Source organism: Curcuma longa, chromosome 12 (assembly GCF_044706935.1).
Source record: "Curcuma longa cultivar G26 ecotype Majalengka, Jawa Barat chromosome 12, ITB_CL_G26_1.1, whole genome shotgun sequence".
NCBI classification, from domain to species: Eukaryota; Viridiplantae; Streptophyta; class Magnoliopsida; order Zingiberales; family Zingiberaceae; genus Curcuma; species Curcuma longa.
Window position 1 is genome coordinate 2720030 of NC_133872.1, and position 71006 is coordinate 2791035.

The window sequence follows — 71006 nt, forward strand, 5'->3', positions numbered from 1 at the left end:
AAAAAACTTTTACTTGCTGATAGGAATTTAATCGCCCAGAAGGATCAATAAAATGCAAGGAAGCAGGAAGTCTTGGATCTCCATTTGAAGCTAGACAAACAAATATAAATACATTTAGTTAGAAATAAAAACATGTTGGTATACATCTGAGAACAGTGTTCACTCCTGTTTGTTTTTAGGGGAAAGCATGTTAATGCTTCTATATTACAAAAAAAAAAAAAAAGTCACCCAAGGGCACAAGGCTTTCACTAATGCATGGTATGCAGAGCTTAGTTATTGCAAGCAGATAGTTATATATATGACATAAAAACTTAGTCATCAAATTGCAAGCTTGCCGTATTTATGATTTTAGTTTCACAAGTAAATTATTAGGCAAAATGAGAAAGTTTACACACCTGTAAAATCTATGGCAACCATAAAATTAAGCTCAAATCCATTGGATATATAATCCAAGAAACTATATTGAGTTTTTTCAATGAAACTATCCACGTGCAGCTGCCCCTTGAGCATCTAAATCAAAGCGAAAAAAGAAATGATGAGTAAGAAGCACACATCCTAGTAAACTATAGATAGAATAATCACGCAAGGTTTACCTTCTTAGCACCAGAACGAGATTGAACATACAAATTTGCACCAGAATTTTCTCTAGCAAGCTTCTCAAGATCTGCCACACTAGTCTGAAGCAAGCTGTTAGAAGTGTCAATATTATGAAAACACGTAAGAATGTGAAGACACATAGAAACAGTAGAACAGCTGAAATTAGTTGCAAGATTTTGGTTACCCTAGCTGATCATGCTTGCCACTGACGTTGAAATCAAAACACTCAATGATTAGGGGATTCTCCTACAGAAGATGTATCCAACGTATGTCAGGTTATATGATTGGGAAAAGAAACAAAAATAGCCAATTTAATTTTTGAATTTTGTAAAACAAATTTGGAAATATGCCTTGCTGACAAATTGCTGCATCGATAAAGTTACAGGTTTCCATACGGGGTTCAGGTTGTTGTTGATAACTTCAGATTTACATATAGGGACAGAGATACCACTCTCCACAAATTTTGAAATTATTAAAAATGGATCCTGTAATATGAAGATTGAATAGTTAGTAAAAGTGAGGATTAAAATCAACATAATCAAAAGAGTGGTTCAAAGCCTTCACGTATGTACACTTTTGGAGAAAACATCCTTATTTTCCAACTTTGAACAGCGGAATATTATCTCAAAAGCAGTCCTAGAAGCAACTGGCTCCTCAGCATGAATAGTTATGGTTCCTGAATGTGCATTGGGATGCCCATTTTTCTGTTGGAGATTTAAAGTCAAACTTCTGTTTGGCTTGGTCACTATCTGTCAATTAAATTAAATTATGAATACTCCTTCCAGATGCTCTTGGAACTTGCAGATTAAAAACACAGATGCATGTAGACACAAATGCACACAATTAAATAAATATACCAACATATATAGATACAGAAAATGTGTAAAACAGCTTGCTATCAGAATAAATAAAATCATGCAAAACCATTTCAAAATGTCACACCAAGATTGGAAAGATTTTACCTCAGACATGGCAAAAGAAGCTTCTCCAAGATGATCTTGCTCGTTCAAATTGATAGTCTGCAAAAAGTTTGATAGCAAATAGATTCAATCAATAAAACTTGTTTCAAGCTCAATTAGAAAAAACTGTGTCTTCACTAAAAGGAATTGATACTTGAGAAGAAAGGTGAACTAAGTTGACTACTAGCATCCAGATAAACAATGCACAAAATTGCAAAAGTTTGGATTTGAAAAATCACATTTTCTAGAAGTTGGAAACTTATTTGAATAATTAACAGATTGTCATAAACAGCTTACACCAAATAACTATTTTTACCTCTCAGTACCATGTAGCAATAGCAATGGAGACATATCAGGGCCAGGCAAGTAAAAAACGTATTGTTGATTCATACATACAGACTTGAGGAAACACTTAATTGGTGCAAGTAAATAAATCCTTAACGTTCATGCATACACTCCCCAAACTTTATACTAAATGGAAAACTGATTTTTGATTGAAGATGCTACACAACAAAGTCATATATTAGAGAAACAACCACCCTGTTTCAGTACTTCAAATAGATATAACAATTAACTGAAAGTATAGTGCTTTCCTGCTAGTCTACTCTATTTTCCTTTAGCCAGGCTTCGACTATTGATTATCAACTATAATACATCGTCCATAAGGGCAAATTATAGGAAGAAGTACAGAAATATTTGACTAGTTTAATTAACATATGAAACAGGAATACTGATTAATATAGTAAGTCGTTTCCAAAAAATAAAAACAAAAAACTATATGAAGAAAAACTCCAGTCAGGATTCAAAGGACATAAGAACAAACAACAATCTAACATGATCAACAAGGTAACATATACAAAAGAAAAATCAGAAACATCAAAAGATCTTCTCAAGGATGACAAGAAAATTAACCAACCGTATGAAGTAAAGACACTGGAAAATCACAAACCAAGCAAAACAATCACAAAAGTAGCCATAGATACAACTCTATAGGTAGCACCCAAATAGTACAATTTCCAAAGCAGAACCAAAATTTACTGAAAAGTAATTACCTTAACAGGTATATTGAAATATTTGGTGTCCACATCATAGACTCGTATCCTGTCATGTAATGCAGTTAATAAACAACAAATTGGTGAATTGAAAAATATCTGGAAGTAGGCTAAGAAGCTTACACCAAGTGTTGAACAATTTCAAACTGATAATTGATGGTAAATTTAGTAATCCAAGAAGGACTCAGATTATTCATTATTACTTCTGTGCGCCCAAGTTCTTCAAGGATACCATCTCGTCTTTTCAGATAAAGAACAGCTAATGGATCACTCTAAGAATAAATTGAAATCAAAACACAAATAGACAATAAAAAATTGTGATACGGAACTAAAATTGTGTGTTAAAAAGTTCAACATTATAGGTTGTAATGTTTAAAAAAACTGAAGATGTAACTAACATTAATTACACATGCAAGTCCCAAACTTTTAGTTCAGTTCTTCAATTCCTTTAACTTTAAAGGGATAAGATTGTAGTGTATTGGTTCAAAAGAAGAACTTCTGGATATAGGTATATACAACAGAATCTAGCATATCATCTAATAACATAATACCTGATATGAGATGACATAACTACAACACCTCTCTCAAGCATTGATCTATTTCCAATTTGTTATATTTTAAAAAGTATAACAAAACTGATTAAGACCTTGATGAGGCAGACAAATATTGGTGCAATGACTAGTAAAGAGCAACTGAAGAAGATATGTTTAACGAAGCAGGTGAAACAATCGTGTCATACACTTGGAAATGATTATCAAAGAGAGATGCCAACATCTCACTGGAGTCAGGTTCTCCTTGGTGGAGCAGAATGATACGGTCTAAAATTAGGATTAAGATAGAGTTAAAATTAGAAAGTTTAGATTAAAAATTTTAGGAGTTTTAATTTTGTAGTCAAATCAAACGTAGGGAGCTAAATTTTTTCCAAGATAATTTATTTTAGGGGTTGATCATCCATTTACCAAGTAAATAGGATATAGGCTACTTTTTAGAAAATATTTTTTTGTTCTATAAAAAGGACTCCCACACACTCATGTAAAATATCATTCAATTTTAATACAAATCTTGTAAGTATTGCTCTCAATATGAGATAGTTATCCTTCGATGCTATAACAATGTGATATAAAGCTGTGTGAATTTTGTTGGATTTTGGTATGCATCAACTGTACCATAATCTCCTTGCAAGAGAATGTGCATATCTATGGTCCTATGATGTGAATGTAATTTCACTAATATTGACAAATAAGTTCAATTGAAAATTCTTGGGTGGTTTGTGAAGCTTTCCCTTTTTTGCAAATTTGTAGATTTTAGGGGATAAGGCTTGGTTGTTGTTGTTGTTGTTGTAGATTTTAAAAAATAAAAAAAAAATCCAATTTAGAAGAAATAAAAATTCAACCATAAACAGCAATGAATAGAAAATGTTAGATCAATAGATAAAGTAAGCACAGGACTGCCAAAAAATATATATTTTAATTGACAGAGTGATTAGAAACTGATGCTAGCAGTAATACTAGTTAAAGATTCAGGATATACCTTTGACAGAATATCACGGTTCTGTAGTCTAGAGGCAGATAGTGATAGCTGGAAACAAAGAGCTTCTTAGAAGCATAAAATTGAAGAATAAAATAATAATAAACAACTTTAGGTTATCATAGTCAACATGGCATCATTGCCAAAGATCGGAAAAGAGGCAGAAAAACATAAACAACTTTAACTTATATATTTGACACAGAATTCTTAGAGAAATGAGCAGGACAAGAATGAATTATCTGGAAATTATAAAAATAATGAGTGAAATTTTTTGATATGAGCTATCAACCATATTGATCAAATGGTTGATTCAATGTGCGCCCACCATAGAAGCTCCAATTTTCTCTACCTATTCAGCATATGGTTAAGTTTAAATTAGTGTTACCGAATTTATTTTGACCAAACTGAGATAGAAAGAGTTGATTACAAACTAGGATGATTACAGAGGTACTATAAAAAAACTCATCCAATATCAGAACTATTATTGATAAAGGAAAAAAAGCACAACAGTCACCACTCTAAGAGTACAAATCTTTCTAACATTGGTAATGTCTTTACAACACCATAAAACTTAAATTAAATATTAAAACACCAGATTAATAAAAAGTTGGCTTGGCTTGTACTAATATATTATGCTTACAAATATAATAAATCAACTGTTTCAGAACTCATATTGACACTTCAAGTTTATATCCTGTAAGATAATCAGGAAAAACCTCTGAAAATTTGCATTCAATGCAAGATTTTTCAATTTTTCATAGCTAACAACAAAGAAGGTCCTAGTATGTTTGGGCTAACAAAAAAGAAGATCAAAGTTTCAACTGGCATATTCTCATGTAAATAAGCACACAAATATTACATGGTGCAGAAACTTGATGGTTTTCTACCGAAATCCCATGCTACCATGAATCTCAATGGTCATGTTGAAGAATTGCATCGAGTCATATCTCATATGTGAAGATTTATGGAATGTGGTTATTGGAAATGCAACAAGGATCGTCAATTATTTTACTTCCAGCAGTTGTTCAACTAACAAAAACTTGACTCTTCTTCATTATACGAAGAATGAATTGGCCAACACAACTCAGGATAATAACTCAATTTTTTTAACTTTTTTGTAAATCAAAACATTTATGCTTCAAATTTTCACTTTTTCATTTGAATGAGGATCATAAACAGTCATACTATTTATGCATTTTGGAAGAAGTATATTCCTTTTCAAGAATGGGCCCAACTATACCTTGTAGAGTTTAAAATTCTTCTTTCTTTGCAAAAATCATTATTTTATCATGAATTACTGAATTTTCTCTTTGGATGAGGAGGGAGATGTGTTATTTTGGCAAGAATAAGAACTATAACAAAGAAAGAGAGAAGAAGAACAATGCTGACAAATTTTTCATAGCACTTACTATGTTATAAAAAAGAATGATGACATGTGTAAATTATATACTTGATTTGGACTTTTAATAAAGTAGGAATGCCATCTTAAACTCGCACAGATGTGTAGGAATGTAAACGTGTAGGTGTACAGATGTTGATTATGGCACCCCAATTCAATCCTACATGGTTAATTATGTGATAAAGAGGAATTTTACAAGGTTAGATGAGTTAGTTACTGTTAATTTGGAATTAAGTATTTCAGACTAGTGGTTGGGGCTGATAAGTTAATGAGTCAAATACTTTTTGAGTTATATTTTGAGATATGATTACCAATAAATAGTAAGCATATATGTGGGACAATGTCGTCTTCAAGAGAGAAAAAATTCATTCCCCACCGCTACCTTTAAATTTCTTGTCCAAAGGGCTGAAATGATGTATCCAAGTCCATAGAGATGACTTGACAATATTAGGTCAACGATGATAGCATCAAAGATGTCCACGAAACCCAAAGGGATATCTCAATGACTAACAATGGAGTCATCGGTGATAATTATTCTAGAGGGGCGGGTCAATTCTGAAAGGGTATAGGATTGTGTCGATAATTTTAAAGGAACATTATCCATGTCAAATTTGGACGACCAAACTGTTCGCACCGTCGATACCCGACAAAGTTCTTCCAGCAAAAATCACAGCGTCCGAACCTCAGGTTAGATAAAACTTTTCCACTCGAACCAGAAACAAAAAGACAAACTTGCTTCAATAACGGATGAAGGCTCCAGTCCTACAGGTAAAAAGTAAAACATTGCAACCGACCCAACGCGGGCGACAAAGACGGCACAGCAGGCATCGGGAGAAAAGCGAATTGACGATTAGGGTTGACGGGTTCTCACCTCGACCGAGGTGCAGAAATATTAAGGGGGCGTTTGGTTTGATCATTTTTATTTTCATTTTCTTATTTTCTAGAAGTTACTGTTTGCTTTGTGTTTTCCAATCTCATTTTCTAAAAAATGAGAAGTCATTTTCTAAGAAAACAGAAAATGATATTTTATCATTTTCTATAGAGAATGAAAACTGCGACTGAAAAATAGAAAATGAGAAAAGGCGGCTACAGTGTCGCACACCTCCTCATCGCACGATTATTTTAATAAAATAATTTATTAAATTAATAAATATAATTTGATAATTTTATTTTAATAAAATAATTCATTAAAAATAATGATTTTAATAAAATAATTTATTAAATTAATAAATATAATTTTTTAATTTTATCTTTTAAAATTTAAAATAAATTTATATATATTTTAATAAAATAATTTATTAAAATAATTATTTCAATAAAATAATTCATTAAATTAATAAATATAATTCCTTAATTTTATTTTTTTAAATTTAAAACAAATTTATATTTATTTTAATAAAATAATTTATTAAAATAATTATTTTATTAAAATAATTAGTTAAATTAATAAATATAATTTGATAATTTTATTTTAATAAAATAATTCATTAAAAATAATTATTTTAATAAAATAATTCATTAAATTAATAAATATAATTTGTTAATTTTTTAAAAATTTAAAATAAATTTATATATATTAATAAAATAATTATTTTATTCATTAAATTAATAAATATAATTATTTAATTTATTTTTTTTAAATTTAAAATAAATTTATATTTATTTTAATAAAATAATTTATTGAAATAATAAATATATTTTGATAATTTTATTTTAATAAAATAAATTAAAAATAATTATTTTAATAAAATAATTCATTAAATTAATAAATATAATTTATTAATTTTATTTTTTAAAATTTAAAAGAAATTTATATATATATTAATAAAATAATTCATTAAAATAATTATTTTAATAAAATAATTCATTAAATTAATAAATATAATTCATTAATTTTATTTTTTTTAAAATTTTAAATAAATTATTTTTTAAATTTATAAATATTTAAATTAAAATTTATTGAATTAATTAATTTGATTTTAATTAGATTTCACAGTACATTTGAAGTTATGTAATGTTGTATTAGAAGGTCAGGTTTGATCCTTTCTAATATGGTTGATCCTCTTCTTGTATGATTTTTTCTTTTCCATGATAAGATGGTATTTTTATTAAAAAAAAATCTATTTTATTTATAATTTTTTATATTAATAAACCAAACATATTTTTTAATTTTATTTTCTAGAAAATAGAAAATAGTATATCATACCAAACGTATTTCCTATTTTCTAAAAATTAGATCAGAAAATAGAAAAATAGAAATAGAAAATAAAAAATAGAAAATAGAAAAAAATTTCCAAACCAAACGCCCCCTTATATTTATCGTTATTTCTATACCATATTATTATTATCTTATTTATCATATATAGCTTAACAAAGATATATATGATATACTGTGTGACGAACCCGTCGTCCCGTTCCTACTCGGCACGTCGTCGGCAGTCGTCTGTCGGCTCCGGTCCGATCAAAATTCAACAGCCGACTGGTAGGTGCCACCTTCCAAGCGATCAGGATCTGGACTTCGATCGAATTTCGATCGGAATCTAGCATGCAATCGGGCACGTGCGCACTATCGGCCGCATGATTTCACTGTTTCCGACCAAATTATGTTAGATTCCGACCACTATTCGTCGGAATCCGATGTCGGACGCAGCTCCTGCGAGCAGCGCGTCAATCACGCCCGATCCGGTGGCCGGTAGTAGTCGGACAACGTGGCGAGGCCGGTGGCAACAACAGTGGATCAACAGTGTCGCTCACGAATGCACACAAATCCGTAGTGTCGCTCACAGACGCGCACGAATCCGTCGCGCAATATATCAAATCTATAGCTTAACATAATTATCAATAAAAAGTAATTATTTTATCTTTGTTCTTTTCTGTGTTTCAACAATGTCTACTTTTCTTTTCTATGTTTATGCAATTTGACTTATTAATATGGTCTCCAAAGGGAGAATAACTATCACGTAAAAAACACACACATTCTATCCCGTTAAATAATAAGTAAAGATCTATCACAGGAATTACCTGGACGAACAATTGTCACTGAATACACATTTCAATGGTTTATTCACTCTCTCAAACCAATAATATACGGTGTAGAAAAATACCCTAATTTGGAACAGAGAATTAAGAAATTAACACTACTAATTGTTGCGATAGTCATCCGCAATATCATCAGCGATCTTTTTAGCATCGTCTGCGGATCCCTGAATTCCCATTCTCGTAAGTCCAGCGCAGTAAAGCTTATTCTTCTTCCCTTTCCAGTGGTTAGGGTATTTCTGCTTCGACATCCCATCTTCTCCTATCAGGAAATCATCACCCTGCAAAAAAGAAAACGTATTTAATTAATATTAAATTTTATGGAAAACATTGCCTTCGAAGGAACATGATGACTTTCACTTGAATCTACAGAAAGCCAGGTTTTCAATACAAGCTTGTAGGTAGCTACCAGCCACCACACCATTAATTACCTTGAGCCATTTCTTGACAGAGCTCCTGTAACCTGTCGCGAGGATTACAGCGTCGAAGTTGTGAGTTCTTCCATCTGTGAATGTGACGCCGTTGCCCTCGATGCTCTTTATCGACGGAACGACCTGTGAAGTTTTTATACGAAATTTTGTATCAAAATTCCAAACTACTGAACGAGAATACATGCAAATGGTCGATCGGTACCTGAACTTCTCCTGCTTTAATTTTGTTTACCGTGCCGACATCAACGACCGGATAGATTGGGGTGTGCTTTTTCATGTACATGGGCCCCATCGACGGTCTGTGTAGGCCATACCTTGAGAGGTCCCCGTACTTGAAGTAACATGCGAGGAGAATTAAGTGGTCGAGCAGCCACATTGGCAAAAATCTCATGAGACGCATGGCCACGAACCATGTCTCCCTTGGTACGATGTGAAGCTGCATAAGGAAACACGGACGAGCAGATTTCAATAATCAAAAGCGTATATTTCCGAATGGAATAAAATTTAATAATGATTATTGAGTCATAATTGAGTTACCTGGCTCCTGACGACGACGCAGGTGGTGTGAGCCCCGCCGTCGGCGACGTCGAGCGCTATCTCCATGCCGGAGTTGCCGCCGCCCACCACGAGCACGGCCTTCCCCTCGTAGTCCCTCCCCGTCCGGTACCGGCTGGAGTGCAGCACCGGCCCACGGAACTCCGCCAGACCCGGGATCTCCGGCATAGCCGCCTCGGCGTTTTCCCCGCTCGCCACCACGAGGTACCGGGCGGAGTAAAGCTCCTCTGCGCCGCCGCCGTTGTTTTCCGTGTTCCTCGCCGTCACCAGCCACCTCCCCGACGCCTCGTGGTACTCCGCTGACACCACCTCGCGGCTCAGGGCCACGCGGAGCCGGAACCGCTCCGCGTAGTCGTCCAGGTAGCGGACGAAGTCGTCCTTGGGGAGGAACGTGGGTGCCTCAGGCGGGTGGGGCAAGTGCGGAAGCTGGCTGTACTCCTTGGCCAGGTGGAGCTTGACGCGATCGTAGCAGCGCCGCCGCCACAACGAGGCGATGCAGCCGTCGCGCTCCAGGATGAGGCACGGCACCGACAGCTCCTTCAGGCACGCCGCCGTCGCCAACCCGGACTGCCCCGCCCCGACGATCAACACTACCTCCTCCCTCATTGATCGCCTCGCACTCTGATTTCAGCAATTAGGAGAGTTGAGAACGGAGATAGAAATCATCCGAGGGAATTGTTTATATAGAAAAGAAGAATTAAAAGAAAAATATTTAACCGTCTGATTAAAGGAAGAAAGTATTTAACCCAGAAAATAAAGAAAGAAAGTTATTATACTTGTGAAGAAAGAAATAAAAGTTTATTTCCTTTATGGATGAAAATAAAATGAAAAAAAATGGGAAAAAGAACTAATTTCTTCCCTCTATCTTCCTTCGCATGCAGCAAGTAACAAATTGAGGTAAATGATAAATTTTTAACAATTTTTTAAGTTTATATTAATTTAAAATTGGGAAAATAAAGCAGTTATTTAACATTAACTTACTATTCTTTGATTAAAATATTGTACATCCTTTATATTTAAGTAAATTATAATGATCATGTCATATAAATATTTGTTGATTTTCATTAATTCGTATTAAGCATCGTTGCTCCTTGCATTTTCATAGTAATATATCTCTCTATTTTTTGTCAAAGCATTTGTAGTAAAGCTCACCATTAGGACTCTCTAAACATTTAAAAGCACTTCTCAAGTAGAAAAATTATTATCTTTTAAATCTTTTTGATTTTGTGATCCATCATATGTCAAAGACCACCATGGATCCTTGAAAGATTAACCCCTATCAAACACTTTTTTTACTGTTTTCCCATCTTTTTGTACCTCCTTACTCAAATCTATAATTTTTTTAACTTTCCTCTCATTATTGTGCTTTGTGCACAGTTTAAATGATTGTAGGCTTGATATCTCAAGGATACCAGTGCGAAAGAATCTCTGAAAAATGATCAATGAGCTATAATTTGTAGCTTGGTGTAACTATTGTTCATTGTCACTCAGTTCTGTTATTTCCAACGTACTTACTTATCAATGGTTGATGGAGAGTAGCTGTTCGCATATGGTTAAATTGAGCATGCTATCACACTTTTCTCTGAGGTTACATGATTGCCACCTAACAATATGTGTGTGTGCATTATAACAGAGGTATTTTGTTCCTTACTCCAGATCATTGTTTTTCTAAAGCTAGGAGTCTTAAGAGACCAATTTCGAAGTACTAATTGTTGATTAATTAATCATGTCATTTTTTTGATGCATTGTGGTCTTGCTTGCCTAATTGGATATTCAATGTCTAAGTGCTGTGATTTTCCTCTCCTTTGTTTAACAGTTACCTAAGGGAAACAGTAGTTGTATTCAAGAAAATAAGTTGACAGTTGAACTTCTCAGTCCTCTGCCTTCTCCAGAATTACAATCTTGAGGAGTTGCCTTTGTTTAAGAGTTGTTCTTCTCGGCCCTTCAAGTTGAAGCTCAACAATCTTGAACTGAAACTAGACTAGAATAATTTGTTTTTACCTGGTAGTAATCTCTGAAAGTGCTGTGAGAACAACTTCCATATTCTTCTAGCAAGCCTGTTGTGACTCCAGTTTCTATTGCCTAAGAGATGGAAATTTCTAGGTTGAAAAGACAGCAATGAGGGAAGAGAACAATGCAGCCTGAATCAAGGGATACGTTTCAGCAAGAACTTGTGAGTTTTTTGCATTTTTCATCTTAAACTGACAATGAATTATGACTACAAAAGCTTGACTTGTTGGGTTCATGAGCCACAACATCATTGGCATTCTTAGAAGACCATTAGTCATCTCCACGGATATAGTGCAGTAGTAAAATATTTAAGGAGAATAAACAAGAAGATCAGAGCTCGAATCTTAGTAAGGACGAATATTTTGGAGATTAGCCTCTAATTGTGTAAAAATGTTGATGAGTGTTGTTTTGACTGGATGCTGCAGATGGTCAAGCCATCAGTCAATGGTATGTCACCTCAACCTTCACTGATCTTGTTGACGAATGAACCTGAGAAGAAAGAGCTGAGCGTAAGGGTTAGCAAGGCGTTAAGGATTCCCGACATGCCACTCCGACGCTCAAGTCAGCCCAAAGAAATGAAGGAGAAGAAAGCAGTATATGAAGTTGAATGAGAGTGAGAGAGAGAGTTTTTCATACCTGAGGAGGGTTTATATACTAACCCGAGGGAACATTCCTGCGGACATGGGGTCAGGATGTGGTGGTATCTGAGGGAACAAATTTTGTGGATTGCTGACAAATGAGCAGACAGTATAGTATCTAGGGGACTGAGTCTGCCAACCTCGTAATTATGCAGCTCGGTCGTGCCGATTGTTCTCGTCTGTTAGCTATGAGCAGCTGGGGCAGAGAATTATCTAGGGGATCAGGCCTGATGAGTACTGCCCTAATCCTTTGACAGAGTTCGAACACTTGGTTGGCCTTTAGTGTTGGGGGTGACCGAGAGAGGCCAAGCTGATCGAGGCCGAGACTGAGTGGTTGAGCTGATCGAGGTCGAGATTGAGTGGTTGAGGCCGAGTAGCTGAGACAACTGAAAATATGAACGAGTGGTGGTCGAATGATTGCAGAGGTCGGAGTGGTGGAGGTCGAGTGAGGCCGAGTAGCTGAGATATTTGAGGGTATAGCAGAGTAGCCGAGTCGTGTGGTCGAGCGGCTGAGGCGGTGGAATGGTGCGGCCGAGCGACCGAGACGGCGGACTGGACGTCCAAGAAAGGTAAGTGTGTAGTTGTCGGACCGAGTCGACTGAGGGCCTTTTGGAGCTAGGCCGAGTGAAGCTGGACTGGACCGAACATCATTGTGATTGAGATTGGCGCCAATTAAATATAATTTGACCATTGATCTATTGACTTGTCAGGTCGAATCGATTATTGACTTTCTTTTATCATGTCAGACCAATAAAAATCCACCGTATCAAGTGCTTCAAAACTGGGTCAGATCACCAGCTGATTTTGATATATATGGAAACCTTTTAAAACTTGAAGACAATCCTCTTAAAATGGCAATCAACGTACGTTATGGAAAACAGTGCATCATGGAATTAGAATCCAGTGTATTATTGACTACTTTTAAGTTTTAAGCATATTGAAATGACTCATATTAGCACAAAAGCTCCCGTCAAAATTGCATAATTAACTTTGCATCATGGAATTTGCATCGTGTTCTAAATTAATCTCATCTATATAATAACAACTCGCGATAATCATTTTAGTGACTGATGTGGGCATATATTCTAAAATGAATTTAATTTCGCATGAGTTCATCATGGCACAAATTAATCAGATGCAAAAGCTCCACTTGCATTGCCAGTACATAATTATATATACGATGTATTTTTAAACAAAAAATGATTTCTTTTCCCCTTGTTCTGTTCATCATGAATTTTTAGCCATTTGGTCAAATTAAAATCGAAGCCTGGTTGAGTGCAATGCTGTGGGTTCTTTGGATTCTATTTTTTCCAGGTTTAGTGATCATGAAGGCAACACTACCACTTTACTTTGATTAATTAGTGCACAGGCTCGGATCATGATTACTACTTGTGTTTCTCATCATGACATCACTAACGGTGAGATGCCATAACCTTATTTTTATAATATTCTTTAAAATATAATTTTACTTTTCTATATAGAGAGAGAGTTTTTCTACGCTTTACAACGTTTGACTCATCCGCAATAGAAGATTTCGGATGTTCGGAAGTATTCTAGGCGCTCTAGAAGTGTTCCGGACGTTCGAAACAGTAACAATGTCATTTTATTTATTTATTATTAGTTTTTTTTCTTACAGTTAAACTATTTAAAAGTTTAGACATTAAGCTATAGTATTTACCAGCAAGACATTCAACTTGTTGATTTATTTTTTAAAAAAATATTAGTTATTTCAATTAAATCAGTACAATTTCGATTATAAATTTTAAAAATTGTTTAAATTAATTTTTTATTAAATAATAAAAAAATTAAGATTTATTTATTTTTATTAAATAAATTTAAAATTTTAATAGTAAAAATTGATTCTTACATAAAAAAATTCGATTAGTTTAGTTGTAACAAATTCGGTTCAGTTTTAATCAAATATATCTAACAATTTACAAAAGAAAATCAAATGTCCAAATGATGATCCCCACCATATATAGTTTGCAGAATCGGAATCCAGATTTTAGACATACACGATCCTAAGATCCGAAAGTACCCAAACGATCTAGAAATGTTTGGGATCATTTTTTGTAATGAAATTGGAGCAAGATTGATAGAATCAGTAGAATCGGAGTAGAAATGGAGTAGGATTAGTTAAGCTTTGAGAGATGATAACTTTTGACTCGAGTTGAATCATAAGATTCAAATCGAAATTCGTTCAAAGATTTATGTTCATTATAAGGTATAACCCAATTTTAGATTAAAAAATATCATTTAAAGTTTTTTTTAAAGACTCCAAAAAATTTTAGTCATTTTTATAAAAATTATTTATCTCTTTTACATCGTTAGGATTTTAAAATGATTTTGAAGAGAAAATTGAATATGAACAAAAATTATGTATATGATTATTGAATAAAAAAGAGAAAACAATGTATATATATATATATATAAAAGATTGATTCAACCTAATCTAGAAAACTAAATATATAATCAATTATACAAATTGAATTACATTCTTTCTAAACATCAACATATCTTTTTTCTTTAATTATGAGATCTTTTAATTCTTTCATGTAATATGGCCATATCCCTTTTTCTGAATTATGAGATATTTTAATTCTTTCCCATAATAATCCCCCTCAAGTTAGAGTGTATATATCAAGAATGTCAAACTTGCCAAGTAGGAAATGAAAATTTGACGAACTTCATGGTTTAGTGAACAAATCTGCAAGCCAGGAAGTCGATGACACATGGGCAGTTTTTATAGTACCGAACTAGATTCGTTCTTGAATTAATACATTACAATCAATTTCTATATGTTTGGTGCATTCATGATAAACTGGGTTGGCACAGTAATATGGAGAGTTGCTTCGTTGTCACAAAATAGCATTGTTGGTTGTCAATGCCATCACCCGCAAATCATCCAACAAATAATTCATGAGCCATATAATTTTATATGTAACCGAAGCCATGACTCGATACTCTGATTTTGTTGAAGATCTTGAAATTGTAATTTGTTTCTTGGTTCTCCATGAAATAAGTGATCTCCTAAGGAAAATGCAATAACTGATCATAGATGATCATCTAGTGATTGACCATCGAGCCCAATCGGCATCGCAAAATCCTTTTAAGAGCAAATTTTCTTTTGACTGTCCACCTTTAAGAAAAATAATCCTTGGCTAGGTCCACCTTTAAGATATCTCAAAAGATGGTGAACACCATCTAAATGAGGCTTTCTTGGTTCTTACATAAATTTACTCAGAATGTGAATTGTATAAATTATCTCTGGTCTTATAATTGTGAGATAAATTAGTTGTCACTATCCGTCTATAAGTAAATAGATTCTTTAATGACTCTCCTTCCATGGGTAAGAGTTTGACATTTTCTTCTATAGGTGTAGACAATGGTTTGGCCCCAAGTAAACTATCTAGAATATCAATAGTGTACTTCCGTTGAGATATCAAAATACCATCAGTAGACCCAACAACTTCAATACCAAGGAAATATCGTAATTGGCTGAGGTCCTTGATATGAAATTTGGTGTGGAGAAACTTCTTGAAGGCATCAATTGTATTGTCATCATTGTCTGCTATGATTATATCATCCATATAGATGAGTACGACTATAAAGGAATTAACAGAAACATTTGTGAAAAGTGAATAGTCAACCTCAGATTGAAAAACCCAACTTGTTGAATGTTGTCAAAAAATTTGTGAAACCAACTCCATGAGGTTTATTTAAGGTCATATAATGATTTGTTGAGTCGAACATACCATAGGTGTCTTCCCCCTGTTGATGGAAATCGAGAGGTAGTTCCATATAAACTTCTTCAAACAAATCACCATGAAGAAAAACATTTTGGACATCCATGAAGTGACCAATTATGAATAACAACAAGACAAGTAAAGAGCCACCTATGGTCAACTTGGCTACAAGTGCAAATGTTCCCTTATAATCAATCCCTTCCAATGGCGGAGCCAGCCCGGGTGATATCCGAGCTAATCTCCGACTATGGACTGTGCTGACGCGACAACCCGAGCTATCTTTTTCGTTCTTTTTAAAAAAATTCTCCCATCTGTAAATGCAAACTTTTGTGCCGTTGGACCCCCGGGCTATAGCCCGGGTAACTTATAATGTGGCTCCGCCTGTGATCCTTTCCCGTTGAGTGAAGCCCTTTGCCACCAATCAGACTTTGTATATGTCAATTGTGCTATCCGAATTATGTTTAATCTTATACACCCATTTGCATTTGATTGGGCGATGACCAGAGGGAAGTGGCATGAGTGCCCAAGTATTATTTTATTCAAGGGTAGTTAATTCTTCATACATACCTTTCTGTCATTTTGGATCTAACATTGTCTGCTCATAAGTCTCGAGTTCCACATGCATAGTAATGGCACAAGCAAAATTTCGATATTTATGTGAGAGTTGTGCATAAGAAATATACCTGGACAAAGGGTGACGCATGCCAATGGAGGAAAAAGATTGACTTGGGTTAACTGTGGTGGTGTGGTAGGGATGGAAATTTTGGAGTTTGACATTGGTTGCCTTATGCAATCAGAATGGATTATCACACATGCTAGGGGGGTGTTTATGTTGTGGAAGTATCTGAGTTAGGGATAGTTTCATGGTTGCGAAGGTACGGATGATTGTGAAGGAGAATCAGTAGTTTGTGTGGTGTTTGTTTCTATGAGGGTTGGTGCGTCTGAGGTGTAAGGCAAGGGAAGATTATAATCATGTTGTTGTTCTTCTAGTGGGTTAGTATGGAATGGGAAAATATGTTCATGGAAAACATCTCGAGAAGAAAAGAATTTGTTTGTTTCTAGATTATAAACTCGACAACCCCTTTTGCCAAATGGATAACCAACAAATATGCACTGAAGCTCTCTTTAGTCAAATTTATGTGTGGGTTGAGGATTAGTGGCATAGCAAAGACATCCAAAAGTCCGGAGATGAGGATATGCGGGTGATTTGTTATAAAGTAGTTGATATGGGGATTTATGAGAAAGGAGAGGTATGGGCAAATATCAAGTTGTTTGAACGATTTCGCCCTAAAACTTTAATCATGGCTTTGTTTGAAATCGGAAAGCCCTTCCTACATTTACAAGATGATGATGTTTTCATTCAACAACTCCATTTTGTTGTGGAGTTGAGGTGCATGAGGTGTGATAATTGATGCCTTTACTATGGAAATAATTTCTCATGAAAAATATTTCGGTGCCATTATCGGTTTGAAGAATTTTAATTCTAGAGCGGAATTGTGTTTCCACCCAAGAAATAAAGTATTGAAGGATTCCTTGTGTTTCAGATTTAAAACTCATGAGGTGTATCCAAGTATATCGAGTATAATAATCAACAACTGTTAAAAAAAAAGAGAGCCCCAAAGTAAGATTTTATTTGATGTAGTCTTCAAATGACATAATGAATTAATTCAAAAGGTGATTGAGAAGAAATTGAACTAGATGGAAAATGTAAACATGTTTGTTAATATTATTAAATTTTCTGTGTTTGATGATTTCATGTGTATTTCTTGAAATTTTTTAATGTTGACCAGTTATATGTATATGTCAAATTATTAATCTATTTATATACAAATGATCTTTTTAAATATTTTTAATTATTAATCATGTACCATAATATTTTAAAAGTTTTTAGTAGGATCATACGATTCTATAATCCGATTCCAATCGATCCTAACCCTAAATCAATCGATCTCGAATATTTATATATAAAATTAATATTATTTAGTTAAATCAAGAAAAGAATTTTTTGCATTTGATGATTTCATGCGTATTTCATGAAAAATTCTAGTATTATATATATATACAATTTTGCTATTCTGAGCGACACCCAGTGCGCGCCCCGTGAGCGCCTGGATCTCGGCCGTCTGCCCGCGATCGCGATAAACGTGAGCCGCCCGATTGCACAGTGTTTGTTCTCGGACCTTCGCCGCTTCCCGCCGCCCGTTCATCGCCGTCCGACCACTGCCGGCCGCCGGACCGGACCCGTTGGAACCGCAACTCGCAGGCGGTCCGGCGGTGGCCGGAGTCCGGCCCCGATTCGGCCAGAATCCGGTCGGATTCCGGCCGAATCGGGGCCGGACTCCGGCCGCGGTCGACGCGCCGGCGCCGCCAGGCACTGTTGCCTTGTTTCGGCCGGAATTCGATGCTGAAATGTGCGCCAGCGAGTTGCGGTTCCAACGGGTCCGGTCCGGCAGTCTTCGGTGGTCGGACGGCGATGAACGGACGGCGGAAGCGCGTGGAGGTCGGCGGTCGGCGCGCACGGGCGCGTAGGAAGCCGACGCTCATATATATATATATATAATTATTAATTTATTTATATACAAAGGACCTTTTAGATATTTTTAATTATTAATCATGTACCATACAATTTTAAAAGTTTTTGATAGAATCATATAGTCCCCGGGACAATAGTGCAACGGTAGGACATCCGGGTTGTGATCTAGGGATCCGCAGTTCGATCCCCAACTACGACGTATTTGTAAGAATTTTCTTCCAAATGGGGAACGCAATCAAAGGATGCTGGGTATTTGGATTTGTTATGCGCTTCCCGATTTACCCTAGTGGTCGGTGGAAAACTCCATGGGACCGGACTGGCCACTCCTAGGGATTGAGTCCATGAGACTTGATTTATATATATATATATATATATATATATATAAAATTGATCTCCTGCGCGATTAAATTTACACGACTGTGCACGACTCTAACGTGGCTAGGATTTCTCGCTAGCGTGGCAAGCGATTCTGCGACGTAACAAAAATCCTAAACCCCAAAATCGCGATCCTAACCCTAAACCCCTGATCCCGATCTCTTCGTCGTCGTCGATGAGATCGGCGGCAACAACACACAGAGCAGAGCGATCTCATCGAGACGAGGAGCAACAAGAGGGAGAGACAACGACAGAAAGATCGGGATCATCAGGTTTAAGGTTAGGATCGCAATTTTAGGGATTTAGGATTTTTGTTTCGTCACGGAATCGTTTACCACGTTGATGAAAAATCTTAGTCACATCAGAGTCGCGTATAGTCGCATAAATTTAATTACACAAGAGATCAATTATATATATATATATATATAATTTTAAATATTTATTCACTGATGACACATATGATAGGATAGGACGTTTAAGATGAACATGGTATAAAGATATTTACTTTTAAAAATACATTATTACATTGTAATTTCATGTATACTAGTAAAATTAAAATAAATCAAATTAAATAAATCATTTGCTAGTGAGTATCATATAATAAGTATCAATATAAAAATAAAACAACAACTACTATTTTTGGATACATTAATTATTATTTAAATATGTGTTTTTTGTTGCTATATTACATTTAATTATTTAAATTAATAAATAGCCATTTCATTATTCTATGAAAAAATTAAATGGAAAAATAATATCATTTAATATTTATTAGATGCTTACAATTTATTTTCTCTAAGCACGAATGGAATAGAAAAATTAAAATGTAGTTAAATTCTTTCTGGTTCTCCAGTTTCATCCAGATAAATAATAAAATTAGCAATTATATTTAATTAGGTCCAAGTAAATTCAACATGAGCCTTCTATTACCTAACAATTGTATGATTTTGAAATTTCGCAAACGTAGAGGCGTCAAACGTAAAGTAGAGAAAGAAAAAAGGTCTCAAATATTTTTTATACGGACTCAACAACCGTGAGGAAAGGAACTCCGCTCGTGCGGGAAGTCATGAGTGTGTCGGATCCTCGTTCTCACTTTCTGAGACAGCAAACACAATCATAGCGAATGAAAACTGAGCACGTAATTATTTGTTCGCCGAATGGGATCCTACGAGCTCCCGAAACGAAAGCGTGAGAAGAGAGAGAGAGAGAGAGAGAGAGAGAGAGAGGAGTATATATAGACGGGAAGAGGGAGGGACAAACGAGAAAGAGAGAGAGAGCGCAAAGCGAGCATCATGGAATCCTGCTACTTTTGCCCCCAAATGCCATTCCGATTACCGACTGGAAACCCTCTCGCGGTTTGATCGGCGAGCGAAGCATTCGCCGCGAGGTTTTCGCTCAAAAATCTGCTTCCTTTTCGCCTCTTCTCTCGCACTTCCGCACAAAAATGATGTTTCTGATCACCTCCTCGAAATAGCCTGCAGGGCGAGGCATTTGCCATGGAGTTGTCGGAGGCTTGAGCCACCTATCTCCCGACCATTCTCTAGTTTTTTCGCTGTTTGTTTGGTTTCGGCTTCTTTGGTTCCCGGTCCGCTGGAGGGAGGAGGAGGACGGCGGCCATGGAGTTGAGCTTGTTGGCGCAGCTGCACGAGCGTCTGCAGGGGTTGGTGTTGACGACGTCGGATCACAGCTCGGTGGTTTCCATCAACCTCTTCGTGACGCTGCTCTGCGGATGCATCATCATAGGTCACCTCCTTGAGGAAAACCGCTGGATGAACGAGTCCATCACCGCGCTCGTCATCGTGAGTTGTTTCTTCCTTTAGCGTTCGCGCCGCTCAATGTCGAATCTTGCTTGGAGCAATAGGATTTTTATTTCTTTTAACGCTTGTCCTCTTGCAGGGAGTGTTCACTGGATTCTTCATCCTGCTGGTGACGAAAGGGAAGAGCTCTCATATCTTCATCTTCAGCGAAGACCTCTTCTTTATTTACCTTCTTCCCCCAATTATATTCAATGCCGGGTAATCTTCCTATCTATCATCTAAAAGGAAATAATGCATAGAGAAGAAGCTCCATATTAGTATCTCTCCCCCCCTCTTCCAGCGCCCCCCACCCCTCCCCCCCCCCCGGGAATTTAAAGCTGTGAATCAGATATAGTAGAGAACTTTGAAATTGATATTTTGGTTTTATTGATGTTAATGTAAACCGCATAATTTAAAAGTTCTTGGTTTCAGTTCCTTATTATACTCAAGTTTAGACTTTTTCTTTACTCTGTTTCTCTTTACGCATCCCTTAATATGACATCTACAACATGAAAAAATGATCCTCGCAACCTGTAAATATTTAATACTGATATTGTCAGCGATTGACTACAATAAAAGCTAACTCTTTGGATGACTACAATCAAAAAATATTTTAACAGATTCTCGATTACTACTTTAGCTGGTTTTTTCTAGTATCTTAACTAATGGAACACAACCATTTGATTAACTTGGTTATTTCCATCCAAAACTTTATGTCTCATGCTTTTACTGAAATTGGAAACATTCTTAGCATCTCCTCTGGTCTTGTTATTTCTATTTATCTGGTGAACGTTCTTGAATAATTTAGTTTCATTTTGAATTTCTAAAATAAAATCTCATTTGATACCACTTGTCTTAGTTACCTTGGGCTGTTGACAATGATAAAAAAAGAAAGAAAACGTGGCATTAGGCGCTTTCAATTAACTTGCTTGATTCTGAAGTGATCTTTTGTATTTTCACTGAAATTAACCTGACTAAATGCTTGCTTGATAGGGGAGCAGATAAATACAGAAATTTTCTGATCAATGCCAGTGTGACTCTTTCATAACTGAACTTTTAGTTCTTGCAAATGTAGTGTGCAAATCATAGTTTTAGATAGTCATATCCCACTAGCCTCTACTGAGAAATGATGTCTATAAATTCAGCCCAGGATATAACATAAGTCTGGCGAATAGGATTTGTACCTTCTCGAGATCATATGAACTTGTGCAAGTACATGAATCACCCTTGCCATATTCTTGCAAGCACAATTGAGCCTAATTGCTAGTATTTGCTGTTTAATATTATGCAACTGACCAGAAGCAGAAGGGAAACTTTCCTATTTACTTCCTGTATGACAAGTGACAGTGATGATTTATGTTTTCCAACATGATGGAAGAGAGTAGTATTAAAGTTTTTCTGTCATGTGGAATGTTCAGATCTGAATACTGTGATGCCTCTTATTACTTAATTTTTTCATGTTAAAAGTCTTGAACAATAAACCTTGCATGTACTTTCTATGTGGCATATCATTTACTAGCACCCTTGCTATAAAAGGAATTTTTCTTTGCTAAAAAAAATGATAGTTTCAGACATTCGAGACTGATTACTTTTTCTTTATTACTAGGTTCCAAGTAAAAAAGAAGCAATTTTTCCACAACTTCATGACTATTATATTGTTTGGTGCAGTTGGGACATTAATATCCTTTTTCATAATTTCCATCGGTAAGTTATTTGAGATTGGTTGCATTGTTTTGTTTTACCATAGACAAACTTGTGATTGTTTTGACAAACTATTTTTTGGGTGATCAAACTTGATGTGCTTTTGTCTGTTGATTTAACTGTGGGTCCTAATCACTCTTGTTGATTCTGAACGCAGGGGCAATTGCATCATTCAGAAAAATGGATATCATCTCATTAGAAATCAGAGATTTTCTTGGTGAATTATTCTATTACCCTTCTCTTATTGTCTGCTACATTACTTAGATATATTTGGTTATCTGCAATAAGTTTAGTTCCATTTGTCAGTATGCTTTTATTCATGCAGCAATAGCAGCAATCTTTTCTGCGACCGATTCTGTTTGTACATTGCAGGTCTTGAATAAATTAACAGCAATTTGTTCATTGTATTTACCTTATAAAATTAAAGATTAATGGTATTCATAATACTGTTTCTTCCAAGACAGGTTCTTAATCAGGATGAAACCCCCTTGTTGTACAGCTTAGTATTTGGTGAAGGTGTGGTTAATGATGCCACATCAATTGTACTTTTCAATGCAATTCAGAATTTTGATTATGCTCATGTTGATGCAAATATTATCTTAAAGTTGTTGGCAAACTTTGGACACTTATTTTTCTCCAGCACCCTCCTCGGAGCATTTGTGAGTTTGTTGTTCTCATGCTATTTGACTTAGTATCATGCGTCGACTTACTAATGTTTTTTTTTTAAATTTATGATGATATATTTACTCTATTAATTTCAGAGTGGATTGCTAAGTGCATACGTCATTAAAAAATTGTACATTGGCAGGTCTGTTGAAATTTTATAGATTTTGCATGTCCCTCTAATTTTGATTACAAATTTTGCAACTGAAGATTTTTTGGGTGAAACTGATTCCTTCAACTTTCAAATCTTCTGTTTAAGAGTCTTTGTTCCACTTCTTAGGCACTCTACTGATCGTGAAGTTGCACTTATGATACTCATGGCATACCTTTCCTATATGCTGGCAGAAGTGAGATTCTTGTTTAATTGTGCTGAAGGAGTCAGAGAATCTACACTAAATTAGGATTTGAGTTGATATGTACTAAGCCATTTGTTCTATTTTTCAGTTGTTAAGTTTAAGTGGAATTCTCACAGTCTTTTTCTGTGGGATAGTAATGTCTCATTATACCTGGCACAACGTGACAGAGAGCTCAAGGGTTACCACCAAGTAAGCATTGCTGGCTACTTAACGCATTATTGATCGATTAGCTACATCTATTAATAAACTTGATTTTGATTCATCTGCATGATCATCAATTTTCTATTGATTTTTCTTTCTCCATTGCTTTTGCCTTACCACTTGCTTTGATTCCAGGCATGCATTTGCCACATTGTCATTCATTTCAGAGACATTCCTCTTCCTCTATGTGGGAATGGATGCAATGGATATTGAGAAATGGAAGTTCGTTAGTGACAGGTTTGCTGTAGTACATTATGAATTACATTACCCTGGTCACTCTCTTTTCATTTTTGCTGTTTAGTTTGTGATGGAACAACCTCATAATTATGCACCCAAAGTTCTCTTTTGAAGTTTGTTTGAGTATAATCTCTTATCTACCTTCTAGAGTAACAAAGACCCTCTAATCAAGGGTTTATTGGTGGATTAGTAATTTATTTATTTGGGTTCTTTGCATCTTGCAATCTGTAAGCAAATATTTAAGGGTAAATGTTTGCTTTTTTGAGCCAGTATACCATATCTTATAGCTAATTGTTATGAAAAGATTATCATGTCAGTTGGTGTTCATTGTGCACTCTTTCTTAGATCTTTATTTTATAAAGGTAGCCTTTGTCACTTGTCTGACAGCTTTTGGTGCTTAGTATGTATATGCATTATAAATTAATTTATTTTATTATTTTCTGCAGCCCTGGAAAATCAATTGCTATTAGCTCGATTCTTCTTGGCTTAGTTTTAGTTGGCAGAGCTGCTTTTATTTTTCCACTCTCATTCCTGTCCAACTTAACAAAGAAGTCTCCAGACGAAAGAATTCTATTCAAGCAACAAGTCAGTGCAGAAAATTCATATTCAATGTTTTTTTTCTCCTTTTGGTTCATTTAGCAGCTGGTGCTATCTGTATGACAGATTACAATATGGTGGGCAGGTCTCATGCGAGGTGCTGTGTCTATAGCACTTGCATACAATCAGGTTAGCTCTGGTTTGTTCGCAGTCCTTGTTCTTGTTGGCGGTTACTTGAGATTTCAAGCTTCAACTCTCAGATATTCAATTTCTAAGTCGCACTCACCTTTATCCTAATTGAAAAAGAAAGAACGATCTTGAGTTTGAGTCTACCCCAATATAGTTTCTTTTTGAATATGTAAGATCTCATAGTGGTTGACTAGAAAATACACCTACATTGTGATTCAAAATCATCTTAAAACATGATCTAACAGGATACTAGAATAAAAGAAAGGATCCAGATCTCACCATCAGAGAAAGGATACTAGAATAAAAGAAAGGATCCAGAACAATCTTGTGCATTTGTTTCTGTACTTATGGATCATGAAATAGTCATGCTAATTAAGTATCCAAAACGCACCAAAACAAAGGTCTCAGGCAAAGAGATTGATCTCATCGTCCTGCCTGTTATTGTTATTTGCTTGGAAAGCAGTATACTCTGTTGCATACATGCACCTTCAGATTAACCAAATCTATTAATGACTATAAACTTTATGTTCCTGAAGAATCTTGAGTTTCTTATGTTGTGGTTCAATTCTAGAGGTTTAATCATAATCTTTGTATCCAATTAGTCTCCATATCTTACCTATAAACTTCATGCTTTGTTCTTTATTCTTAGTAATTTAAAGAACTGTTATATTTATCCTTTGATTAGACAAGTTTAATCTATTCATCTTGAGAATGTATATCCATTTGTCTTTATAATTCCTTATCTTATTAAATTTGTAGTTTGCAAGATCTGGCCACACACAACTACGAGGGAATGCATTTATGATCACCAGCACAATTACAGTTGTTCTCTTCAGCACTGTGGTAAATAATTGCTCCCACCAAAATGCCCCCTACATTATTGATGCCTCTGCTTCAATTTTAAATGTGTTTCAAACAATGATAATCATTTTCAGTTTTCATATCAAATATTACAAACTCTATAGCATATCAACGAAAATGATCCATCTATTTCATTGTCATTGTCATCATTATCAAACCATGTTTTCCTAAACTAAAATGAGTCATCTGTGGGCTAGTATCTTATTTTACTCAAATAGTGTGAGACCGGTAGATTATCTTCAAAGTCAGTTGATGAATGTACTTTGAAAATTTGATTGCAGAATGTTAAGCACAGACAAGCCAGTCTGAAATGATGATCTCATCTTCTCAATTATCCTTTTCTGAAGGACTCTTTAAAATATATTTCAGCATTATCTAATGATTGAAGATTCACAACATTATCAAGATGCTTGGTTGACTTTGCTTTGGTGGTGCCTTAGGTTTTTGGATTGATGACAAAACCTCTTGTGAGGTTCTTATTGCCTCAGAATGCAAAGCACACGATGAGCACATCTTCAGAACCGTCAACACCAAAGTCTCTGCATGCGCCGCTGCTTTACAATTTGCAGGGAACAGATGGTGAAGCCGAAGCAGAATTCGTACACCGTGGGCCTGGCCTCCGGATGCTCCTAAGTAAACCTTCTCGTACAGTTCACCACTACTGGCGCAAGTTTGACAATGCATTCATGCGTCCAGTGTTTGGTGGGAGAGGTTTTGTTCCCTTTTTCCCTGCTTCACCCCCTGATGAGGGCCTTCAAGGGTTGCCATGAGCTAACAAAGGGCATACGTTTAAGAGTAAAAAAGGGCTGAGTTGGGAAAAAAAAGGGGGACAAAGATTCAATAGTTTTGCTGAAACTTTCCAATTTGCCGTGACAGTTCTTGACCTTGACCTCACCATTGATCAGTTCTTGTTTGCCTTTCTAGTGGCGGATCAATGTGTGAATCATGCAAATATTATCACCTAGATACTTGGTTAGTATTCTGTAATTTTTTGTTTATATATATATATATAATATATTTCTTTTGAAATTACACGGTGTTTTTTAAAGTCCAAGGTTTAGAGTGTTTAGGCTCACCTGTTGCATCTGCAATCCTTCAGGAATTGACTCTTGTATGCAACATAATATTATGAAGAATGACAAGCTCACCTATACTTGTGGTTATCTCATCTGATGTTGGAAGAATTTTGCTTACATACATACAGATGAAGAATGTGCACTAAAAAAGATTACTCCAGATGGATGGGGGTCTGAAGCTTCTTGCCAGCCATAGGTAATCTGTTGATTTAGTAGGTTGATGAAGAACATCTGCGCTTTAAGAACTCAAGCTGACAAAGAATTTTGGCATTTGAAAGTATAATAACACAGATTGTGCCACAAGATAATCCTTTTAACAGATATGAAGATCACCACACACAAGTTCGATAAACTTAATTAGACAAGATGATACCAACTTAATTAGTCACAAAGGCATAAAGATAATATTGCTGGGCAAACGATCATAAGCAAATTCCTGGTAATTTTCAACCCTATAGAAACAATCTCATCATGCCATATGATCATCATCAAGCTACGTTGGTCGAAACCTTTTCAGCTATCTATAAATTTCTAACAATGAGATAATGCTAAAATCCCTCCAACCAATGTCATGTGGATGGATTTTCTGGCATAGGAATATGGACACCAGGCCTGGATGCCCATCCTCTATTCTTTCTGTAAGCTTCAATTGTTTCTAATCTTACTCTTTCATGAAAAGCATCAAGAGGTCCTTTTGTGGATCTCTGCATAAAAAGAAAAACAGAACAACAGCATGTTGCATCAGCTCTTTCGGGTCTCCGTCAAATGCAAGCATAAGTTGATATCGAACTTGAAGTTCTACCTTAGGAACAGATAGTTTAGGCGGAGCTTGAACAACTTCACCAAACTCTATCTCTTCACGACCAGGAAAGTCCCGAACATCATCAATTTTGGGCTTTTTGTTTTTCTTCTTCTTTGTCTCAAAATAACTTGGGATCAAAGAAAAAGGCACATATGAACATTGAAAAGTTTTTAAAAAAGAAATCTTAGGAAATATATAGCTTCCAAAGAAATCAATATGTACAGGGAATTTTAAAATGATCCCATTTTTCATCTAAGATAATGGATTCATCCAGATTTAATAAAACTTAAGCAGTAACTTACTCTTTGCGCATTTTCTTCCTTGAGACACCGGCAACTTGATCCATGTCCACAAAGCGTAGGTCCTTAGGCACCTTTCTCTTTTGTTTTCCCTTTCCCTCACCATGTAAGAATTGAGTTTTAATTGCATCATCACTAATTAAATGGTTGTCCTTCAGGATGCCCTCTTTGCTTACAGAACTTGAAGTAGATGAAGACTCATTTTTGTTCAATTTCTGTAATTACAATATCAATAAGAAATCAACCCAACTAAAGTACAAAAGTTATTGCAGGAACTGCATGAACACTGAACGAAAGACAGAATTCTCTGGGTTGTAAAGATGAACTAGAAATTGACTAGGATTTGAAAAGAGCAATTTAATTAGCAGAAGTATCTCACACAAAAATAACAAATTGAACTAGAAGATAATAATTCAGTGAGTGCATTGGATTTTGGAGGAACCATTTCATTGAATCCATTATTTGTGAAGAGTCAGACCTTAATTAGCCATAATGGATTCTTGAACCTACAGCGACATGTTAAAAGACATAATAAAGACAAGGTGGAAGGGCAACAAAGAAACTTGGCTACTTTTAACCCCACATTGTGTTTCAAATTGATAAGTAAAACTTATTAAGATTAAATATTTAGACATCACCGCCTACTACCTTGGTTTGCATTTGTCTCCCTCTTGAACTTCAGATGGTATCGAAGTCAATCTCTCTCCACTAACAATATTGGGTACAAAAAGGAATCCTAGATTTACCCGGTAGGCAAACCAAAGGAAAGGCCATCTACCTTCAAGATTAGTCGGGCGAAGCTCGGACACCTAGATTATCATTTATTTTTTTACAAACAGACATCCTATAGTAAGTAAAAAAAATGAAGACAAAAAACTTCATTCCTCTAGTCTCACATTGCTAAGTGAGACTCCTTATGCATGCTTGACTATCGACAGGATATCAATAGGTCTTCCACCTAAGTTGTATTAGCATGTTTTGTTGGATTGGACTCCTCTTGGCATTAAGATGGTATTGTTAGTCTCTCTAATGATGTTGGATTTGATATGTTAAAAGTCATATTAAAAGAGACAAAGACAAAAGACTGGAGTTCTCTACTCCTTTACTACCACGTTGCAAATTGAGGCTTCTTAAGGATGCTTAAATATCATGCAGTCATACATCTAAAGTGCTTCAGTATTTTTGCTTAAATATCAATGGTCTTTACTAGCTTACTAATAGCAACATACAAAAACACATCATTTGCCTAGGCTTCGATAATCATATATATATATATATATATATATATATATATAAGGGTTACAAATGCCTAGGAACACACTTAAAATGGTAAAGCAATATATTTTTATCTTTTGTTTTATATATTTACTTGTAAATTGGCTCCATCAAGTAACATGGTTTGATTTATTACTCCAATCAATCTCGAACAAGAACCCTCTTCAAGTCTTCATTTTTACAATACCAAGAACCCTATCAACCAATATTTGATAGTCCATGCTGTTACAGATCAAACATGCTTATTGCGTACAAAAACCCTATGATACAAAGCCAGAGGAATAACAATATAGGGTGACGATAAAATCTTGCATCAAATGCAAAGAAATGTTCAAATTCACAAAGTTCAAGCAAAAAATAAACACAAAGATGTAACGTATTTGATTATTATCCTTACCTTGTTCTTCTCAGAGTCGCAGTCGCTTATTGGCTTTCTCTTCTGGCCTCCGCTGTCTTTGGAAGTTGGCGCGTGCCCTAAAAAATAAACATGGTCAAAACATCAACAGGAAAGGGAAAATATGGAAGAACTAGTGAACTGCTTGTGAGGAATTTGTGACCTTGCTTGGCTGCAGAGAAGTTCCCGTTCCTGAGCTCCATGATTTTGCGGAGCTTGAAGGGAATAGCATCTAACTCCTTCAGGCTGGGAGGAGGAGGAAGCCGCGTTTCACCACCGTGAGCGGATCTGTAATTCTTCTCCCTCCGTCGCTGCCCCTTGCCGCCCATTGCCTGCCGCCTGCCGCCTGCCGCGCCGCAATCAAAAATAAGACTCAGGCTCAATTTGTTGGCTCATGCCGTAAGTATAATGCCCTTTCCTACAGTTTGGACTAATTTATAAAAAAGTCCTTTAAAATTTTATTAACTTTCAAATTAAGAGTACAAACGAACTACATCAAATTAAATAGTATAAAATATTAATATTCGAATTCAAATTTAAAAATTATATACCATATTCTAATTTGATTCCAAATTCGAAAATACAACCGATTGTAACTTGAGTTTGCTTGGAATTATTAAATGATTTAAATTAGAATTATTTAAATTTTAATTCAATAAATTTAAAATAAAAGTATATAAAAATTTTTATATTTGATTTAAATTTGACTCACGGACAGTTCATTAATAATTAAATAAAATATTATAAATTTAAATTTGACTTTAAAAAATTATCAAATATATTTAAATTCAACTTAAATTCAATAATTTCAATTATAAATTAAATATTTTTTAAATCAGCTCAAAAAAAACTCACGAACTCATTTACGCCTCTAGTTAAAATACTTTTAACTCTAACATATATTTTTTTATAGAATTTCAGCTGGCAAATAAAAAAGAAAAATAGAACAGTTATTAAATACAAATTAAAAAATATTCCAATTGAACCCTCAAACTTTAACAGTTATCAATTGCTTCTACATCCTCGTTGATATCAAATAAATGAATGCAACATCCATTAAGTAGAAAAGTAATTGTAATTATAAGCTACTGTTTAGTAAAAGCTTATGGAAAGTAAAAATGTCCATCCTTTTTAAAATTACTAGGTTGTATCTGACCAGTTACTACAAGGCAGCTTATTACAAGAACCAGTTTGAGACCATAAATGGGTTACAATAGCTAAAATGGAGACCTGTCATGATCAGATCTTGCTTCCTGGAATTCTTAATCACTCAAAACGAGTTACAGAGTAGTCTACAAAAGAAAACTTGACTAAGCCAGACAAAAAATAATGTTACAGAAGTTCCCAATACGACAAACTAGTCAATTTGGATCATCTCAGATAGGTAACCTATACCATAATCTATACTCTAGGAATACCCATCAATAATTGGATGATTGCAGAGCAAGTAAAATTTGTTAATTCAAACAGCTTCCCACCAAGTTAAGCAGCTAAGAAATGAACTTACTTTACAGGGGCCTGGAGTAAGATGTCAACTTTCAAACCTAATGCAACCTCTGCTTCTTATTTGTTGCTGCATGATTATCAAGTAAAACAAGGTCATCCTCATCATTGTCGTCTTCAACATTTTGAGGAGTTTTTGAGTTATTTAGTTTTCTCTTCATCCCAGACACTTCTGTAGCTACTTTAATCGCTTCAGATTCTGTTGATCCCACGGCTATATGGTGGCCAGTCGATGTGTTCTGTCCGTTGCTTATAGCCCGATCTGCTTTCTCAAGAGTCGTCCATCCTGACAGAACCATCCCATCAGGTTCTTTCTCCTCATCAAAGTCATCCCTGCATAATTGGAAAACAGTCATCCATGAGTAGCTAGTGCAAGCAAAAATTATCCAAATTCTAGTAGAAGGGCAGGAGCAAAATGTAGTACAGCGAGAACACTGATGTGACAAACGAGAAATTGAATTAACACAAAAGGAGCAAAGGTGAAGATAATCCTAACATGTAAAAGGAATGCATCACTAGAAGCACATGAGCAACAAGACATGCAAAGCCTTCAACTAAGTCTCACTGCATGCACCGGGATCCATCTGAAAAAGGAAAAATCATATTCAACTTCATCAACAGACTTTCTCATTTATTATTTGGCACTTGAAAAGCTATAATGCTACATACTCCATTTGTCGAATCCTAAGACTGTCATCTATTCAGACCCTTATGTCGTGCTCGAACTTGAAGACTTTATAGATTGCACAGCACTACAGCCGGCAGTTCATTTGGGAGATAATGCCCATCAGGTTTCAAAGCATTTGGCGGTTGTATTGTTTGTACGAAGCTCTGATGCCACTTATCACATAAAGTATCAATATTATGCTCAATTGGCTCCTTCTTGTTGGGACCAATGAGGGAGAAGGTGCGCGATTTCTGTTGGAAAATTGATTTTGAACCAATAAGGGTATGAATGAGAAATTAAAGTCCATCACTTGATATGTGACATAACTTAAGTGCATCTTCAGATGATTCAATCTCATCTATTGAATTCAAAATGGAAGGCTTAGATGCATCCAAATGAGAAACAAACCACTCTTTCCAATGAGACTTGATCGGAGCCATTAATTTCAAAATGAATGAATCCAATGAACCCAAGTGAAGGGACATTGTGTTCCTTCATGAATGGACATTGTATTCCTCGGGAAGGGATGCGATCTAGATCATCCAAATCAAGTTGGATGAATGAGATTTGATTAAACCAAGAGGTTCTTCTACCCCCTTCAGTAAGTATAAAAAGGTTCTCTCACATTTTTATTTCATTCATTCAATTTAAAGCAAACAAACATTGCATTTCATACTTGCATTTGGAGAATTCGAGAAGCTTCTTTAGTTCAAAGGTCTTACGATTTGCAGTGCTACTATCACAAGATAAAGTCGTATCTTGGGAGACAATTGTCTGATTCCGTGAGCACCGTGTGCGGAGCAAATTTGTCTTACAGAGAGAGCCCAACTTTAGCCTCGACTTCGCCTAAACAATGTTATACCGTTATTCTGTCCGCGCTTAGATTGCACCATCACCATCAGATCCAACAATTTAAGATGAATTTTCTGTGCAATCTTGATGGATTCATCATCGACAGCTTCTGTTCAACCGACGTATGGCGAGAAACCAAAGAAGTTTATAGATGCTAATTTCAAGATGTGACAGCAAAAGATGGTTTACCTAACCACATTGAGCCTTGCAAGGTTCTTATGTTAAGATGTCCCCTCTATATCTCAAGGCGAGACTAATAAAGAGAAGAGGACGACATATGATGCTTAAGGACATACTAACTTCTTATGTTGAATTTATGTCCTCAATGATTTGGGCAACATGTTATACGTGTATAGTCCAATGATAACTGCAAATAAATTATGGGAATCTCTTGAAAAGAAGTACAAAACAGAAGATGTTGGACTGAAAAAATTCATTGTCAGCAAATTCTTAGACTTCAAGATGATTGATTTCAAAATTGTGATGACTCAAGTCCAAGAGTTGTAGTTGATCCTATATAATGTACATGCTGAGGGTATGACAATGAATGAGTCCTTTCAAGTTGCCGTGATAATCGAGAAATTGCTACTTTTGTAGAGGGAATTCAAAAATTATCTAAAGTAAGTGAAAGGAGATGAGACTTGAGAATCTGATTGTCATACTGCAAATTGAAAAATAATCGCAAACAATCAGAATCAATAAAAATGCCTATGTATACTAAGGCAAATCTAATAGAACCAAACACTGACAAGAAAAGAAAGTATCCTGGCAAAGGGCAGAGCCAAGAGAAGACAAAGAAGTTCCAAGGAACATGCCACAATTGTGGCAAACCGAATCACAAGGCCAAAGACTACCAATGTCCAAAGAAAGTCACTCAAGTGCACATGACCGAAAATAAGCCAATACCAATAGATATGTCAGAATTAGACTTGACTATCGTTGTATTTGAAGCTAACTTGGTGGACAATCCAAGACAATAGTGGGTCAATACAGGTGCTACACGGCACATTTGCTTTGACAAGGTCCAATTTTCAACTTATACCCCTATCAATGGGAGAAAGTTAATCATGGGCAATTTTACAACTTCCAACATTGTTGGTCTTGGTAAGGTGGTACTGAAGATGACGTCAGACAAAGAAGTGACACTAATTGATGTGTTTTATGTTCCCAACATTTGAAAGAATCTAGTGTCAGGTCAACTCTGGTCAAAATTGGTTTCATGCTAATGTTTAAGTCCAATAAATATGTATTGACAAAAAATAATCAATTCATAGGCAGAGAGTACATGGAGAATGGTCTATTCAAAATGAATATAATAGTTGTACACCGTGACTTCAATGACAATAAAATTATGAACTCTGCTTATTTGATCGAGTGTTCTAATTTATGACATGTAAATTATAACACTTTCGACGACTTATGAATTTATTGTCAACATTTAATGTTGATCTAACACATAAATGTGAAATATGTGTTGAAGCTAAAATGACAAAGTTATCTTTCCATTCAATGGAAAGAAGGACGACCCCTCTAGAATTAATTCACAGTGACATGATTTAAAATTCATGCAAACTAGAGAAGACAAAAAGTACTTTGTTATTTTTATTGATAATTGCACTAGATACTGTTATGTGTATCTATTGAAAGGCAAAGATGAAGCATTAGAAGCATTCAAAAATTATAAGAATAAAGTTGAGAATCAACTTGGTCAATGAATTAAAATTATTCGAAGTGATCGAGGAGGAGAATATAATGGTCCATTTGATGAATATTGCGTAGAAGCTGACATTATTCATCAAATGACAACACCTTACTCTCCTCAATCAAATGGGATTGTCGAGCGTAAGAATCGAACGCTTAAAGAAATGATGAATACTATGTTGATAAGTTCGGACTCACCTCAGAATTTGTCGAGGGAGAGGGGAGCTGTTTTATCGGCAAATCAGATTCTTAACAAAATCCCACACAAAAAAGAAAGATAAAACTCTTTATGAGTTATGGAAGGATCATAAGCCTTCCTATAAATATTTGAAAGTGTGAGGATGTTTAACTAAGGTGGAAGTGCCTAAATCAAAACAAATCAAGATAGAACCAAAGGCAATCAATGTTATTTTTATTGGATATGCCAATAATAGTAGTGCATATTGATTTTTGATGCATAAATCAACAAATTTTTATGTACATATTAGAACAACAATAGAATCAAGGAACATTGTATTTTTTAAAGATATCTTTCCTAGCAAAGAGAGGAAAGAAGAAAGTTCAAATAAAAGAACTCATGAAACTGCAAATATGGATCATTTTAAAAATAATGAAGAGCCAAGACACAGTAAGAGGGCTAAAATAGTAAAATCATTTGATCATGATTTCATGACTTATATGTTGGAAAATGAACCAAAGACAATAAGTGAAGCCTTATCAAGTCCTGAGGCTCCTTTTTAGAAAGAAGTCATCAATAGTGAAAGAAATTCCATCATGCAAAATCATATTTGAGAATTGATGGATATTCCACCTGGAATCAAGCATTTAGGATGTGAATGGATCCTGAAAAAGAAATATAAGGCTAATGGAATTGTTGACAAGTACAAGGCAAGATTTGTGACAAAGAGATTCAAAGAAAAGGAAGACCTTAATTTCTTTGATACATATTCACCAGTGACAAGGATCACATCCATTCGAGTTCTCATTGCTATTACTGCAAATATAACCTTGAGATACATCAAATGGATGTGAAAATGGTGTTTCTAAATGGTGAATTAGAAGAAGAAATATATATATAGCAACCTAAAGGATTTATGACTCCAAGATAAAAAAATGTGTGTAGACTCGTGAAGTCACTATATGGGCTAAAATAAACACCAAAACAGTGTCACAAGAAATTTGACAAAACTAGGATGTTAAATGGATTTAAAATCGACAAGTGCACATATATATCACAGACACAAGACTCATTTGTCATCGTCTTCTTATATGTAAACGATATGCTCATCATGGGGAGTAATCAAGATATAATCATGACTATTAAGAAGATGTTGACTAAGAACTTGATATGAAAGATATGGGTATAACGGGCATTATACTCAGGATTAAGATCACTAAGACATTAAAAGGAATTGTCCTTTCAGTCTTATTATATTGAGACAGTGCTAAGGAAATTTAATGCGTATAATTTTTTCCTTGTAAAAACACCGATGGACTTAAGCTTGCATTTGACTAAAAACCATGGTGAACCCGTATCCCAATTGGAATATTTGAGAATAATTGGTAGTTTGATGTATGTCATTAATTATACACGTTCAGATATTGCCTATGCGATCAACAAATTAAGTAAATTTACAAATAATCCAAATGACAATCATTGGAAGACATTAATAAGGATTCTTAAATATTTAAGATACACCTTAGAGTATGAATTACTTTATATAAGATATCTAGCGATACTAGAAGGTTATTGTGATGCAAATTGAAAATCTAATACAAAGACTCTAAATCCACTAGTAGATATGTATTTATCATTGGTGGTGGAGCAGTATCATGAAAATCAACAAAACAAACATGTATAACCCGTTCAACAATGGAATCCGAGTTTATAGTCTTAGATAAAGCCGCAGAAGAAGTCAAATGACTTCGTAACTTCTTAGAGGATATCCCATGTTGGAAAAAGTCAGTGTCTGTCATAATGATACATTGTGATAATCAATTGATAATTACAAGGGCAAAAAATAACATGTATAATGATAAATCATGACATATTCGTTGAAGACACAAAACCATTAGGCAGTCGATCTCAATGGAGTTATCTTTGTCGATTATATCAAATTGAAACATAACTTGACGGATCTGTTTACAAAAAGTTTGAGTAGAGATCAAATATACTGTACATCAAGAGGAATGATATTAAAAATCTACAAACAAGAACATCCATAGTACTAATCCAACCTTATTGATTGGAGATCCCAAGATATTGGTTCAATGGGACAACGAAATTATAAAAGTTCGTATGAGCACTTATATTAGTTCCCCTTTCATTCTTAAGATGGAAAAAGCATTGTCTACCACATGTGGTGAGGTTAAGTTATAAACTTTTAATGACTCTTATACCTGAACAAATAGAGTATGGTAGGACACTCTTGATAAGAGATCACCTATATAAATTTGAAGACGGGCCGCTTCAACAAAATACATATGAATCCAAGATGTTGTCCATCGCCAAAACAGACATAACAATAAGAACTATAAAAAATGTGAGAAAGGTTATTATGTAAGTACCATTGTTTTTAGGGGTGAGCAAAACTTTGGTTAAACCGAACAAACTAATTGAATCGACCGAATTTAAAAATTCAATTCGGTTATTTTAGAATTTTGATTTTTTAAAAAAAAATCGATATATCAGTTAATTCTGTTCGGTTTTGATTTTAAAATCCCTTATTCGGTTAAACCGAATAAACCAAAATAAAAAAAATAATCGATAAATTCCTAAATAAGTGAATATATAAATTCTTAACTAATCGATAAGTCTCCCATGAAAATTTCAGTTAATTCAATTTTCGATCGAATTAATCGATATTTTATCGGTTTGGTTTGTTCCATTTTTATTTGAAAATTCGATCGGTTCCGTTAGTTTAAAAAAATGATTTGTTCGATTTCGGTTTATTCGGTTCGGTTCGATTTTAAATGAATACTCAACCCTAATTGTCTTGGATTACACGAATGATTAAGTAGTTCAAAATACCATGTTCACTAAGCAGCCTAGTAAATCCGATGATACTCTACTATGGAAGGTTCAAAGTCACAAGTTACCTCTCCTAATGCAATAATCTTTCAATTGAACTCTCCTTTAGTGTTAACATACATGCAAACATTAATTTTCATTCATGTGGGAGATTATTGGAAAATTAATTTTGAACCAATAAGGGTGTGAATGAGAAATTAAATTCGATCACTTGATATGTGATATGACTTAATTTTGATTGTTGGATTAAGATGGACAAATCAAGTTTCATCCAAATGAGAGGGCATAAATGCCTCTTCGGATGATTCAATCTCATCGATTGAATTCAAAATAGAAGGCTTAGATGCATCCAAATAAAGAGACAAAACACTGTTTCAAATGAGACTTGATCCTTCATGAATGGGCATTGTATTCCTTGGGAAAGGATGCAATCTAGATCATCCAATTCAAGTTGGATGAATGAGATTTGATTGAACCAAGAGGTTCTTCTACCCTTTCACTAAGTATAAATAAGATCCTTCACATTCTCATTTCATTCATTCAATTCAAAGCAAAGCAAATATTACATTCCATTCTTGCATTTAGAGAGTTCAAGAAGCTTCTTTAGTTCAGAGATCTTGCAATTTGTAGTGCTGCTATAGCAATATAAAGTCGTTATATCTTAGGAGATGATTGTCAGATTCCGTAAGCACTGTGCGGGGCAAATTCGTCTTAAAGAGATAAAGTCCACCTCTAACCTCAACTTCGCCTAAGAGGTGTTACACCGTTATTCTGCCCGCGCTCAGATTGCACAACCACCACCACTAGATCAAACAATTTCTTCATTCTAATTAATTGTGTGCTCGTCTACAAGAAGTTAATGCGCAGTGGAATATAAAAACAAAACACAAACACACAACACCTCGATTTTATGTAGTTCGGAACCCCCGGTTCCTACTGCACGACCTACCATCCTAGCAATATCACTACTAACTTTCTCCTTCTCAAACGCCTTTTGTAGGCAAGAAATCTCTTACAATCTTGATTTTACACAAGCAACAAAAACAAAAACAAAGATACAATAGAGAATATAAACAATACAAATGAAATACTTTACAATAATGAATCTTTACTTTGATCGTTGGTGATTACTTTGGATCTTTACTTTGATCGTTGTTGATTACTTTGTAGCAACATTACCCCTTCAAAGTTTCTAAGAACCGATGTTGAAATCTTCCAACGAAACCCTTTCTTATAGGGTTGCCATCGCGACTGCTTTCCGCCTAACAATCGACTGTTTGTCACCATTAGTCGATTGCACTACTGAATTCGACCATTTCACATGTAGAATGACTCTTTCACTCATTACCATCAATCGATTGTTGTCACATAAGTTGAGTTCTCAATTCGACCTAGAAATCTTCTATTCGTTGCAATAGTATCATCAGTGACTGATCGTCTCCATCAAATGACTGATGAACGTCAGTTGAGTGCCCAACTTGACTTAAAAACCTTATGTTCACTGCAATACTACCATCAATCGAGTCTCATACTTGACTGATAGAACCCATCAGTTGATTGATCAACCACAAACTCCTTCAAATCATGAACTCAGGGTTTAGGGGTTTATCAATCTTGCTACTTCCTAGCAATCGACTAATACCTCTGTTTCAACCTTACCAAGGCTGAATTCTTGCCTTGCCTAGTATTCAATTGACCTCATCCTACAAGGACTTCCTTTACTTGACATCCAATCAATAATGACCTATCGGAGCTTCTTTTGCCTAATATCTGATTAATTTTGACTTGCCAGGATTTTACTTTTGTCTAGCATCCGATCAACATTAACTTGTTGGGACTTCACTTTTGTCTAACATTCGATCAATCTTGATCTGGTAAAACTTCACTTTTGCCTAGCATCCAATCAATCTTGACATGCCATGACTTCACCATTGCCTTTGCCTAGCATTTGATCAACTTTGATCTATCAAGACTTTCCATCTTGTGCCTAATATCTGATCAACCTTAACATGTCAAGATTCACCACTGTCAAACCTTCGGTCCTCCTTGATCTGTTTGGATTTCCCTCATTGCTAAGTGTTCGGTGAACTTTAACGCACTTAGACTTCATGTTTCATGTTAAGTGTTCAGTCCTCCATGATCCACTTGAACTTTGCTTTTATCAACACTTTGTTGGACTTTCAATTATCAAGTGTCCAATCCTCCATAACTTACTTAAACTTCATCTCTCATGTCAACTCCCTGTTAAACTTCCAACTATTATCCGATCAACCATGGATCCACTTGGACTTTTCTCTTGTCAATTTTCTGTTGGACTTCCGACTGTCAAGTATTCGGTCAACCATGACTCACTTGGATTTCTTCACTGTCACGTATCCGATTGACCTTGACCTACTTAACTTTTTGCTCAACCATTGACATCTAAATCAATTTTGATCGGAGGTCGATTACACCAATAATCTTCCTCTCTAACAAACTCTCCTTTTACTTGATATCTTGCTCTCGTCAACAAATATATTGATCAAATATTGAAACTCAACTCAAGCTAACTCGAAATTGGTCAACCAAACTTGGTCAATCTTGACGATTGCATTGCACCAACACCTGTAATGTAAACTACCTTCTACAAAATCATTGTCTTCCATACAACAAAATGCATAGGGTATATATGGGTAAATATTGCTTATATTTAGGCGAGTATTGGCTTCTTTGAATAGTAGGTAGTGGTCTAGTAAAAAGTTCAGAATGCAAAGGTTTGCAACAGACTGCTGATTGCAAATGATATATACATGTGTGAGTCTACACACACACACATATATTTGATGATTTGACATGCAAGAAAATAAAGATAAAAACTACTGTACTATAACATGGAATAATTAGCAAACAGAAACCACCAATGTAATATAGTAGCAAAAACAAAAGAGCCCTGGGGAGACAGGAATAAGGGGAAGCATGCCAGGTAATAAGGGTAAGGCGGCAAGTAACAAAAGGGGACCTGTGTTTAATGTTTAAATGGCATTTTAACTCCTGCTGAAAATCCTCGACTGTGAGAATGGTGCCACTTGTAACTGGTGCAGGGAGGTCTGCTAAGATCTGCAATAAAATGGTGGCACGATGAAATTGTAGACACAGTGTTGAAAGATAAATAGTGTCAAAAAAAATGTGGCAGAAACATGAAACAAATGACAACCTTATCAAGGTTTAAGGCATAGTTAGCAGCAACATCTTCCTCCAGATCATCACCCACCTCATAGATAAGGGTCGTACCTTGCATTACCATAGGGAGATTCATGCCCAATTTATTTTTTATTATTTTTTCAACGACATCTCTCAGTGTTGAGGTTCGAGTGTTGACCTCAAGAAGCAAAGGTGTCTGTATACAGCATCACAATGAACCCACTTAAAAAAACACAGAAACAACAAATATGAAATGGACTAGCAACCAATGGATCAAAAGGTTCACCTCAGAACAGACATAACAAGATTTGTTGGCCTCATATGGCTCGACTGGCATCAGAAGCATCTTTTTAGATGGATGTTCAAGACAATAGGTCATCCTGAATGGTAAAGAAAATGTTACGATTTGAATGAGAATTACTATAGATTTCACTAAAGTTAGTTTGACAAAATAACAAAGAACAAAATCTTGAATGACATGTGAATAAGAAAACTTTATAAAAACGAAGTTCTCAATGCACAAGGTTTCTGCTAAAAAACTAATCACCTAATTTTAAAAAAAAAAAGAAAATGAAGAAAGAAATCTTATCATGAACCAATTCTTTTAACACAGTCTTTTACATAGTGCATTGTTAATGATAAAATTACTAAGATGCATGTGGTGCTTAAAGTGCCATTTGTCAACAACTAAAACAAGAAGAGGTACAAAAAGGTAAGTGCCTAAGGGAAAACCTAGTTCTTCAAGGGCCTAGTGATTTTTGATATTATTATTTTGAAAGAGAAAAACCATGAGTCTCAATATGTAGTCATCAGGAACTTAGAATTTGAGTCCCTGAAAAAGGTTGATGAAGATGTGCTTTGCAGGCAAAAGAAAGTTATGTTGAAAAAGGTTCTTTGAAACATACCTACAATTCTGAAAATCAGCTTGAAGCACCTTGATTGCTTCAATCACTATCAATCCAGCAATAATAGCATTAGTTGTTGCAACAGCATGCACAATGTTGCCAGCAATTCCCTTAGCATCAAAAAAGCTATGTAAAGGAATCCCAAAGGAAGACGCCCTAATATTAGCAGCAGCAGTAACAAATTCTACAGCCAATTGATCATCTTTGTCAAAAGTAAGGTTCCCAATGTCCTGAAAATCAACAGATAAACTTTAGCATGAAAATCAGAAAAATTCAACTCAAGATAACATACTGACAAGAAAAAAGAAAAGCACCTTCTCTCTCTTCTCAAGAAATAATTGTAATGCTTTCAAGAAAACTCTTGAATTTTCAGCAAGATTCCAAACCTCCTGTGGGTTACTCAGACCCACAAATGGCATGACAGATAATGATAAATCATCAGTCAAGCAGTTACTTTCAAGGATACCATTGTGTAAGATGTCTTTTTCAGGCAACACGTCTCTAAGAAAGATTGGTTTAGGCTGGCTTCTATTCTTCCATGTTTCTTCATTAGACAAAGCAGCTTGAATGTTATATCCAAAAACATAGTCATAGATCTTTCTGCTGTATTGCTCAGGATCCTCATCTGAGCCTCGCTCAATTATATTATCTGTAGGTTTCACCGAATCAGATGCATCATTACTACGTACAACGAGATCATTCTCCTGATTTTTATCACCAAACAATTTTGCAAAAAGCAAGTCCTTTGCCCAAACTACACAATGAACAAACTGTAGCAAATAAAACAAGCAAATAGAAGGCATAAGTCATTGGCATGAAATAAGAAAACAAAACAACAAAACACAATTGGGATCTGTCATCAAACAAATTGTATATGCACAAAATGTAGAACTAAAAATAGTAAAAGCAAATAAATTAATGATACTTATTAAGAAGGCATTCTTTAAAAGCTATGCAACAAGATGACATGAGTCTCAATCTTGACCTTTATTAGACTCCATGTAATATTTAGAGCTTTTAAATTTTAAATAACTCTTAGTTACACTGAATACGAATTTTGTTGGTCTTTCTTTACTCCTTGTACATTCAACGCTAAGTGATTCATATTTGAACATATTCATACCATTTTAACACATTTCCTCTCATTTTATATCGTTGAAGTTGCACTTAAATGCTCCTAGTCAATAGTATTTTACTTAAGAAAAAAATTATAGCAAGCACAAATATCCATCTTAGCATTGTTATGTATGCAATACCAACGTTGGATATGGAGGAAAGAGGGAAAAAAGGGTGAAACAAAAGTACGAGAAAACCTTATTAGAAATGGTGAAGGGAAATTTTGCTTCCACATTCAAACAGAAAGTTATTTCCATTATATAAATGCAAATGGTGTCTTGTCCAATAAATTTGATTAAGTGGCCATTTAAACTGAAAGAATAAGTTGTATTTAAAAGACCCATTTAGATATTTATGGTATCACAAGCCAGATCTATTCTAACACCATCGTGCATCATGATCAAGCTAGATTAGATGTACATTGTGAACTAAGCAAGAGAGAAAGCAGCACAACAGATAATACAAAGAAGAATAGCATCACAGAAGAATAAGCAAAGAGATAGCAAATGACAAGTTAGAAGTCATGATACCAAGTTGAGTTGTAAATGGATGACCATCTATCCCAAAAGCTTAAGTTATTTCAATGGACCCAATTTCTAATGGATTCTTGTAGAAAGATTGTGTGCATGCCTAACTTATTCAAAGATATCTTTAACTTTAATGTGGTATTTGCTTTAGTAAAGATACCATTGCCTTAAGAGGCACAAGACAAACTGTGCAAAGCAAAAAATTAAAGAGAGAGATATTTCATGTCAAAGAAAATGCTGAGATAGCACTTGGTGACCATGCTAATCACCAAAAAGTATTAGGAAAAAATAATAAATGTCTATGATGATAGTGATAGTCATTTACATAAATACGCGCGCATACACGCACCAAAAATGAAAAGGACGGAGAGAGTGAAAGATTTAACCTTTGACGGTGTGCTGGTGATTGTGCAGACAGGATAGGTTTTTGGGGTCGGTTTTGGTTGACACTCATAGCATTCAGTTCTACCCTTAATATGGACAGTAACCTGAAGATCATGGAAAACATATATTCATGTATCAAATGAAGTCGTGAAGATTAAGAGATGAGCTCATGTTAAACAATGCAATTTGTATCAATGATTTCCAAGTAGAATAATAATAGTAAATTACATCTGCATCTTAAATCAAAAATAGAATGAAGGGTTACAAGAAATGCAAAAAGATAAAGTTAAAAAGTGACAGTTGATTGGCTAACCACATATTTATATCCATAGTGAAAAAAGAAGTAAGAAATTTTCTGGAATCAAGCTTTTCAAAGGTAGATTAGGTAGGTTGGTGAAGTGAGGAAAAAACAAACAAAAAAACTTTGACTTTGTGAAGTGGTAGTCAAGGTCATTTGCTCACATAAATTATGCACAAACATTTAGTATCAAACTTTCTGAAAGTATACATGCAAAAGGCAAGCAGTACTGGCATGATGAAACAAGATAATTTGTTCTCAAGTTAGAACAATTGACTTGGCCAAATTCAAAAGCATCCAAAATAGCCATGCCATTGAAAATAAAGAATAAAAATGGAAGCGCAACAAATACTAGGAATAAAGTACATTTTTCCACTCATGATGGCTAAATGTTACTAGAGTAATAAGAGTTCATTGAGCCATGCATCTCAAAACAGTAGGGCTTAATACATGTCTAAGAGATACGTTAAAATGATGAGGCCGTAGAGAAGACAACATCATCAGACAAACATCATTGAAATGTAAGAGAAATTAAGAGATAGCATTTTCTCAAAACTCACAGAATTGATATGATCAAGGTGCCTGATAAATCATTTAATCTTGAACAACATGTAGCCACATAAATGTATGCAGTCTACATGAAACCACATGCATAGTCCAATTTCCAGTAATGAAAAAAGATAGTGTAGATGACTGTGAAGTTGAGGGCTGTGGAAACTGATGTTAAAACACCCTTCAAAAGTTATCTTCTTATTTAGTTTTCAGTGCAATACTATATAGCAAGTCTGTGCTGAAAGGTTCCTTGTCTATTGATATCTTTTATAGTTAGTATGCTAAACCAACAACCAAGTAAAGCACGCATGAGACATTAGGTCCTGCAATAGTTTATAATAATCTTCAAATAGAGAATATATTAGGATAAGTAAATTCTATAATTATACACCAAAACTCTAAATGAACAATTGCCACAGACATTAAGTCTACCTGTCCCAAAAATCCTGTCGTTCCACTTTCAACCAATGGGACTTCAGCAGCAAGGCAAAGACGGTTAACATGTCGTCTAGCATCCAGGTTATCCAGACCATTCAATACAACATTGAATTGCTTAAAAAACTCTACATTGAAGTCAGGATCCTTAACATTTGCATGGTAAGGTGTTATCTTTATTTGAGGTACAAATTTCAAGACTGCATCTCGAGCAACCTGATATAAACAAAAATATTCAATGAAGGATTTAAAATCACAAGAATATGATGGAACACTAAAAGCATCAGTAAAAGATTCAAAAGAACAGTTCACATACTTTGGCCTTCGACTGACCTACATGACTTTGTCGAAATAAAAATTGTCTATTCAAGTTACTGACTTCTATAGTGTCCATGTCAATCTGCGTAAACCAAACAAAACTGAGATGCACAATAATAGCTAATATTAGAATATATAGCAGGAAGAACTATTACAAGATTACAACTCCAAAGAAATGACAAATTGATTAGATACTTAAAAGTCCTAAACAATATCACAAATACTATCATACTTTGTGTAAGATAGCTACCTAGTGAAAAAGATGAAAATAGGTATTTGGAATGAGATTACAAGATTAATACAGGTAAGGAATATAGTGGCTAATCTAATTTCACAAAAGATAAAAAGATCATATTGAAGTTTTTCCAGGTCAATTGACACAAAGCAAGTCCATGATCAAAGCTAGGATCGTGTTTTATGATGTTTAACCAGAAACTTAAATTTGACTGAGGCAACAAAGAAAAGTTAGCAAATAGGATGGTATGCATCAGTTGGCTACCTCATTTTAAGGTTGTGAGCCTCCATCGGGTCTCACAGAGAAGCAAACAGATCATATCCATATCAATTTTTTATTGAATTATCTCCAACAATAAACACCAAGTCTCTTGTATTTTTCTTTCAAAAAAGATTTCAAATGATTATATCATTCTATTTCATTGAAGAAGGGGTCTCAAGCAATACATACAACAGAACAAGGAGTCTCTAAGACAACCCTACTGAGCACCATCTCCAGAAAGTGCTAACTGAAGGTATAATAGAAAGAGGCAAGAGGACAGCTGGCATCTTGTAGAAACCTTGAGGAACATTGAAAGCACTTTGCCTAGGACACGAACCCTCCAAAGAAACAGTAGCTCCCTCCATTTCCAAAGAAACAAAGCCACATCTGGCGACCCTTCAAGGAAGACACCTTATCATATTGAAACTGTGCCGAATTCAAATAATCCGGAATATTTAGAATGTTGTTCCTATGCACTTGATGCCTAATCATATTGTGTGAAACCTCATGGGAATTAAATGACTCAGCCAAATCAATGATAAAATTCCCAAAAACATGGCAAGTTCAACAAGTTGGATAAGAAAAGAAAATAATTTGCACATGGTAGTAATTACTTCAGTGTAACACGTTGTTCTTCTCCTCTTATTCTGAACATGCATCTAACAATCAGCAAGCACATCAACAACCTTTACATTATATACAAATTTTGTCAAAAAATCTCGTTGTAGAAGATCAATGTTTAGCACCCTAAATTCTAGCCTCCAGAAAAAAACATCATCATAAAGTAAAACGAACTGATGAAGTAACACGAGTATTACCTAATTTAACACCACTAGCCTGAAACACAAAAATACTTGTAGACAATATTAACTTTTGCTAAACCCTAATATTTCGCAACCTCAATAATGCATCACATGCAACAAGCTCCAAGTGGAATTTGAAGTAAAAAAATAAAAAAAAAACTAAGCTCAAGCCTGGTTGCTTACGATGTGAACATCTTGAAATCCGGAAAGCGCGAGGGTTTTCAGCAATTCGCAACCAATGCCACCAGCGCCTACCATCAGCACCTTTGCACGCTGCAACCATCAAAATAAATCATCTTAAAATCCACTTATCTATCCGAATCAGCTATACCAAATAACGAAGAAAAGAAAGAAATCACTGCAATTGAAGTAAAATAGACTACGAAGGGCACCTTGATCGCCTCCGCCTTCGAATCCGAATCCATGGGAACAGGAAGCGGAGAGCAAAAGCAGCAAGAGAAAGGAAATATTATCAATTTTCAGAATTTGGTAAGTAAGGACGCTGCTCGCCACGGAGAGGAACCGGAATCCGACGACTCGCTGAAAAAAAATATTAAAACAGAGAGAGAGAAGGGTTTCTCTTATTCTTAAGAAATCGTCGTTATCTTGATCATGGCCGTTGATCGCAGAACAAACGGTGATAATATAGGGGTATTTAAGAAAACAACAGAGCAAGATTCTTCCGCCTCGATTTTCGCCGCCGTACGCCGGCGGTTGTAAGGGTTCCCCTCGGTGCAGGGACAGGCCGAGAGTGAGGAAGACGATGGTCGGTGGCCAGCCGAGCGACGGCGACGGCGACGGCGACGGCGATGACCTGACTCGGTTGCAGGTGGAGGAGACGGAATCCGGTACCACCCGATCCATCATGATTTTCAATTACCAGTTTTGCCCTTAGGAGATTGACCTCCGACCCCATCGATGGGCTTCCAGGAAACTTCACTACTTCGGAACGGCGTCAAAGGTAGTCATGGAATCTTGCTTTTTTTGGGCTCCGCCTTGGTCCAATCGCGAAGTGATCTCGATCTCGACGATTTAAGTTGAATTTACTGCAAATTTCATTTTGACCCTATTAATTTTTATATAAAAATCTTTTTTAATATTTTGATTATTATCTAGTAAATATATCATAAATTACGAATTAGCTGTAAAATACAAGGAGGTAAGGTTGGAAGTATAGTCATAAATTTAGGTTGAATCTATAAAATTGGTCTATCCTATTAAATAATTAAGATGAATTTAATTAAAATTTTATTAATTTATTTTAACGTGAATTTATATGAGCTCATCCGTCTAGGTCCATGATCGTGGATCGATCCGTGATGAACTTGAGTTGACACGCGGATTAAAAAAATTTATCTTTTTCCTTTTAAAATTTAAAATCAAAATAAAAAATTTAATTGACTAGTGAGCTTGATCCGTCTAAATCTTAATTTAAGTTTAAAAATTTTAACCTAATCAATTTAAATTATTATTTAAATTTAAAAATTTTTATATTTTTTATTTTTTTGACAAATTCATAAGTTGGTCCGTCTAATCCACAATCTATCTTGGGTTGAAGATTTAGCAATCGGTCATGTTAGTGGACCGATCCATCCCATTTCATCGTATGATAAATTTTTAATGAGTTGATCCTTCCTACTATAGATTGATCCGTTTGATAGTTTTAGTTGAAAGTAATTTATCATTTTTGTATTTTTATTTTTTATTATGAAATTTATTTCCATTAAATATGATTACTTTCCCTTCTATTTTTCAGGAAAAAAAAAAGAGAGAGGGCCTACAGATCAATGCAACGTGAGGCGGCGCAGTTGATCCCCACGCTACGCGGCTACGCCACATGCAGTTGCTTTCTTCCTGTTCCCATCTCCGACCATCGGCCACCGCCCACGTGATGCAATCCCTCCACCGCCACCATCACCACCGTCATCTCTCCTGAAACATACTCATCTTTTTAATTCTGCAGTACGCTGCCCATTTCCGAGGTCTAAAAGCCCAACAACTGACCTGGAAAGTGGTCGCCATGACAATTGCTAAGCTTCCTAAGATTCTCTGCACCTCTAAATAAAAATACTTATGGGCGAAGGTGTGTGACGAGTTCTCACCATCATCTCGTCCTAAAATTGCGGCTCCTCTGGCCACATGAGCGCCATGATTGACGATCGAGCTGTGATGGGTAGCTTTCCTTCCTCATCTATCCAACTTGACAGGTTAAATTCTCTGTCACAACTTGTCTCTGTCTCAAGACCAGTACAGACACAGCCCATCCTAAACAATGTACAGTAGTTCTATTGCGGTCGCTCATCAGGCACATATGCATTTTTAGTTTTGGAAAAAAGGAAAGCAACGAGCTTGCATGATATACGCAGCGTGTTGGCGTGGAGAAATGCCTGCCCTGCACCCTTTCCATTGGCCTAGCTGTAGCCAGCTGAGCATGCACTGGGTGAGCTTCCATTAAAGTCTTTATTGGAGCAGTCAAACATGCTAAAGATTCATTATTAATCCATTGGTGCATGCCATTTTTAGCTCATACAAAACAATCTACATCGAAAGTGATGATTTATATAGAAAATGTTATAGTTAGATCAGTATTCTTCCTCTTTAGCTATATATCAGATTTATGCACTTTGACAGCTCCAATTACTTTTTTTGAATCGATCGAGTAGACTATTATATATAACCTTGTCCTTCACAACGAAAATGACATGAGACTGAATAATCTTATACTGTTGGGACCAATAGGGATGGAACATCGTAGCTTTAACTTACCAACTAAACTATCTAGCTAGTTGGCAACATCAAATTGTATTTATTTAAAAAAGATAAAGGCACCTAGATCTATTGATGTGCTAGCTAATCCTATTTTGACACCATCATTATTCTTCACTTCAAATGTAATAATACGATTCCTAAGCTTTAATTCTTAGCTTTTGACTACTAAGAATATAATTCTTCTTGCATGCCATGACTTGTATATCAATTTGGATGATCATATAATTTTTTGCTAATTTCAGTAGGTGACAACTTAATTGTATATTAATTATTGGTTGCAAACTTAATCTCTTGCGAAATTCTGAAACTCATCCACATCATGCTCTAAGCCAAACTATCAAAAATATAATGTCAGTCAAATATTAGTGCTTCTTCCATTGTCTCTCTATTTTTTTTTATTCTCCCTCTGGAATGGGCCCACAAGGGCCCCACTAACCCACATGCCCCTCAAACTTGCTCCCCATGTCTGCTAGCTTATATTAAACCCCATGGAGATGGAGCAGCCAAACAAGCAGCACGTCAAGTGGCCGAAACGATAGAGCTTCTTCCACTCCCAGATATATCCGATCCTTCAAAGATGGCTGTGGAAGCAGAAGATGATGTGTTCTTTGCAGATCTAAGCCGGCAAATCGCGCTGCTGATCATGGATGACGAGGAGCAACTCCCAGTTCACATGCAGTATCCTCCTCTTCCAGTTCAGGTTGGTTTCTTCTTCTTTCTTATCTTTCCCAACGCTTGGGAGGGATTCTGAACTTTGCACTGTTATCTATTATTCAAATTTTTCAAAACCATTTACAGTTACTTCCATTTTTTTTCCCTTTCTTCGCTTCTGCAGAATAATACTGCTACTGATATTTTTAGAAAATTATAAATTCCAGATTGAATTCTACTGTCATAGTGGATACCCACTGACCAGTCGAATAAGTCAAGCCAGAGAAATCCTATCTGTCTTCCTCAATAATTTCTGTCTGCCTCTTGATTCTCTTCATGTTTCTTTTACTCTTTTAGTCTAACATATTTAGGTTGTGGTCCGCAGGAGCTTCCTTACATGCCCCAGATGATGATGCCACCGACCTATGGCTATGATCAGGCGGCTTACACAAGGGAGATGAGCAAAGGAACAGGAGTGTTCATTCCACGCTCTACTACACCACGAAGGAAGAACAGACCAAGGAACAAGTCTTCTTCGGTGAAGAATTTCAGCTTCCCGAGGCACCAGCAACTGGAGGGATCTGCAATTATGATTTCTCATGTCTCCAATAACACAAGAGTTAGTTGCCCCATCTATTATCGCAGGCACTTATAGAGCAATCAAGCTAAGTCTTTGTGCTTAACCTTGTTTAGAATGTAAGGGTGATTGTTTGTGGTACTGATTCGTGAAAAGGGGGGAAAAATAACACTCTTCCAATAATAAATGTACTTGTGAAGAGGGACTCCAGAATCTCCAGCCTTTAGTCGATGGAGATCATCTGTATCAAGAACTACTCCCGTAAGTGTGATTGTAAATCTTCAAATCATATTATTGATATAATATATGATGTGATGAGGGGGTATCCAAGTCATTTGGAAATCTATAATCAAGGTTCTTCCTTCTCAATTGAGTAAATGCAAAACTAATGAAGTTTAAAGGACTAGAAATTCATTCCTGAAAGTGAATTATTATTAATTACCTATCATCGACCCCTCTCCATTGGACTCATGTTCGCGACAGAATAGTACAATGTCAGTATGATAAGATTGCTTTGCTTTGATCCATGTCACCTTGAAACAGGAAGATTCTTATTTGTATTCCTAGCTACTGCTGGCCATGTGATCCAATATCAGCTGGCAGCAGCTCAAAAGCCATGCCTTACCATGTTACCAAGGGAGCAAATTCTTGGTCTGTAAGGAATATACAGTAGGGTACGTACTAAAATCCAACGTCCACGAGCATCTCTGATCTGTGCTTGATTGGTAGATTCTGTGGACCACAACGCAATTACGTGCTTGATAGGTGGCACAGCTGCCTGACTAGCTCTTGTTGGTTTTTGACTCCATTGGCCATGGAGCAACAACATGGTCCATGTATTGGAAGTTACAAAACTGCCACCACCATGACTCCATGTCATCCATGTTTTCTCTCTTTCAATACTTAAGAGGCCTGTTTTTCCCACCCCACATCACCGCACACCCCCCCTCCCACTTCTTCTCTCTCCTCTTCTAATGACCTTTTTATCCTTTTTTAATTTATTTATTTTTTTAATTTTTAAATTTTTATTTAGTTTTATTTTTAATTAATTTTATTTAAAAATAGCCCTCATATATTTTTATTTTTATTTAGTTTTATTTTTTAATTAATTTAATTTATTTTTTTTCATCAATACGATATTTTTTCAATTTTATTTAATTTTTATTTAGTTTTATTTTTTAATCAATTTTATTTATTATTTTTTATCAATACTTTATTTTTAGAATTTTATATAAATTTTATTTAGTTTTATTTTTAATCAATTTTGTTTATTATATTTTTTCAATTTTATATAAATTTTATTTTTTAATTAATTTTATTTATTATTTTTTTCATAATACTTGTATTTTTTTCAATTTATTATTTTAAAATTTTTTTTATTGATTTTATTTTTTTTATTAATCAGTTTTTTTCAATTTTTTTTATCAGTTTTATTTTTTTGAATAATTTTTTTTTATGTTTATAATCTTTTATTTATTTTTAGTTATAAATTTTAGGAGTTATTATTTATAAAAAAATTTAAAAAGTATAAAATTAATTTAAATTAAAAAAACTAAACAATAAACAAATTTAATTAAAAAAATAAAACTAAATAAAATTAATTAAAATTAAAAAATATATATATAAGTAAAATAAAATAAAAAATAAAGAAAAAAGGGTATAAAAGTCATTTGAATAGGAGAGAGAGGAGAGGAGGGGGGGGTGCGGTGGTAAGGGGGTGGGAAAAGCAATTTGCATACTTAATGATGGTAGAGTTTTGGAGAGAAATAAAAGGGGATCTGGTCCCTGGTTCCTACTCCATCTTCTTCTTTGGAAGAGATATTACACCATCTAGGCTTGTGGAGGAAAGGGCCAGAAGTATCAGATTTTCGCAGTCTTGTAAGTGTCTACGAACTCGATGGTAGGAGGTAAAATCTTGATTCTTTTCCGCTGCATATTTGCCTCATATTGTTTCAGAGTTTATCATTTGGTATCAGAGCCGAAAACACCTCTGTCTCGATTTTACTTGGCCGAATCTTTTGTTTTTGGATTCTTATTTACAAACGAAGAAGACATAGGAATTAAAATACTTACCTGTTTTATTCCCCGATCAATTCCTCGTCGTATCAATTCCTCGTCGTAACTCCCTCAATATCTGCGATTGTTGAACCAATCGTCGCTGGCACGGGGTGCTGGTGACACTTGTGAAGGAGCAAAGTTGGCTGTGGGAGCGTCACCGGTGACGGATAATAAAAATAAAAACTAAATAAAATTTAAAAAATAATAAACAAAATTAATTTAAAAATAAAACTAATAAAAATAAAAATATATAAGTATTAATGAAAAAATAATAAACAAAATTAATTTAAAAATAAAACTAAATAAAAATTAATTAAAATTAAAAAATATATATATATAAGTAAAATCAAATAAAAAATAAAGAAAAAGGGGTAAAAATGTAATTTAAATAGGAGAGAGAGAGAGAGAGGAGGGAGGGGGGTGCGGTTTAAGGGGTGGGAAAAACATCTCTCTCCTTAATTTATCTCCACTTGCTTTATGAAATTATTTTAAGTTAAAATAACTAGTTTTCGTTATGAATATATATAAATCATGTTTTTGACAAAACAATTTAATGTACTAAAATAATTTATTGTTTTAAAAATAAAAGATAAATACCTCTTTTAATTTATTTAGAATTTATATTTTTAGAAAGAAAAAAATAGTGCATTTATTTCACCAAATAATTGAATAGAATGAAATAATTAATTCTGACCATTTATTTATTTGCTTTTGCTGGAAAGAAGCGGAGGGAGAGAGGGTGGCTCAAACTGAAAGGCGGGTTTTTGAAACGGCGGGAGGGCGAAACGGGAGGCACGGGCAGCGATTGTCAACGCAACCCTAGGGCGAGCGGAAGAGGGGGAGGGGGAGGAGGAGATGAACAAAATGGTATGATATCTTTCCTCGATGCGTTGTCATTGAAGTCGTTGTAGTGAGCGGAAGAGGGGGAGGGAAGAATGGTGGCGGACGACTGCTACGCTTTCAGCAAGGTGATTCGTCCTCTTGGTGTTTCGTCGCGTTCGCCATTTGTTTACTTGTTATTTTATTTTTACTGATCTAAATGAAATAAGCAATATGATGGAACAACAATTTGTTTTCGAGGTGAAAGTGGTGAAAAGGAGGAATTGCACCTTCTTTGATGCAAACTTTGATTCTCTTTTGGATTATTAGGGGCTTCTTGGATGGCATCGATCTTGAATGAGTTTTAGTCCTTGTCCTTTAGTTTCTGGACATGTCGATGATGCTCACCTTTTTTTGAGTTCTGAAATTGTTTTCCACCTCAAGATTTATGAGATTGATCCGTATATATGTCTGTTTTTGTTCCAGTCGTGATGATTTCACTCTTGTTTAACTTTCTAAAATTTGGTTCGCTTCCATTTTTGGGTTTAATAATAATATCAATTTGAAATGAAAGATATAAATATCCAATGAACCTGTGGTCAAATTAGTTTCCAGATGTTTTCTATGTATCAAATACGTGAGCTAATCAGATTCTTTTTCTATGAGCCATAGGAAATGCTGATAATAAGGCATCCAAAGAAATATCCGCTTAATTTATGGGTAGCAATAGTGGGACTATTCATGGTAAGTGACATCTACATGTTCTCTCTATGCATAAAGCAAAGTGGGCGCTCAGTTATTCCAAATCAAGCGAGGGGGAGATCAAGGAAGCAACTTTGTCATGATCCCAGCATCCCACAATCAGAACTTCATTACCTACGTTATCCACAGCCTACATTATACAATAGGTAATGAAGTGTGATTGTTTGCAAAATGTTTCCTGCCAGTTCCTTGTATGATGAACACTTGACTTTTGTTGCAGGAATGAATGTGCTTGTACACCTATTAAATTCTTTGCTATTTTGTCAATGCAAAGATCTGAAGTGGATGGTTTGAAACATTATTACACAGTCATGTTGATATCAGTTCAAATGGTGAAAATTTCTCTATGAAAGAGAGGAGTAATATTTCTTCTTTCACAGACACTCACTAAAATATACAATTTGGATTGGTACAGTAGTGCATCTAAAAATCAAGTACTGCAGCAATTGATCTCAAATGGATGCTTAACAGGTAAAATGTTATATGGTATGAACTGACAATATTAGATAAATTCCTTAGCAATGTAATTATTTTAGACCTATAACTTTCTCAGATTCAACTGAAGTGCAATATTTCAATCAAGTTGCAATGGCCTATGTTTGTTAATCTAGAAATTTGGTTTAATCTATTTTGACTTGATTACATTGTTAAACATTTTGCATGTTTCTTTTTCTATCTGTCAACCCTTTTCTCATTTTAAATTGTAGAACTAGGATAATAAGAAAAGAAAATACATCTAGGCAAATTGATTCATCATCAACAATTGTGTTATTTCTAACTATTCGAGGTTGTCTAGATAAATCTTATTCCAATGTGATTTGTAAACAACATTGTGTGAGTATAATTAGATTAAATTTGAAACTCGAGTTATCGAGAAAATATTAGAAATCAAAGGTTTTAAGAAGACTAAAATGGATGGACCTGAAGTTTCTATGACTGGTTTAGATATCTTAGATTTATTATTCAACAAGAAGGGTGCAATGATGAAGATACCATAATAGGACAAACAATTGGAAAAATGAGTGCTTGAAATGGATAGAATCTTTTAGAGCTTTGTGTGATTTTGTGTTTGTCTTAGGATAAAAGGGTGTTTTATAAGATTGAATGATGGTGTGATTGTATGAAGTTTTTATGTGATCATCATGCTTGAAATGGATAGATTGCTTTATGTTTCCTTTTTATACGTTGATATTTCATTACAAATTAACACAATTGTAGACATGAGCAATTAAATAAGCATTCTACTATTCACTCTTAAAGGCTTAACTGCTGACTGATCACAAGGCTAGAGAAGCAAAGGATCAAGTTAGATTGGAATTCTTTCCCTCATGGAGCTTTGAGATGGATTTGACTACAACACTCAATTTCCACCATCCTTTGTAGTAGAAATTTCACCTATTGAAAATCAAGGATGGAGACCTTCACGTAAATCAACATCGAGAATTGTTTGTTTGGAAGAAAGATTTGAAGCTTTGAAGGATAGGAAGGGAAGAACTCTCAAGAGAGAAAAATGGATTGAGCAATAAATACAAAGTTTTGAGGTAAATAATAAACTAATAAATATGTTGATTAATGACTTGCTTAACAATGTCAAACAAATCCCTCATTGACATAAGAAGTGGAAAAGTCCAAATAAAATAGCTCAATGGCTCAAGACCAACAAGAATTAAAAGCTGTGAAGTGCTCAACATTTTTAAAAGTGCAAGTTGAGAAAACCTCTACATAATCATTCAGGGGTGATAAAGAGAAGAGTCAATTTTCAGCTTTTGTAGTTGAAGTCAATGAGTTTTCCACCATATGGAATCATATGATCATGTGGAAAAAGAAAGCACAGTCCTTGCATGCATTGAGGACCCAACACTCAGAGCTATATCTAAGTTAATGAATAAGAATCATATTGTATGCATTAAGAATAGGGAAAGAGAATATTATAAAACTAGACGTCCTAACTTGATGAAAGAGAATGTCTAAGTGCACCCAAGGGTAGAGTCAAGGAGAAACCCAAGTAAGTCACTCCCTTAGGACGAAAGAGCAAGGATCACATTGTGTTTCATGTGCAACGAGAAGGAGCACTAACACAACGAGTGGTAACCTAAAGAGAGGAAGCTCTAATCACAGGGGAGTTTTTAAGGTAAAGCTCAATATATCATCATCATGTAAATCTGCAATTTTTAATGATGTACCTTACCATGATGATAAGAAGCATGTTGGAGAAAATATTATGATTTTAGTTCTTCATATTGTAGGATCGAGTTGTGTTAGCGGGGGTGTGAATAACGCTTTGCTTTTCGATAGTTCTCATGCTTATCTATAGAGTGTTAACGCAGTGGAAAAAGAACAAATAAAACAAGCACAAGAATAAATACATTTGATCTTTTATGTGGTTTGGCAACCCCCTAGGGTTCTTATTTTATGTCATAGGCCTCGAACATGAGCACTAACTTTTTCTTTTTCGGAAATCTTTCGGAGGTGGAGAAACTTCTTACAATCTATTCTCCAACACAACCAAGCAATACAAAATAATAATAAGAAAGACTAAACTAAATAATGATGTTACATACAAAACGTGATCGCCTTTAGAAGTTTTGAATGCAACTACACTCATTTTGGCACTTCCTGGATCAAAAGAATAATAATAACATGAGCACTTGAGAGTATGGAATGAGAGTGTCAGATGATGTGAACTGTCGGCTGGAAGTCACTTTTATAGTAATATTCCAAGCGCCTAGAAGCTTTTTTAGTCGCTCGGAGCCCGCCGTTATCCAACTGTGTAGATATTGCTGTTTATCCAACTTTTGATTGTCCGAAAGCCCCTTTCAATTGCTCGGTCTCCCCTTAGTTAGCTTTCGCGTCCACGTTCATGTCACATCCTCTACTGATTGGATATCAATCTGGCACTCCGTTCGATCGCTTGGACTCGAATCTCATCCGGCCACGTTAATGCTAAATTGGAGGTTGATTGCACCAACACATATCATAAAAATGATAATTCTAAGGACAATTCTAGACCTTTGCACAATAGACAAAAAATCTAGAAGTAGGGCTTTAGAAGAGGAAAATGTCTTTTGGAGAAGATGCTAAAGAAAATTCCAAATAACTTTAAAAATGTAGATTTAGGACTAGGAAGGCAAGAAGAAACTAATGATTTCTTAAGTCTAATGTTAGTGTGTCACCTACACGAAGGTTCACTTTGACTATGGCATGAAGTCACAAGAACCCAAGAACCCTTTAGCACTAAGAGTGGTAGCAAGGTGGCAAGGGAATGTGTCCCTAGAGACCACCTTGATGAAACTACCAAGTCTAGGGGTTCTAAGAGACCTAAGGGAGTCCTTAGGAAAATATTAAGAAAGGTTATCCCTAATGAATATCTAGAAATCCTGAAGAGAGACAATATGTATCAAATCACCGAGAGTGTGATTCTGTCATGCTAAATGAATTTAGGTTAGTCAATTAATTTTAGAAGAATAGTTAACTCAACCGTAACAAAATTGACACTTTAGAGTAGTTTTAGGTTATTAGGTATGTAGGAGATGGATATCCTAACCTTACTTTCACAGAGATAGAGTGTGCCTATAAGTTTAAATGAATGGATAACTCATCTAGGTGATTGAGACATTAGGATAGGCTCATGCATTAAGATGGATAATTAGCTAGAGACTTTGTTTAGAATGTATGAAGAAGACTTAAAAATCCTTAGGTGTGTCAAATTGTATCTTATGACTTTGGCACATTATTATAAAAAGTCATGCATGGAGAAAAAACATTTATAAATGCTTATGATGCATGATGAAACTTCTAATATTAGGAATTAATACATATGACATGATTGATAATCATTTAATTATGCCAATTTGATTAAATTTATATCTTTCTATTGATGCATGTTTAAGCTTATTCTATTTCATATTTAATCATGCCATGCTTATTTACAAGTATGTGAATTTAATTATATCATGCAATTAGTATTAAGAATGATAACAACAATTGATATCCTAGGTAGGAACATCAATTAGTTGGATATGTCTTAGTGTAGAATTTCATGATCACTTTAGATGAAGAATTCTAAAACAATCTTAGTACAATGTAGGATAGTTGTTTTGAGTATTTTGACCCCAAAGCAAGTGAGATATTAAGGATGATGATCTAGGCTGTAGATGCTTGATAAGATGCATCTAATTGAGCTAAGTATTATCTAGATATAAGAATCTTGAAATGATCAATCATAGGGACTATGAAGAGTTATGTACATATAATGATAATGATAATGATTGGAAATTATTTTTAAAATATCATTTATTTTTTTAAAAACAATGTGGTGGTACCTATCTGTTGGTAGAAGTTAACAAAAATAACATTGATATAAAATGTGGATTGGAACACTATAAGTTTTAAGGCTTCCCAATTTTGTGCCAATTTTTGAAAATACCAAGAATGTTTGTAGAAAGCTACTTTTATTTATCCAAAATAGGTTGAAAATGATATAAATAATGTTAATAGAAAATTTTGTATGAGTTTTTAAGATCTACCTGCTAAAGAAAATAAAATGCAATCAATTGAATTAGAGAAATCAGTCACCCCTCCCCCCACCCTAACCCTTTTAAACACTTTAGCAAGTGTTAGAATTCAGTTTATGCATTAAGTTATGAATTGTAAGAGACATTGTTGGTGCAAATTGAATTTCCAAAAGAGAAAATGATTGAATGAGGGCAGAATGTTCAAATAAGTGGAAGATTAGTTCCTTCACCTAGAAAATGATTTCTTAAGGGCAGGAGGATTTCCTTAGTGATAGAAATTTTATAGTGAAATTTGAAATTAGGGAATGAAATCTAATTTGAAGAAGCATCAAGGTAACATTTGAACATTAAGAGAAATTCAAGGTTGAAATTTTTGCTTAGAGATACTTAATCGTATGTACTTTAGATTATATCAAGTTATCTCAATAAGGGGTAAACAAATTGAAGGTTAAATTGTGATTGTTTTTCAATAAGTGGTATAGCTTTCAACATATGCTATTGAAGAAAATTCAGGGTTGAATTTTTTATGCATGTGTATCCTATCTTTTTTTGGATGGATGAACTCAAAAATGGTCACTCCTAGTCCTAGTATGAAGAAGATTGAAACATGGGGGATGTATCCACCTTGATAAGATGATAAGCTAAGGGTTGAGCAATGAAATTATCTGTAAAGTGGAAGAGTGGAGTGTTTCTATATTGAAAGGAGGAGAAATTGGAATCTTTGGTGAAAGGATGATTTTGATGTACGCCAAAGAGAAGTAAGAGATTAAGTAAAGAATCTTCACTTAAGTTTAACATTAAATTTCGAGAGAGAAATGAGTTTTTGAATGATCTTTTTGATATATGCCAAAGGTGGATAAAAAGTGTTTAAGGTAAGAAACTTCATTTAACTTTAACATTTTAACATAGGAGATGGAATCTAGAATTGAAATATACTATTGGGCCTAATATAAATAGATTGTCAAACATTAATGGGGTAATTGTTAGTGCAATGATGCTCTAGCTTGGTTTTGTTAACTAAGGTGTTTTAATATTAGGTAATGTCTTTGCCATCATGTTTTAATGTTAACCTGCCAAATGAATATATTTTCCCATTTGATTGTCTTATCTTGCAGTGATTATATCACTATAATATTGATACGTGGTTAGAGATTGTAGATGTCTCTTAATTTCCTCTTTTGCTTCATGAATTAGACGGTAAACGTTACTCATTTGTGGCTTCTTGTCCATATCAACTTTACGTAGAACAACGTATAAAGATTTTACTGTTGTAAGAATATCTACAATATAATCTCAAAATCTAACAGATATAATAATTTTTTGCACCTCTTTACTTTTGGTCGTGTTAAAATATTGAGAGACTTTCCAATCTTCAGAAGTAAACATAGACTTAATCCGTTTTTTTTTTTCCAAAACAACGATTTTAATAAGAGAAAGTGAGTGGCAAATCTAGTCGCTCTTGATCGCAAAATCTCTCTATCAATAAATTTCTTCATTAATCCATGAACCCAATGATGATTATAGAGGAATTTTATTAACGATTGACCCTTTTTCACTATCTTCTTTACTATATCAAGTTTACTGATATCTACCATCATTAAATTGATACAGTGTGCTGCACATGGTATCCAAAATAATGTTTGATATTTTTGCTCTAATAATTCTCTATCTCTTTTAAAGTTGACACCATTATCTGTAATCACCTGTATTATATGCTTTGCACCTATATCTTGAACTATACTATCCATTAAATAATATATGTAAGGTGCATCATGATAGTTTGTAGTTGTATCAATAGATTTATTAAATATCATCTTTCTATTGCAGTATAGCAGAAAGTTGATAATGTTTATCCGTGTAGGTCCTATCCAGCCATCACACATCAACGTAACCTCATATAAGCTCTATTGCTTCTTGCATGATAGGATCGAAGTCTTGACCTCCTCTACTTGTTCATTTAAATACGGGCCAATAATTTTATATGCAGTCGGAGGTTGAATACCAGGATCAGATTTTTGGATATTGGATATCATACTATGGTAGTATGTGTTATTTATTGCATTAGGGAGAATACGATTAAAATGAAAAAATTTAGCAATACTTTTACAGATTGATTTCTTCTCTCTTATATAAACATTATCAATCCTAGTTTGTTTGCTAACTTGGTCTGGGAATGCCAATAGATCAATATCAGCAATATCAACTGCACGTCTTCGTCTCATAGAAGGAAAAAAACGACCAATATCACTTTGTGTTGAAGTAATACGAACACTTGCACTTCTTTCCAATGTTGCTGTAGTAGTTGAGCCACTAACACTGGCACCAACTGAGTCACTTCCCATATGTTGCTCATATTCATAGAGTTCGAGAGGCACTGAGAGCTGTTAAAAATTCTTCGTCATTTGGAACTTCACCACGTCCTTCAAATTCATCAGAAGTTGGTTCTTTAGAGCTTTGGCTATCAAAAAGTTCATGCTAGTGTTGTTGTTTATACTTTAATGCTTTTTTCCCATCAAGTTCCTTTCTTATTGCACAACGAACTTCTTGAGAAACTTTTAGACGTTTAAAAACATTCGGATATCCACCAGCAAGATGTTTTAGACGTGTGACTCCACCGCCGCGTTCAATCATATCGCAATGCAAACATTGCAAATAAAATCGATTCTGTAATCAATGTGCATGTCTCTAAACTGGATCATAAGATTGTTATTTTGATGTCATTACCTATGCATTATAAAAAAATTAAAAATAATAAAAAGATCAAATAGTTTACATTAATATTGGCAACTATAACATTAACAAAATTAATATAAAAAAATTATCTGATAAAAAATTACAAAAAAAATATTTAATTTTAATGAAAATAATAAATAAATCAACTATTAAACTATCGTGTTAATTAAATTAATCAACTATTAAACTAGTTAATAACTTAATTAATTATTTACTAATCAATTATCTTACTTATCAATTAAGTAACCCACATTAGATTAATTTAAATCCGCATAAAATTAATTTACAGTTTAATCAATTAGACTCATTAAATTAATTAATTAGCTAATTAACTGATTGATTCTTTATTTAATCATCTAATTATATGATTAATTATCTAAACTGATAAATTACTCAGTTAATTAACTATCCAATTAACCGATTATTATTTTTAATTAATCAAACAAATATTTAATCCTGCTTATTATCTTAATTAACCAACCAAACTCTGATTTAATTGTTTATTTATCAAACAAATAATACTTAATTAATTAGCTAACCTTAATTAATTAACCAAATAAACTTCAATTAATTCATTAACTCTTAATTTAATCAATCCAATAATCCATCAATAAACTTATTAGATAATTAATTAATTATTCAAGTAATCCTTAATTAATCAACTTTTAATTAACCTAATTAAATAATTAACCGATCATTGAATTTATAAATTAATAAATTATAAATAATTCAATTTACTTAATCTGTAGTCAAGATTATATTATAAATTATTCAATTAATTAAAATTTTAATCTAATTAAATCAACCTATTTCCATGTAACGTGAAGAATATCTTTATTATTGTGAATTTACAAATTAAGTATATAAAGCGCAACCTCTTGAAAGCAAACCATCTCTTAGGAATATAAATTCAACTTTGTCAATTTAAAATAATCAAAAGTGTACAAGATTATAAGTGTTTTATTAGGAATCATAATTTGACTGCATACCTTTATCAAAACTTCCAAAATAAAAGATAGAGAATCTAAATTATTTCCTAGGCGCATATCACGCAAAGACATTCATATCAATAAAAATATGTATTTCATATGTTTAGAAAGCAAGAATCCTAAAGTTAAAAAACTAAATATGTTAATATTCATGATCCAAATATCAAATTGATTCTAAGACAAAAAAAAATCTATAATAATTATATAAATTAACATAAAGATCCTAATTTATATATAATAATTATATAAATAAATTAATTATTCATTTATTTAATTATTGATTTATATAATATATATTTATATAATTATAGTTTATAAATATTCTGAATAATCTGTATTAAATATTATAGTTTATATATTTATATATATAGTTTATATTGCATTTTAAAATCAAATTTATTTAATATAGATATATATTTTAATTTTTTTAACAATTAGAAATGTTAGAATTATTTATAAACTTCTGAAATTATTTCAAATATTTTAAATATTTTCCAGATATTTTAATATATTTTTAATTTATAAAAATAATTTAAAATAAATTATTAATACAAATTTAAAATTTAAGTATTATAGTTTGTATATTTATATATATATAGTTTATATTGTATTTTAAAATCACATTTATATATTTTAATTTTTTAACAATTAGAAATTTTAGAATTATTTATAAAATTTTCAAATTATTTCAAATATTTTTCTGAAATTTAATCTATTTCTAATTTATAAAAATAATCTAAAATTTAATTTTAAATAAATTATTAATACGAATTTAAAATTTTTAATTAGAATATTTTTATTTTTTACTTTAATTTTTTATAATTTTTTTATATTTTTAATAAAAATATAAAATTTTATATTATAAAGTTATAATTATAGTAATTATTTAATTGTTTATTTAATTAATTATTAATTTATATAATCTACGGTTATAATTTATATAGTAACTAATTATTAATTAGAAATTATATAAATAGTTTAATTAATACGTTTAATAAAAAAAACTTATATAACACTAATATAATATAATAAATATAACATTGATTATAAATTATAATTTAAATAATAAAACTGTTATATTACATTTTTAATAAATCCTAATCTCGCAGAATTCGATTTCTTCCATTGTGATTTTGCCGCCCTCGTTCTTCCCTTTTGATCGATTTTTTCGTCAATTAGCCCAATTCTCTTTCAAATTGAAATTATATCTATCCGAAGGGTGGTCGCCGCTTTGCTGTCTCATTCGGCCTCGGCCTGACTCAGCCTGACTCGGCCTCGACCTCACTCAGCCTGGCTCGACCTCACTCGGCCTGCCTCACTCAAACTGGCTCTGCCTCACTCGGCATCGACCTCACTCAGCCTGGCTCGGCCTCGGCCTCACTCAGCCGAGCACTACTAAGTCTGAAACACAAGAATAAGTATGACAGAACTAGAAAGAAACTATACAGATCTTTAGCGTGATACACTACTAAGTCTGAAACACAAGAATAAGTATGACAGAACTAGAAAGAAACTATACAGATCTTTATTTTAAACTTAGCAAACTTACAAACTCAGAGTGCTTACAATTCTCTAAGTAAGAACTTTGGGATCGCCGATTTCTTGCAAAGAGATGAGGGACTGAGAGCCCATTTATAGAGAGTAATGAACGAAGTGGGTGCTCATTGGGCACCATCACCATTCGTTCATGTCTCCATAGTGGAACTTCTTTACATCACGCCCCATACATTATTCAGCTGACTCATAGTGCTTAGCTAACTCACATTTGATTCTTGCTTATCACTTTGAGCGGCTCCCCGAGGCTCAGCTCAAAAGTGATTTGACAAAAGTAAAGCTACTTTGGATTTGCCGGCGTGGGGGGGGGGGGGGCTCACCATTGCTCCTTTTTATAGCTTTAGCTGATTCAGATTGCTCAAGGTGAGCTTTAGCTGTAACGCTAGGGTTTTGAGTTCTTCTGTCTGCTGCCTAACATAGGGCAGCCTGGCTCCTCTGTCGTTGTCCCATCCACCACTAAGGCTACGCCATGCGTCTTCTTTGAGGTAGAATATGTCGCACAGCTCGTCAAGTTGGTTGATGAAGTGAACTGTTGTTTGTTGCTCCAGCTCGTTGAGTTCTTGATAGATCCTTGAGTCCTCAGCAAGGCTAAGTCCCCTGTGGATTTTGCGCTTATGCTCCCAGAGTTTGAAAGAGTAGATATCATTTGATTTATTAATCCAGCCAACTTCCCCGCAGATTTCTGACTGGCCTGCTTCTCTTCTTGGATTAGGGCTTAATCCAGCAACTGCATTGTTTCTTGTGGCTGGGTCCATTCCTTGTAAACAAGACTGCAAACAAGACGGGATAAAGCGTCAGCAAGCTGGTTATCCTTACCTTCAATGTGTTGAAAATAAACTGGAATTCCTAGGCCCGTGATAAAATCGGTGAAGGAAATCTAGCGAACCCTGGATGGCTTGTTTTGGGCCGTTTTATTAAAGAAGCTAATAATGGCCTGGCAATCAGTTCGAATAGTGATTTCTGCCTTGTCCAGATAATATATCTTGAAATTTTCCATGCTATTCATGACAGCATGTATCTCAGCATCAATTGTGGACTTGGGAGGATTGAATTTATCGCTAGCATATGCACAAATTTTTTCCACTGATTTCGGGTCATATTTCATAGGCTTCCACTTGTAGATACCCCCCAACCATCCATACATCCATCTGTCTATAGGATAATATAACATTGCTCTGGGGGTAGTTCTAGGCTGGGCAAATTTCTTATAAGTGATTTTACTTGCCGAATCAAAGCCCAGTCTTGGGAGTTCATTTTCTTTTCTCCTGTTGGTGAAGTCTTGGAGTAAAGAGGTCCCAATAACTTTCCCAAATTTGGGATGTAATTTCTGGAATAGTTGAGAAGCCCCAACCACGACCTTAAGCCTTTTGTAGTTGTTAAATCCTCCTCCTTAAAATCAGCAATTTTGCTAATTATATGAGACTGCAACTGAATCTTGCGGCTCCCTATTGTGGCTCCCAGAAAATCAATGCACTTAACTCCTATCTTCATTTTTGTGGGACTTAGTATGAGCCCATTGTTACGATATATTTCAAGCATAATCCTCAGATGCTCCGCATGCTCTGCTTCATTGTTAGAGAAAACCAATATATCATCTATATATATGGCTATAAAACTTTCAGTACCTCGAAAGCAGTTGTCCATTTTTCTTTGAAAAATTACGGGGGCATTTTTAAGTCCAAATGACATTACCAGCCATTCGTACAGACCATCAGGGACCCAAAAAACAGTCCACTCAATAGAATCTTTGTGCATTGCCACCTGATGAAAGTCGGATTTAAGATCAAATTTAGAATAGATAGAGCTGTTACATATTCTCTTAATGATGGTGTTGATGTCAGGGAGGCTGTACTAATCTTTATGAGTGTTATCATTCAGCCTTTTGTAATTGAAAACCATTCTCTCTTTCCCCTTCTTTTCCTGACCTGTCTTCGGATCCACAGTGGTTCCTGAATATACTATTAATGCAGTGGTCCTGTGCTTACTTTTGCTGGGCCTTATTACTTTGAGCTCAAGCAGCTGTTTAACGTGCCGTCTGAATGAGTCATGCATTTGTGGGGTTACATGTTTCAGCGGCCTATCCTCAATTATTAGTTCAGGGTTTTTGATGTCTAACTGGCACTTGATTAAATTTCGTTGCCAATGTAACATGAGATTTTCCCCTATAATTCCTGAGGACTTCAAATCACTGATTAGTTCATTATATTTGAACTCAAACCTAGGATGTACCTCTATGCTGGCTTCCATATTAACTGCTGGAGTAATCTGCAAGTATTCTTCTTCTTCCAGCTCCAATTCTTCAATTGCTGCAGTTACCATGGAGGTTACTTGCTGAGTCTTTATGGTTGTGATGTTTTTGTAGAAAGTTACTTCATCTCCTTCGATCCGTACTCCTCCATGAACGGAGCGGATGAAGTTGCACCCCAGAATCATCTGTATACTTCCTCCTAGCTTCATATGAAAAGTATACGTGTAAGGTATTTTAAATGAATGTTCTGCTATTCTCATCATACCATACTTCAACTTCTTAGTGGCTTGTGTTGAGGAATTAATCCCACTGAAGTTGACAATGTATGTGTTGTCCTCCACAGCTTCAGGTGGTACTGCTCCTTGATCAATACAGCATGTAGTAGCACCTGTATCTAATATAGCATTTACTGAGAAAACCTTTATACCAGTTATTTCAATAGTAACCTTCATGTTGTATAGCCTGTTGGCTATTCTTCGGGGTTGCTCTGCTGTCGTAGTGGAGAACATCTTTTCATTTCCTTCATCTATCAGGACACACATTGGCAAATCTTCTTCTTCTTCTTCTTCTTCTTCTTCTTCTGCTTCTTCTTGGGGTCTAACTCCTTTTATTTGTTTTCTCAAGTCCTTGTTTTCTAGCTCCAGTTGGTCTATTTTGAGTTTATACTCCTCTATTTCAGTATCTGCTTCTAGCCTTGCAACCTCCACTTCCCTTCTTGCTATTTCTTTTTTAGCTAACAGTACTTGCTTTAGCCTCTCCATTTCAGCTTCACACCATTCTATATAACGCTGCTGCTCCTGTAGAATTGGTCAGGAATCATACCTCACAGGCTGTGTTCTGGCAACAGGGATGTCCAGGTTGAAGTAATTTTGGCTGCACTGTCCACAGGATGTGAGTTTGCACCTTGGGCAGAAGATTCTGCATTTCTTCATTGTCTCCCTTTTATAGCAGTAACATTTTTGATATTGAATGGGTATTTCTTCATTGTAGATCTAGGGATGAGCACACTCATGCTGCTCCCTTGTGACTCTTACTTGCGGTTGCCATCCACCACTTTTTCCAATCCAGTATGTATTTTCAAGTTCCCTGAAAACACAAAGGTATTCATTAATTGCTAAAGTATTTATACCTTTGGCAATATCCATACTTTCTTCTCCTTCTGACAAACTGTAAATGGCGTCACTTTGCTCATCACCCTCCTGTACTGATACTATGTCACAGTCTTCAGGTAAAGCAAGGCCTTCAAACATTGCTACTCTCTTTACATTCTTCTTTTCATTTGGGCAATCGCGGGCAAAATGCCCTTCTTCTCCACAGAGGTAGCACTTACACCTTTTGGTTCTTATAAGGTGCTTTCTCTTTTCTATTCTTGCGTGGGAATTATGAGGCTTCCCTTTGTAGGTGGTTGACCTTTTGGCTCCAAAACGCTTTTCTGTTCTTTTGTAGTATCCCGGAATAGGGATCTGATTGCAGAATGCCATTCCTTTTAGGGAACGATTATAGGCTGCTCTTTTACATTCTTCCTCAAAAAATCTATAGGTAAACACAATCCTTGGATGGACGCCTATCAGATTTCCTCTGTATTTTTCTTCAAAAGCTTCTTTCACTCTTTTGCCAATATCTCCTGGTAATTTTGCCCATAGCTTCTCTGATAATTCTGGGCTTGTAAATAACTTTCCTGTTTTTGCTGCAATTCGCATATATTCATTTATGAATTGGATGACATATTTAACATCAGTACATACCATGCACTCCAAGTCTCGGTATGCTTTGTCTTGAATCATTGTGGAACCTTGGAAGGGGTCTTCCAGAACAAATATTCTACGAATTTGTGAGATAATATTCTGAGTACCTCCATGTCCTTCTGCTGAATTTAATAAAGATTGATATTCATCAGGGAAAGCCATCCTCCACTGTATCCAGGAGAGTTTTTCTGTTTCTCCCAATAAATTTTCAATAAATTCTGCCTTTTCTTTGTCATCTGTGAAGGCTTGCAATGCAACTAAGTTCTTTGTTATACTCTCCCACCTCATAAAAACTTCATCAAACATCCCTAGATTAGTAGGAATTGTGAGGATTGCGCCAGTTTGCTGTTGTGCCGAAGGAAGACTCCACCATTCCGAGAAGTCCTTAGATTTAAATCTCACTCCTTGCTTGCTGTATCCTTCAAATGAAGGCCTACTGGGACCCGGGCCTGCTGCTGCTCTTGCAGGAGGGTACCCAACAAGGCCCATCTCAGCATCAACAGGGGGCTGATATGTGGAAATGGCCGACTGGGATGTTGAATTCAGCTGCTCTTCTATCCTCCTTAGTTGAGGGTAATCAGTAATCCATTCCTCTTCTGCTCCTGCAGCTATAACAAAGTCATGAGTAGGTGAATATTCCTGGGTAGGATTATTACCTTGCGATTCCTCCTCATCTCCCCATGAAGGTTTTATTGGGGGAATGAAGTCAACAGGTTCTGGGGGAGTGTAGCGAACATAATAGTCATACTTTCCGCTTGGTCCCCCAAGTGTATCCCATATTTCATTTTCCGCAGGCTCCGCCGCCACCTTCCCTTTTTTCTTTCTTCTTTCTTTTTTCCACCACCTTCCGTAGGAAATTGTTGATCAGCAGTCGTTGCTAATCTTCATCATCTTCACTTATCCACCCATAACAGGGACGTCTTTCTTGTTGTTGTGGAGGAAGGGCGGAAGTGCTGGTATCATACTCCTTCGAAGGATTGGGTGCCGGGTATGGGGTTATGGCATAACAAGGAGATGTATCCTGCTGCGCCAAATAAGAAATGTAAAAATAATAATCATCTTCAGCAGTATCTACTGGTTCAGGTAGTGCAGGAATGTTCTTAGGCCTCCATTCTTGCTTAGGTTTATCAACTATCCCAAAACCTTGTTTGCAACGAACCGTTTCAGATAAAGTTTCTCTTTCATAAACTGCAGCAAAATGTATCTTTTCAAGTATAATTTGAGCAATAGATTCCCCAGGGGTTATTAATAATTCTTCATTAGTGTGGTTGAAGGCTAGTATTTGAACTTCGCCATGGTAGTCAGACCTGCCCCAATAGAGATGCCACGTTTCCAGGCTGCACTGGATCTGGCTGCTATCCTTCCATAAGTGCCGAAAGGAATTTCCAAGCTAAGTCCTGTAGGTACTAAAGCCCTTCCCCAGGGGGGAATTGTGATGAAAGCATCAACTACAAGGTCATAACCTGCTGCTCCAGTTGTCTTTCTTCTTGGTAACTTGGCTGTAGCTGTTAGTTTTGTTACAAACAAAGCTTTATTAAGTTCAGGATCAAAAATACCTTCAACGAATTGTTCTTGGTGTAGCATTGCGATGATTTATTCCTCATCACTTTGAATTTCCTCGTCATGTTTGTTGTATTTTGGGGGTGAAGAGGGAGATGCCGCTTGGTAATTGTCAAATTTGATGGAGAATCTACCATCAAGTAGGTCTCTAGTAGAGACTTCCGTTGGCTGCATAGGTATGTTGACAGTTGGCGGTTGGACTATCCAGTTTTGCCCCCGGATATCATTTGCATTATAACTTCTTCCAGTAGTGCTCGTACACCTCGACTGATCAGGTAGTCCACCATACTTTGTATTTCATATGCAAACCCAACATTGGAAGTATTAGACAGTCTCCAACTAAGCCTCGAGTGATTAGGAGGTTGGCTTCACTGTTGTGCCAGTTTTTATATCCTCGAGTGAGGATAGAAATCTGTATATTTCTAAAAAAGTCAGGAACTGTTAGCATAAGATCAGGAATTAGATATACCAGCTGATTTCCTTTTGCTAGGTCGATTTCCATAGTAGCAAGAATTGCTCTATCCCCTTGCCATCGATTATCACGGAACACAATTAGTGCTAAGGTTCCTTCTTCCTGGCGGTGCAGGATTTGTATTCGTACCTGGATTACCCCAAAATGCAGAAATCGCATACCACTTCGCTGTAGTTGTTGAAAGTTTTTTGATTGTATGAAGGTTCTATCAACCTGGTTGGTTGTTACTAGGATGGCTTCTTCAGACCTGTGAATGTACACCCTGTGGTGAGCGTCATCCCTTCTGGAATGGTATAGTTGCTCAGCAGGTATAATGGCCGCCCTTTCTCTGAGTGAGCTTCTCAAGTCAGCTTGTGTATCTATTTGCTGCTCCAGAGTTTGGTTGTATGGTCCCCCAGTTACTTCGAGTTATTCTTTGAGCTGCTCTTTGCATGTTATACCTTCGTCTTTGATTTCTTCTATAGTCCTGTATTTGATCTTCAAATAGGGGTGCCTCCTCAGCTCTTCTAGTGATTGTGGTTACTGGTGGGTTACCTGGAGTTGTCAATTCCTTTTGACCTTTCCTTCTTGAGAATTGCCAGAGGACTTTCGAATATCAAAATTTTCCCTTCCTTTTCTTTTGATTTTTCTGATAATTTTAAGGAGTTTATTTTTTCAGATAGCTTTGAAATAGCTTCGTCTAGTAAAGTTACCGAAGTTGAGGTTGATCCTTCAAGCTTCCTCAATCGTTCTTCCAGGTTTTCTAGCTTTTCAAGTACCTGCACCAAGATTTGAATTTGGGTGTTGTTTTGTTTTATTACCGCAACTACCCCTGAATTTCCCCCTTTGTTGTATTCTGTTGGTTTACAGAATCCTAAGGATGGTGCTTCAATGTTTTTAGTGGCTCTTAAGGCTTCTTGGTAGCTTTCTGTGGCTATAGTATTGATATAGCTCATGAAGTGGTCCAAGCTTCTAATTTTTGCAAGAGTCCTTCTACCCTTGCTAACTTTCTTTTTAAGCTTTCAGTAGCCCTTTTATGTTCCTCTTCTGCTTGTTGGCTTTGCTCAGCTAGACCCTTAATTAATCCTTGGACTTGTTTTATGGTTAAAGGTCGATTCTCTACCACTTCCTGGGTTAACTCCTTTAGAGTTTTGATAACCTTTTGTTCTCCTATTTCAAGACTTCTACTTCCTCCCTTACTTGGTTGATGTACTTAATATTGACTTTAATGGACAGACAGATTAAGTTATGTATAACGGACAAGTTGTGAGCTAGTTCCTGATTTGTAGGCTTAGATTTTTCTAGATCAAGATACTTAGGTTCAGGAGTGTGAGATTTATACCATTCCCTAATAGATTCCTCCCATTGTTGCGACATGTAATTCTTGCACTTGATACTACTACTATCTTAGAAAACCTACTAATTTTGGCTACTTACAGCTTAGGATACTAAGAAAGCCTTCTTTAGCTCATGCAGGGGTGCCCGTGGACTTATGCAATCCAGCTTTTAGTATCAGTCGCCTTATTGGAGCCTCCTTATGCAGGTCCCTAATATAGTATTTTC

The 71006-nt window shown here is 35.0% G+C and overlaps 6 protein-coding genes and 3 pseudogenes across 6 annotated transcripts in view; 3 read left to right on the top strand and 6 right to left on the bottom strand.

The window, feature by feature from the left end:
* LOC141842994 (protein BONZAI 3-like) overlaps positions 1 to 4180 on the bottom strand; it is a 6982-nt gene extending 2802 nt beyond the window's left edge. The window contains exons 1-10 of the mRNA XM_074731006.1: positions 4139 to 4180; positions 2732 to 2880; positions 2609 to 2657; positions 1560 to 1616; positions 1170 to 1346; positions 948 to 1082; positions 782 to 843; positions 594 to 687; positions 396 to 510; positions 14 to 90 (exon numbers count right to left, since the gene is read on the bottom strand). Of these exons, the coding sequence (XP_074587107.1) occupies positions 14 to 90; positions 396 to 510; positions 594 to 687; positions 782 to 843; positions 948 to 1082; positions 1170 to 1346; positions 1560 to 1616; positions 2609 to 2657; positions 2732 to 2805 (840 nt within the window). The 5' untranslated portion in view covers positions 2806 to 2880; positions 4139 to 4180. The remainder of the gene's footprint in view (positions 1 to 13; positions 91 to 395; positions 511 to 593; positions 688 to 781; positions 844 to 947; positions 1083 to 1169; positions 1347 to 1559; positions 1617 to 2608; positions 2658 to 2731; positions 2881 to 4138) is intronic.
* A 4494-nt stretch (positions 4181 to 8674) lies between these two features.
* On the bottom strand, positions 8675 to 10162 carry LOC141842644 (putative indole-3-pyruvate monooxygenase YUCCA10). The gene is made up of 4 exons (XM_074730688.1): positions 9539 to 10162; positions 9204 to 9437; positions 9002 to 9124; positions 8675 to 8851 (listed from the first exon to the last, which is right to left on the bottom strand). The coding sequence occupies exons 1-4, from the start codon at positions 10160 to 10162 to the stop codon at positions 8675 to 8677; spliced, it is 1158 nt and encodes a 385-aa protein (XP_074586789.1).
* A 10297-nt stretch (positions 10163 to 20459) lies between these two features.
* On the top strand, positions 20460 to 26176 carry LOC141842704 (sodium/hydrogen exchanger 1-like). Its single transcript, XM_074730733.1, has 14 exons — positions 20460 to 20657; positions 20755 to 20873; positions 22261 to 22358; positions 22513 to 22572; positions 22681 to 22727; positions 22820 to 23014; positions 23117 to 23163; positions 23299 to 23365; positions 23463 to 23563; positions 23711 to 23812; positions 24259 to 24397; positions 24476 to 24538; positions 25298 to 25381; positions 25840 to 26176. The coding sequence occupies exons 1-14, from the start codon at positions 20475 to 20477 to the stop codon at positions 26167 to 26169; spliced, it is 1635 nt and encodes a 544-aa protein (XP_074586834.1). The 5' UTR covers positions 20460 to 20474; the 3' UTR covers positions 26170 to 26176.
* Positions 26177 to 26778: 602 nt separating this feature from the next.
* Positions 26779 to 29574, bottom strand: LOC141842705 (uncharacterized). Its single transcript, XM_074730734.1, has 5 exons — positions 29409 to 29574; positions 29249 to 29325; positions 27580 to 27791; positions 27278 to 27404; positions 26779 to 27179 (listed from the first exon to the last, which is right to left on the bottom strand). Exons 1-5 carry the CDS (start codon positions 29572 to 29574, stop codon positions 27045 to 27047), a joined length of 717 nt encoding a protein of 238 aa, XP_074586835.1. The 3' UTR covers positions 26779 to 27044.
* A 764-nt stretch (positions 29575 to 30338) lies between these two features.
* LOC141843361 (SUMO-activating enzyme subunit 2-like) lies at positions 30339 to 46811 on the bottom strand. Its single transcript, XM_074731441.1, has 11 exons — positions 46406 to 46811; positions 46197 to 46286; positions 44713 to 44796; positions 44394 to 44612; positions 43114 to 43215; positions 41399 to 41854; positions 41085 to 41314; positions 40466 to 40559; positions 40193 to 40375; positions 39998 to 40095; positions 30339 to 31081 (listed from the first exon to the last, which is right to left on the bottom strand). Exons 1-11 carry the CDS (start codon positions 46436 to 46438, stop codon positions 30790 to 30792), a joined length of 1881 nt encoding a protein of 626 aa, XP_074587542.1. The 5' UTR covers positions 46439 to 46811; the 3' UTR covers positions 30339 to 30789.
* Positions 46812 to 49305: 2494 nt separating this feature from the next.
* On the top strand, positions 49306 to 50344 carry LOC141843545 (uncharacterized). Its single transcript, XM_074731603.1, has 2 exons — positions 49306 to 49482; positions 49819 to 50344. Exons 1-2 carry the CDS (start codon positions 49360 to 49362, stop codon positions 50086 to 50088), a joined length of 393 nt encoding a protein of 130 aa, XP_074587704.1. The 5' UTR covers positions 49306 to 49359; the 3' UTR covers positions 50089 to 50344.
* A 2659-nt stretch (positions 50345 to 53003) lies between these two features.
* Positions 53004 to 54124, top strand: LOC141843449 (uncharacterized; annotated as a pseudogene).
* Positions 54125 to 59228: 5104 nt separating this feature from the next.
* Positions 59229 to 60794, bottom strand: LOC141842757 (uncharacterized; annotated as a pseudogene).
* A 2977-nt stretch (positions 60795 to 63771) lies between these two features.
* Positions 63772 to 70820, bottom strand: LOC141843451 (uncharacterized; annotated as a pseudogene).
* Positions 70821 to 71006: the final 186 nt, after the last annotated feature.

What these genes read in the sequence shown, in the direction of transcription:
- LOC141842705 (XM_074730734.1), bottom strand. Translation starts at nt 29,574, where the DNA reads ATGGGCGGCAAGGGGCAGCGACGGAGGGAGAAGAATTACAGATCCGCT. An exon ending in CTTCTCTGCAGCCAAGCAAG is followed by an intron (nt 29,326 to 29,408) that starts GTCACAAATTCC and finishes TTTATTTTTTAG; the next exon opens with GGCACGCGCCAACTTCCAAA. An exon ending in AGGAAGAAAATGCGCAAAGA is followed by an intron (nt 27,405 to 27,579) that starts GTAAGTTACTGC and finishes TTTGATCCCAAG; the next exon opens with TTATTTTGAGACAAAGAAGA.
- LOC141842704 (XM_074730733.1), top strand. Translation starts at nt 20,475, where the DNA reads ATGGAGTTGAGCTTGTTGGCGCAGCTGCACGAGCGTCTGCAGGGGTTG. An exon ending in TTTCCTATATGCTGGCAGAA is followed by an intron (nt 23,366 to 23,462) that starts GTGAGATTCTTG and finishes TCTATTTTTCAG; the next exon opens with TTGTTAAGTTTAAGTGGAAT. An exon ending in TGGAAGTTCGTTAGTGACAG is followed by an intron (nt 23,813 to 24,258) that starts GTTTGCTGTAGT and finishes TATTTTCTGCAG; the next exon opens with CCCTGGAAAATCAATTGCTA.
- LOC141843545 (XM_074731603.1), top strand. Translation starts at nt 49,360, where the DNA reads ATGGCTGTGGAAGCAGAAGATGATGTGTTCTTTGCAGATCTAAGCCGG. An exon ending in ATCCTCCTCTTCCAGTTCAG is followed by an intron (nt 49,483 to 49,818) that starts GTTGGTTTCTTC and finishes TGTGGTCCGCAG; the next exon opens with GAGCTTCCTTACATGCCCCA.
- LOC141842644 (XM_074730688.1), bottom strand. Translation starts at nt 10,162, where the DNA reads ATGAGGGAGGAGGTAGTGTTGATCGTCGGGGCGGGGCAGTCCGGGTTG. An exon ending in GCGTCGTCGTCAGGAGCCAG is followed by an intron (nt 9,438 to 9,538) that starts GTAACTCAATTA and finishes TTCCTTATGCAG; the next exon opens with CTTCACATCGTACCAAGGGA. An exon ending in TTAAAGCAGGAGAAGTTCAG is followed by an intron (nt 9,125 to 9,203) that starts GTACCGATCGAC and finishes AAAACTTCACAG; the next exon opens with GTCGTTCCGTCGATAAAGAG.
- LOC141843361 (XM_074731441.1), bottom strand. Translation starts at nt 46,438, where the DNA reads ATGGATTCGGATTCGAAGGCGGAGGCGATCAAG. An exon ending in CGAAGGCGGAGGCGATCAAG is followed by an intron (nt 46,287 to 46,405) that starts GTGCCCTTCGTA and finishes TGATGGTTGCAG; the next exon opens with CGTGCAAAGGTGCTGATGGT. An exon ending in TCACCAGCACACCGTCAAAG is followed by an intron (nt 41,855 to 43,113) that starts GTTAAATCTTTC and finishes TATTTGCTACAG; the next exon opens with TTTGTTCATTGTGTAGTTTG.